The sequence below is a fragment of the Cryptomeria japonica genome, chromosome 9 (assembly GCF_030272615.1).
Source record: "Cryptomeria japonica chromosome 9, Sugi_1.0, whole genome shotgun sequence".
Taxonomy (NCBI): domain Eukaryota; kingdom Viridiplantae; phylum Streptophyta; class Pinopsida; order Cupressales; family Cupressaceae; genus Cryptomeria; species Cryptomeria japonica.
The window spans coordinates 326547698-326619786 of record NC_081413.1 but is presented as its reverse complement, the minus strand read 5'-3'; positions in this window follow the sequence as shown (position 1 = coordinate 326619786).

Below are 72089 nucleotides of genomic sequence, written 5' to 3'. Positions count from 1 at the left end.
CTTTTGTGTTGTGTATCTTTTGTCTTTGTTTCCCTTTTTGTGTTTGTCTTATTTTGTGTGCCCTTGCATGTGATTTTGTGAGTTAAGATCCTAATATTGGGGGTTTGGTTCCTCAAAATTAGTGATTTATTATAATCCTTATGATCTCGCTCATAATTTCTCATCTCTCTCATCTTTCATCTACTTTATTGAAAGTATTTGCATAGGATCATACTCCCATTAAAGTGGGTGCTAAATGTAGTGTCATAAATTACCACCAGTCCAATTTACACCTCATTGTTGTGCTCTCATTTTAGTGTGTCATATCCTCATCCCCTCTCCAGGCTTGGTTTGACCCCATTCTCAAACTTTAAGGCCATGAAAACCCATTGGTGGGTCCCATGGTGAGGTAACCCTCCCCCTAACACCTTATTTTTGTTGGCAATTTAGAGGAATTGATTATGTGTTGCATTGATGTTTTGTCATTGATGGCAACACTAACTTTTTTGGTTGTTTACTGATTTCCAGTTGGTTCTGGTAGTATGGTTGGATTATGATATTGATATGGTATGCTTTGGTTTGTGGAATTGATTTGGATCTGTCATTCATGCCATTCATATGCATATCATGATCAGTTGGTTTGGGATTCGATGACTCAGATGCTATCATTTGTTCTAGTAAGCCTTTTGGTCACCAGTAAGGGTTTTACCGACAGAGCTTTGTTGAAGATATTTTGATGCAAGTGATAAGTAGTGTTGGTGCAACTTCTAGATGGTTCTCAGGAAATTGATGGTTATCATTTTCATGTTCCTATTGATCGGTGGTGTTGGATTTGGTTTATGGCGACCTATTTTGGGTTTGGTGTTATCTAGGCTATGGACCGGTTTATGTAACATGTTGGAGGATGTTCCTGATGTGTTACCAGTGAGATTTAATGATTGGTTTACATTTTTTTTGGCCTAAGCCAACTTGGTTGATCATTGGATTGTGGGTTTATGTTATGAATTTATTGTATTATCTTTTAGGTGGCCGACCTAATTGCTTCAGTCCCAGGTTGGTATAAATATGATGTAATATGCCTCGTCCTCTATTTTCAAAAGCCTAACAACTTGAGGAAGATTATGACACCGGTATAGATGGATAATTTGGGAAAGCAATTAGAAACAACTCTTGCAGATTATTATGCAAAAAATTTGAAGAATATCAAACTTGAAGATGATCTGAAGGCTGCATAGGAAATCTTTCAAGGACTTCAGGAGAATTATACTATTGCCCGAAATAAAAGAAGAGAACTTCATGAGAAGATGCAGAAAGATGATGATGAAAAAGAAACTATTAATGATCTTGTAAGTAAGATGAAACAATAAAACATGACTTTGAGGAATGAGATGCAAGATATGACTATGAGATTTTCTAAAGACATTGAAGATAGAAAGAAGAATGAAGATGACTTGGCTCAGAGAATCAATGATGCTATAAATGAGAATCTAAGACTCAATCATGAAAATGATATGTTGAAGACGGATCTAATTCATTTGGAACATGATAAAATTGAATTAATGAGACAAAAAGATTTCTTGGAAAATGAGTTGGCTACTGCAAATCAACATAAGGAGAAATTCAAGAAAAGTTAAAACGAACTTGATGATATGCTAAAAAATCATAAACCTAATGGAGATACTAATGGTCTTGGCTTTGAAGTTGGTGAAAGCTTTGGTACTGCAAACAATCATGATCACAGTAAACCGGTAAGACAACCTAATGCATACAAATTTAATGGGAAATACTTTAACTATAACAAGTATGGTCATAGAGAAAATCAGTGTAGATCTAGAAACTATCAAAACACTAATGCACCCACCGATCAATGTTCTAAATGCAACAAAATTGGTCACAATTCAGAAAATTGCAGAATGCATGTAAGACGCTATGTTTGTGGAAGATTTGGACACTTATCTAATAAATGTTGAACACATATTGGAATAGGATATGGAAAAGCTATTCAGAAAAATAATGTGACTTGTTATGCTTGTAACAAGATTGGACATATTGCAAAATTTTGTAGAAGTAAGGCATCACCGACAAATAACAAAGGACCCAGTTTGAAAGGTAAAGAGAAGGTTGATGAGGTAAAGCAAGAATTTTCAAAATAATGGATTAGAAAGTCAGATCAGAATGTTAATGAAGTTATTCCTTCACCGGTAGAACAAAGTATCACTCCACCGACAGGAGATTCTTCATCTAACTGAAAATAAATCCCTTGGGGGTATGGCAACAAATTGAAAACATGCTAGTTTACCCTTGGTTAATGGTAAGAAGATGAAATGCTTCTTTACCGGAAGATGAGTTAAGTTTTCACTTAACTGGCAGGCATTTATTATGGTAGTTAAAGGAAATGACATTATAAAGCAAGTGTTTTTCACTCTTTCTCACTCACCGAGCATTCAAACTTCCTTAGAGCGTGAAAAACCCGAGTAAAGGCATCCACAGTGAGAAGTGAATCAAATCATTCAAGCATTCAAACCTAAAGGTAGATTAAGGTATTTATACAATGGCTTCCTCGTCTGCATCTGAATTCATTGCAAACCCTACTGTAATTGAAGTGTTTAAACACCCTAGGCCTGTATTTAAAATCACCCCAAGTAGTGAAGAAGGATAATACCCTAGGAGCATTTTCTAAAATACCCAAAGGAGTTGCTTATGATGAAGACCCTAGGATTTACATACATTGTCATATTGAAGAACTTGGTGCTGATGAGATAATGAACATGTAAAGGACTATAATTTGTGATGCAAATGGTAATGTAAAACTGGAACACAAGATAATTGAAACCCTAGGTTTTGTGGAAATACTTAGCATTCCTGATTTTCCCAAAGAATTTATAAGGATTGTTTTGAGCAGAGTTCATGGGGAGTTCTTTTGGCTAGATTTCATCCATAATATTACAAAAGAAGCAGTTAGGGCAGTGATTGGCTTACCTTCCACTAGTAGCAGACCAACAAAAGGAAAGAAGGTCTCTAATGACACTGTGATGACCCTAACCAGGGCAACACATGATAGAAGATCCTTGAGAGAAAATGATGTGAAAGATATTAATGTAAGATTCATTAGCATGATTCTAGGATACAAGACTACACATGCCAACAGATTCTAGTTTATGTATCAAGAGTGCTTATGACTTGGTGAATAGTAATGAAAATATTGACATATGTGAATGGTTAAAAGATGAATTGATTGATAATCTAAAGAAAATCAAAGGAGAAAAGAAAGGTACTTTCATATTTAGTAACTTACTTGTATGTCTATTGCTATACATCACTAAAGAAGTTCCCGGTATTGGTAGAAAAGAATTTGGTTTTGACATATTAGTAGGAAAACAACTTTTGGATATCTTTAACAACATGGGAGATGACAGGGAAAATATCATAATTGAACACTTTTAGGCACTAAAGGCTAGAATGAAGATTAGGGAAAGACTATCTCAATCCATAGTTGACAAATACCAAAAGGAAATATGCTTTTTTATAAAGAAAGATGAAATCTGGATGGAGGCAGTGGTTCCAAGAATAATTTGGGTAAACAAAATGGGTTATGAGGTAGATGAGAACATAATAGAAACATATGCTAAAGACCTCCTTGAAGCCCCCTAGAGAGCCAACAGAAGAAGTATTTGTAAATGTAGAAACTATTGAAAGCAAAGTTCAATCATAGAAACAAATAAAGAAAACATAACAAACAATTAGAAAAGAAACAAGACTGGAAAAAGAGATTAAGGAAAACATACTGAATATGACTGGTATCAAGGAGAGTGACTTAAAAGGATTACAACCAGAAACACATCTTTCACCGGTTGGTACCTCCTCTGACAATGAAATACCAACAGAATTTCAGAGAGTAGACATGAAAAGGAAACCTTCACCGGTACCCACTCCTACACCCAAGAGAACAAGAAGAAAACAATAGGCTGTAAGGCCTCTGGTAAAGAAAATAACACCAAGGAAGAAGAAGGAAAAACAAGTTATCCCTCCACTTGACAATCTCTTGAATGAATTAACTAAAGATGAAAACTTGTCAAATACTTTCACAAATGAGGAAAAGGAAAGTATAGAAAATAGTGTTATTCTACACTAAAACATTTACAAGAAATTTTTGATAGAAGTTGTTGATGATCTACCAAGTGACTTGTATAGAAGATTAGATGCAAAAAGGTTAGCGATTGTGGAACTGGACAAGAAGATAAAGGTAGAAAAATTACTTGCAGTTCACCTAGTAAAATCAACAGAAGAAATTGATGAACTGATAAGTGAGGCAAACCAGACAATATTTTCCATTGGTCACCAGCATGTAGCTTTAATCGTTGGCAGAGTGAATGAGATCACTAAAGAAACATCAGACAAATGGGATATTTTCTTTGTGGAAAAGGAAAAGCAAGAAGAACTTAAATGACCAAAGACTCTCAGAGTTTATCAAAAGGAAAAGGATAAAGGTAAAGGCAAGGTGGGTGGTCCTTTGAGCATAAAATTAACAGATAACTTGCCCCCACCTCCTTCTGATACTCCACCAATTGAAACTGTTGATACACCATCAATAATAGATAATGTTGAGAGAATGGAGATAACACATGAAGACATCAATCATGATTAAGAGGTATTATTTACAATGAACATTGACACACATCAAGTAAACATTGTGGTTGATAAGGAAACTACTAAGAAGAATGATGTGGCAACTGAGCCACCAGCTGAGGATATTGCACTTGAAAGAAATGTTGAGGATACAGTTGGAAATGTTGAGATTGGGATTGAAACACACAGTGAACAATCAATTGATCCCCTAGATACTGGAAAGACAAATACCATGCTGCAGAAGGTGACAGGGTGTGAGTTATTGTCTATGATGGATGGGTTTTCAGGTTATAATCAGGTGAAAGTTAAAGAAACTGAAAAATATAAGACAACATTTACAACTCCATGGGGCACTTATGTCTATCCATGAATGCCATTCAGGTTGACTAATGTTGGTGCTACATTTCAGAGGGCAATGGATGTGGCTTTTGCAGAGCTGATTGATGTAATCATGGTAGTATACCAAGATGACTTAACTGCATACTCAAAGAAAGCTGATGATCATTGTGAGCACCTTGAAAAGATATTCAAGAAAGCCTTAGAGTATGGGATTTCCTTGAATCCTAAAAAATGCCACTTTGGTGTCGAAGAAGGAAAGTTACTTGGACACATAGTATCCAAGGAAGGGGTAAGAATTGACCCTGAAAGGGTGGCAACTATCAATGAGGTTCCCATTCCCTGAACTATCAAGGCCATCCAATCATTCTTGGGACAAATAAATTTTGTAAGAAGGTTTATTTTAAATTTTGCAGACATAATAAAACCTATAGTAAGGATGTTAAAGAAAGGAGCCCAAATAGATTGGACTGAGGAAGCAATCAATTCCTTTGTAGTGATCAAAAGAGCAATTTCTGAAGCACCAGTACTAATCTCTCCAGATTTTAGCAAGCCTTTTATAATATTCTCATTCGCCTCCTGTCACATAATAGCAGTAGTATTGCTGTAGAAGAATCAAGAAGGGTATGAGCAGCCCATTGCATATTTTAGCAAGTCTTTGAGCCCCTCAGAAATAAAATATGAGTTGAATGAAAAACAAGCTTATGCCTTGGTCAAATCAGTAAAACAGTTTAGACCATACTTAGTAGGGGCTGAAGTTATAGCATATGTTCCCAATGCGACAGTGAAAGATATCTTCAGACAAACTGAGGTCACGGGCAAAAGATGTAAATGGATCAACCAAATACAAGAGTTCAACATTGAACTCAAAATTTCATGAGTTATCAAAGGTCAAGGATTGGCCAAACTCATGACAAGAACTGAGATTGAGGAGTCTTATGTAAATCAAGTAGGGTTGGAAGAAGCCAACTTCAGCATTGAGAATACAGCATGGTACACTGATATCATATATTACCTTAAGCACTTGAAATGCCCGGATGGTATGACTGATAATCAGAGAAGAACTTTAAAGTTGAAATCTGCAAGATATGTGATTGTCAATGGGGACTTGTATTGGAAAAACAGAGATGGGATATTATTATTATGTCTAGATGACTACCAAGAAAAGAAAGTTCTTCAAGAAATGCATGATGGGGTTTGTGGTGGTCATTTTTTGGCTAAGACTACTACACATAAGATATTGAGAGCTGGATACTTTTGGCCATGTGTTTTCAATGACTCTTACAGATATGTCAGAAAGTGTGAAGCTTGTCAAAAATTTTCAAGCAAAATGAAATATCAAGGGTCACTCCCATTAAGACCAATGCTAGCTGAAGAAGCATTTCAGCAATGGGGAATAGATTTCATAGAAGAGATATCAGAAAAATCCAACAGAGGACATAGATGGATATTGGTCACTACAGACTATTTTACCAAGTGGGTAGAGGCAATACCCACTAGACAGGCTACTAGTAAAGTGGTAATAAAATTCATAATGGAGAACATTATCACTAGATTTGGTGTTCCTGCAAAGATCATCTCAAACAATGGTATGTCCTTTAGATCGGAGGAATTCAACACTTTTTGTGAAGAATATGGCATCAGAATATCTCATTCATCTCCTTAACACCCTCAAGGAAATGGGCAAGCTGAATCAAGCAACAAGAACATCCTAAAGATCATTAAAAAGATGCTAGGACACAACAAGAAGGCATGGGATTCAAAGTTGAGTTTTGCATTATGGGCAAATAGAATAATAGTGAAGAAATCTACGGGACAGTCTCCATTTGAGTTGGTTTATGGCAAAAGAGCCAGATTGCCTCTGGACAACCTCCTGCCTGTACATAGATTCATGACTCAAGAAGGGATAGATGTTGAAGATCGCTCACAAGAAATGATGATGTAGTTAGTGGAGCTTGATGAAGTCAAAGCAGAGGCTCAGAAGCAGAATATCAAAATTCAAAATCAGATGAAGATGTTGTATGACAAGAGGACTGTAGTACCCCTTCTCGATCGGACTTATTAGACAGATTTTATGTTGCAGATTACTATTCAGTTGACACTTTATTGCTCGATATTTTACAGACGTATTGGATATTATTTCGTATTTATTTGGATGTTAGATGCATGAGTTATTTTCAGTATTTCAGTACTGGTGATTTCTAGTATTTCATGGATTATTGCTTTGTACTGACATCTTACTTTATCTAGGCGATTTGTCATATATATGTTGCGTGTCTGCAATTGTATTGGATGCAAGGGGATGATTTTCCTTCACTCATTTCGATGAGACAAGGAACGTCATGATTCTCCTTCATCGGTGTGCGTGCCATGTATTCTATATTTATATGCATGCATGTGTGATTCGATGATGCAGGATATTGGAGGTACAAGTACCGAGTAGGTATGGGGTATCGTCTCCACCTGGCTTCACAGGTCTGAGCGTGCCTTATATGTCCGATGGGAGTGGAGGAGATAGCTATTGACCCTAGTCCTTACCCTCAGTCTACTCTTGTGAGTGTCATCAGTCGGTCGTCCATCCCTTTGGTTTGAATTTCGAGTCTTTTTGCTTTTCCTCGATTTGCGTGCCATAGTGGTTCGGTTATTTATTTAAGTTTTAGTTGTCATTCTTTGTTGGTATAAGTAGTTTATTCATTATTATGCCTTTATGCCTTGAACCAAGCTTAATTGATTAATTTATTAGATTTAAAGCTATAGTTGTTTATTTTGGAAAAGCAATCATGTCTAAATCCAATGGAAGAAGTAAAATAAATAAAGTTAATTGCTTTTAATAAATACAAATAAAGCTAACTTATTGTTTTCCATCTTAGTTGAAAAGTTGATTTAATTGCTATTATGAGAAAAGTAATTTTCAAAAAAAGGGAATTTCCATTTATTTTAGAGGAATATGAAAAAAAAAAAAAAAAGGGAGTCAATTGTTTTATTTTAATATTTTTTAATAGAAAAATATTTCAACCTAGAAAATTAGGTTAAAACATTGTTTTACTATTTTACCTTGGAGAAGATTTTTGGAGGATATGCTTGTTTGGAGGAGAAAAACAAATTCTGGAAAAATTTCTTGAAACGAGGATTTGGGTTTTGAATTAGCTTGGAATTCTGCTGAAGCACACAACTTCTTCTTGGGAACTCTAGAGGTTGGTTGAATCCTTCTTGTCTATTTTTGAAAATCCATGCTTTCTTCCAATTCTCTGTTTATTGTTTAAAGCTTGGTTTATGAGTTTTGGGTGTTGAGTCTTTGCTTGCCATGAGATTGTTGAAGAAGAATTCCATCAATTTTGTTACCAAATTTCAAACTCAAACTCTCTCCAAGTAATTTCATAATTCAATTTATGTTCTTCATTTTTGCTTGTGCAAGAAATTCATGGCTTTTGGCTGTTTGTAGTTGGAATTATTGGTTTGGGTTTTTTAGTAGTGTTATGCTGGCAAAATTTTGCCAAGCATTTACAAAATAGTTCTTCCTGGTAATTTTCAGTTTAAAAATAATATTTTGAGTTAAATCTCTCTTGTCCATTCTTGGTTAGAGCAAGGAAATTCAATTGGGGATTAGAGATCCAGTTTATTCCCATTCAATTTAATTTTATGAATGAACTGGGCTGATTTGGGTGAATTTTTCTTGCCTCTGTTTTGTCTCAAAAGTTTTATTGCTGGTAAAATTGTTATTACCAGTGACTTTTATAATATATCCATTTGTTGAATGTTTGTTTTAAAAAAAAAAGGAATTGGCTGGAAAATTATTTGTTATTTTTTTTTCTAACAGAGATTTTCATCTCTGTATCTCTGTTGTTATTTTCTTTTGTGTCTGAGATGTTTTTTTTTTAATTAAAAAACGGAATTTGATTTTATGAAAACAAAAAAAAATTTAAAACATAAAAAAAAAGGTTATTAGTTTGGGATTGGGGGCGGTGGCGGGGAGCTGGGCTCAACCCAACCCATGCACCCCCTCTCCTTGCAGCTAGCGCTGCTTCCCCAGCTTGGGGTTAGCAGCAGCGCTGCTTCCCCAAGTCTAGGGATAGCAGCACTTGCTGCCGTGGGTGCTTTGGGCCCCACGTAGTTTTTTCTGTAATTTTTTTAATATTTTTGTTACTTTAAAAAAATAAAATAATGATATAATAATGGTTAGTTGTAAAATATAATAAATAAAGTTATCTTTTTTAATAATAAATAATAATATATTGTTATTTAAACAGTAATAATAATATTGTTATTATTTAATATTAAATAATAATATTAAGTTAATTGATAGTTATAAGACATTAAGGTTAATTAATAATTCTTTTATTTAGTGACTAAATTTATTTTCATTGTATTTTGGAAAATATATAAATGATATGGAAGTGATTATTAATTTTTGGAATTATTTTATATTAGCCTATATATATATCTGTTTTATTTGATTTAAATGTTGACTTGGTTATAGTCGAATTGGGTAAATTGTAATTCTATCATCATCAACTAGTTGGGGGTTTAGAATCGTAAATGTGGTTCCAATTCAACCTTATTAGACATGTGACTTCATCATTTCTTTATGTTAAATAGATGCGAGTTCTTTAATTCCATAAATCCTTATTGCGAGCATTTTATGTTGTTGACTGCTTAAAAGAAAGATTGCTTGTGTAGGATCTTGTGTTTTATTAATTGCAGTCTAGTTGTTTAAATGTCGTTGCATTATGGTTAAGATTGTCATTATGTCGTTGATGTTACCCTTGGTCAGGTGCCGATGTTTAAACTTTGAGGATGTGAGCCATCATGTGTTATGTCCCTAATGGTCAACCCTGGGTTTGTGATTGTGAGTCCTTCACCTGTGTTATGTCTGGATTATTTATGGTTGTCAGCCCCACCATAGAGTTCTCATAGAGAGTCTTATCTAGTTAGTGTCCTAGTAGAGAGAGTGGCTTTCGGGCGGGGGCCGCACCCGAAGTGGATGGCAGGATAACCCCTCGAAAGTCAACTATTAAGTGATAACCTAATAATTTGATTAGGGGGTGGGTAATTATTAATTTAATTAAGATAATGTACCCCGTACACGGTTGAGTGCTTGTATAGGCTCAAGGTGTTTGGGAAGGCCTGGAATGGCAAATCTACCACCTTGTCCTCATGAAAGGATGGTAGGGTCCGCATGATTCTTAGATGGAGCCGGGGGTTCGGGAGAGGTTACCAAGATAATCCACTATGGGGGTCGGGACCTATGGAGACCTACCTAGGGTAACCATCTTAAGCCATGTGATGACACTCTCTCTCTTTAGGGTTGCTAGTGTTTTGTGAGTTGAGTCACTTGTGTACTGCGGAGTCATGTGAACTGTTGTTCTTATCTTGCTTGCTTGAGGGTCTTCTACTATCTCCTAACACGGTGGGGTGGTTCCATTATGGGATCACATGGTCGGGTGGTAGTGCCACTTCCCATCGGATATCTTGTTCCTACCTTCTTGCGAGGATTGGTTTCACTGGTGTATCTTGGTTCTTGCTTCGTGTAGCAACTCATGTTCTTGATATTGTACCATTGAGGCCCGTGTGGTCATTGTATCAGCATCTATATAACCCTTGTACTTTATTGTTCTATGGAAGCCATGTAATTTACGAAATGATGTAATTTAAGTTAATGGGATATATGTTGTTTCAATTATCTTTCATCTTATGTATAAATGAATCATTGGAAGTATATATGTTGTATCTCTTTAAATCTATCTTTTGGAGATCAATTTATGTATTTGAGTTATCTAATCGTAATTGTCTTTCCCTATTTTAGATGGATAATTGGATTAATATTGTGATGTAGTTTTCATTAGAAGTAATCTTCGTTGGTAACCCTTTAGGATGTCAATGATAGTCTTCCGCTTATGTTTTTATCTGTGCAAGTTATGATTAATTCTCTTAATCTTTAAAAAAAAAAAATTATTTCTCCCTTTAGTTGCCTTGTAGTGTTGCAATCCTTTAGGGTTCCTGGTGGGGCATTACATTTGGTATCAGAGCCCATGTTTCAACATTGGGTACTCTGGGATTGTAGTGAGCCCATTCAGTTTGACCTTGTGTGTAGATCTTAGTGTTTGGATTTCCCTTGCTTTATCCTTGTCATTGATCTGAACCATTTTCTCTTTTGTAGTTTTAGTCATGGTCAGGAAAGCTAAGGGAGTTGGCCGTGTTGGTGGCTGCAATAGAGGTAGAGGTGGGGGACTGGGTCGAGGTTCAGACTGCCATAGTCCTTCACCACCACCCACTCATGTGAGTGTGGAGCAGGATCAGTCAGTGCATCAGGAATTACCGCATGTAGAAGAGCAGGTTCCCGAAAGGCAAGAGCTGAGGCAGATGTTTTAGGAGGTTCTAGCTAGGCTAGGCCCCAGGCCTGAAGGGGAGCAGCCCATCCATGCTCAGGTTGGGGAGTCGCATCAGCACGTTTCAGAGGAGAGAGAGAGAGAGGTCTCCTAGGAGGAGAGAGGTTCCAGTTGGCCATGATTCAGCTCCCTCGAGTCACATCAAGGATCTTTTGAGGACCAACCCTCCCTTCTTTGATGGTCGACGCACAGGTCTTGAGGCAGAGACTTGGTTGATTAGTTTGGATAGGTGTTTCGCTATGTTCCCATATAGTAGCAACACCTGAGCGAGATGTGCAATCATGCGTCTCGATGATTTTGCTTCAATTTGGTGGAAGTTAGAGGAGGAGAAAATTGGTCTGAGTATCAACACTGTTTCTTAGGAGATTTTCTTAGAGAGATTTAGAGCACGGTTTCTCTCACTGCAGTGGAGACAGACTCAGGCAGATGAGTTCTATGCATTGCGGCAGTTTGGTATGTCAGTTGACCAGTTCGAGCATAGATTCTATGAGCTGAAACAGTATGCCAGGATTGGCAACGATGAGGCTATGCTCATACAACATTTCTTGAGAGGTCTTAATGACCACATTAGTGGAGGGGTTAGAGTTTTTGAGCCAGTTTCAGTGGAGGTAGCAGTGGCGAAAGCCAGATTGGTTGACCAGAACCTCATCCGTGTGCATGGTGGACAGTCAGGAGTTCAAATAGGGAGTGTTCCTTTAAGTGGGAACAAAGCTCATGGGAATACGTCCCAATCAACGGCACCATTCAGGACTCCTCAGGCACCCGCTAAGGGTGGACAGCAGCAGCAGAAACTGAATCAGTCTCAGGGCCAGCAAGGTGGCAACCCTCATCATAAGAGGAACAGGAATTGGCGGAGGACTAAATAGGGTTTTCCAGGATAGTCTTCTCAGAGTGCACCTCAGGCCCCTAGCAGGGGAAGTTTTCAGCAGTCCAGTGGGCCGACTGGAGGTAGAGGACCAAGTAGAGGAGCTTGCTACTCTTGTGGGAAGTATGGTCATATAGCCACGCAGTGTCTTCAGTGTTCCCACTAGACGGGGAGTCAGAGGCCAGCTGCATCAGAGCCTATAGTAGGGAATGCTCGTAGATCCCACAGAGTGTTTGTAGCGGTTGATGACCGCTAGGCTGAGCATTAGGGGACAGTTATTGAGGCTGCAGGTGTGTTGTGTGGTATCCCTATCTCAGTGATTTTTGATTCCGGTGCATCGGATTCTTTTATTTCTTCGTCCATTATGGAGCGGTGTGGACTCGCATCTGCTAAGCAGGCGGATAGGTGGCAAGTAGAGTTGGCTACCTGGTTGCGCGTGTTTGTAGATGCCTTTGTTCCTTGTTGTGAGTTGGATATAGGTCCCTTTGTGACTTCTGTTGACCTTCGAGTCATTCCTTTGGGATCCTATGGAGTAGTGTTGGGGATGGATTGGTTATCATCTCATAGTGCTCATGTGGACTGTCATCAGAAGATAGTAGAGTGTTTAGATGACCATGGCAGGAAAGTGGGGATCGTTGGAGTTCAGAGATCGATATCCTTACGTATGATTTCCGCTATGCAACTTAAGCGGTGTATGCGTAGAGGATGTCAGCTTTTTGCAGTAACTCTTGAGGATATGGATGAGGGAGAGAGTCGAGAAATCGCTCTTGATGGTCACCCTATTCTTCGAGAGTTTGCTGATGTGTTTCCATTGGAGATTCCTGGTATGCCTCCGAAGCGAGACATAGACTTTCGCATTGACTTGGTTCCTGGTGCAGAACCTATTTCGAGAGCTCCATATCGGTTGACTACTCAGGAGTTGAGTGAGTTGAAGTTGCAGATGGAGGAATTGTTGACCAAAAGATTCATTCATCCTAGTGTCTCTCCTTGGGGTGCGCCTGTTATCTTTGTAAAGAAGAAAGATGGTTCTCTTCGGTTATGCATTGATTACCGACAGCTGAATAAGGTAACCATCCGAAATCGATATACATTGCCTCGTATTGATGATCTTTTTGATTAGGTGAAGGGAGCCAAGGTGTTCTCTAAGATTGATCTGAAATCTGGGTACCATCAGTTGCGCATTCATGATGCAGACATTCATAAGACAGCGTTTCACACTCGTTATGGTCACTATGAGTTCACAGTAGTGCCATTTGGGTTGACAAACGTGCCTTTAGTTTTCATGTGCCTCATGAATGGGGTTTTTCATGCATACCTGGATCATTTTGTTCTTATGTTCTTGGATGATATATTGATTTATTCTAGATCTATGGAAGAGCATGAGGGTCACCTGCGACAAGTTTTGCAATGCTTGAGGGAGAATCAGCTTTATGCCAATTTGGCGAAGTGTGATTTCTTCCAAACTGAGGTGAACTATCTTGGTCATGTGGTTTCAGGAGAGGGTGTATCTGTGGATCCTTCAAAGATCCAAGCCATAGTGGATTGGCCAGCACTGACCAATGTTTCAGAGGTTTGGAGCTTTATGGGTTTGGTCGGATATTACCGTCACTTTGTTAAGGATTTTTCCCGAATAGGTCACCTAATTACTTCTCTTCAGAGGAAAGGGAAGAAGTTTGTTTGGTCAGAGCAGTGTGAGTCAGTGTTTCGTGCCTTGAAGGAACTCCTTGTCAGTGCTCCAATTTTGGTAGTCCCTGATCCATCCAGAGAGTTCATGGTATGCACAGATGCCTCTTTAGAAGGTATAGGTGCGGTGCTTATGCAGGATGGACGGGTGGTTTCCTATGAGTCTCGCAAACTCAAGGACCACGAGTTGAACTATCCAGTTCATGATTTGGAGTTGGCAGCTGTAGTGCATGCATTGGTTAGGTGGCGTCACTTTCTGTTAGGGCGTCGGTTTGAGCTGCATAGTGATCACCGCAGTTTGCAGTATATCTTCACGCAGCTGAACTTGAATGCTCGACAGTGAAGGTGGATGGAATTCCTTTGCGAGTATGATTTTGAGGTTCGATATATTCAGGGGAAGGAGAATGTAGTGGCTGATGCTTTGAGTCGTAGGCGGCATGAAGTTTCAGCATTGTCCCTTGGAGTGGACTTGAGGCAAAGAATTCTTGGAGTTCTTCCTCAGGACTCTTGGTATTAGGATGTTAGAGCCGTGTTGGAGTCCGGGAGGCCTTTAGAGGGTAGATTTTCTGGGTTTAGTCTTGAGGTGGATGGCCTTCTATGTCATCTTGGCCGGATCTACGTACCTCCTTTGGAGGGTCTTCGCACTTTGATCATGACTGAGGCCCATCGTGCACCTTATTCGGCACATCCAGGTGTCAAGAAGATGCATGCAGATCTTAGACAAATTTATCATTGGGCTGGCATGAAACATGACATTGCCGATTTTGTGTCGAAGTGTTTGGAATGTCAGCGAGTGAAGGCGGAGCATCAGCACCCAGCAGGGCTTTTACAGCCTAATTTAGTACCGGATTGGAAATGGGACATCATTTCCATGGATTTCATTATTGGGTTGCCTGTTTCTTCATGTCGTCATGATGCCATCATGGTCATTGTTTACAGGTTGACGAAGGTTGCTCATTTTGTTCCCATCCGAGCTTCCTATACAGCAGCAGTGGTGGCTCGTGTCTTCTTGGAAGATGTGGTGAGATTGCATGGGATTCCGAGGTGGATAATCTCTGATAGAGATCCAGTCTTTACCTCAGCATTGTGGACCTCACTCCAGCATGCTTTGGGAACTCAGTTGAACTTCAGTTTAACTTATCACCCAGAGACAGATGGTCAGACTAAGCATGTGAATCATGTTTTAGAGGACATGCTTCACATGTATGTTATGGATCAGCAGTCGCGTTGTGAGGATTATATTTATCTTGTGGAGTTTGCTTATAACAATGGATATCATAGCTCCATAGGTATGTCCCCCTTTCAGGCATTGTATGGTCATCCTTGCCGTACTCCGTTGAGTTGGGATCGGTTAGAGGATAGGGTGCTTATTGGCCCAGATATTCTTCGAGAGATGGAGTAGCAGGTAGAGTGGATTCATGAGCATTTGGTAGCTGCACAGGATAGGCAGAAGAAGTATGCAGATGCTCACAGAGTAGATCGTCAGTTTTCTGTTGGCGACCGTGTTTTCTTGAGAGTGCGTCCACGGAAGAGTCCGATCCTTTATGGAAAGGGTTCTAAGTTGGTGCCTCATTTTGTTGGCCCGTTTGAGATCCTTGAGAGGATAGGACCTGTTGCCTACCGTCTTGCCTTGCCACCGCTTCTAGCCCGCATCCACAATGTCTTTCATGTTTCAGTTCTTCGACCTTATCACCCCGATGTGACTCATGTTCTTGATTGGAACACTTTGCAGGTCGAGGACGGGCAGCTTTCCATGGAGCCCATGTGCATTCTTCAGCGTCGGGATTTGACCCTCAGGGGTCGCACCATCGACCAGGTAAGGGTCCTATGGGACCCAAATGATGAGACCTCGGCGACATGGGAGGATGCAGTGAAGATGAGAGAGCTCTATTCTTATCTATTTTAGGCTTCCAGGAGTAAGCCTAGTTTTGGGGGGGAGAATGTAGTACCCCTTCTCGATCGGACTTATTAGACTGATTTTATGTTGCAGATTACTATTCAGTTGACACTTTATTGCTCAATATTTTGCAGACGTATTGGATATTATTTCCTGTTTATCTAGATGTTAGATGCATGAGTTATTTTCAGTATTTCAGTACTGGTGATTTGTAGTATTTCATGGATTATTGCTTTGTACTGACATCTTACTTTATCTAGGCGATTTGTCATATATATGTTGCGTGTCTGCAATTGTATTGGATGCAAGGGGATGATTTTCCTTCACTCATTTTGATGAGATAGGCAACGTCGCGATTCTCCTTCATCGGTGTGCGTGCCATGTATTCTATATTTATATGCATGCATGTGTGATTCGATGATGCAGGATATTGCAGGTACAAGTACCGGGTAGGTATGGGGTATCGTCTCCACCTGGCTTCACAGGTCTGAGCGTGCCTTATATGTCCGATGGGAGTGGAGGAGATAGCTGTTGACCCTAGTCCTTACCCTCAGTCTACTCTTGTGAGTGTCGTCAGTCGGTCGTCCATCCCTTTGGTTCGAATTTCGAGTCTTTTTACTTTTCCTTGATTTGTGTGCCATAGTGGTTCGGTTATTTATTTAAGTTTTAGTTGTCATTCTTTGTTGGTATAAGCAGTTTATTCATTATTATGCCTTTATGCCTTGAACCAAGCTTAATTGATTAATTTATTAGATTTAAAGCTATAGTTGTTTATTTTGGAAAAGCAATCATGTCTAAATCCAATGGAAGAAGTAAAATAAATAAAGTTAATTGCTTTTAATAAATACAAATAAAGCTAACTTATTGTTTTCCATCTTAGTTGAAAAGTTGATTTAATTGCTATTATGAGAAAAGTAATTTTCAAAAAAAGGGAATTTCCATTTATTTTAGAGGAATATGAAAAAAAAGAAAAAAGAAAAGGGAGTCAATTGTTTTATTTTAATGTTTTTTAATAGAAAAATATTTCAACCTAGAAAATTAGGTTAAAACATTGTTTTACTATTTTACCTTGGAGAAGATTTTTGGAGGATATGCTTGTTTGGAGGAGAAAAACAAATTCTGGAAAAATTTCTTGAAACGAGGATTTGGGTTTTGAATTAGCTTGGAATTCTGCTAAAGCACACAACTTCTTCTTGGGAACTCTAGAGGTTGGTTGAATCCTTCTTATCTATTTTTGAAAATCCATGCTTTCTTCCAATTCTCTGTTTATTGTTTAAAGCTTGGTTTATGAGTTTTGGGTGTTGAGTCTTTGCTTGCCATGAGATTGTTGAAGAAGAATTCCATCAATTTTGTTACCAAATTTCAAACTCAAACTCTCTCCAAGTAATTTCATAATTTAATTTATGTTCTTCATTTTTGCTTGTGCAAGAAATTCATGGCTTTTGGCTATTTGTAGTTGGAATTATTGGTTTGGGTTTTTTAGTAGTGTTATGCTGGCAAAATTTTGCCAAGCATTTACAAAATAGTTCTTCCTGGTAATTTTCAGTTTAAAAATAATAATTTTGAGTTAAATCTCTCTTGTCCATTCTTGGTTAGAGCAAGGAAATTCAATTGGGGATTAGAGATCAAGTTTATTCCCATTCAATTTAATTTTATGAATGAACTAGGCTGATTTGGGTGAATTTTTCTTGCCTCTGTTTTGTCTCAGAAGTTTTATTGCTGGTAAAATTGTTATTACCAGTGACTTTTATAATATATCCATTTGTTGAATGTTTGTTTAAAAAAAAAAAGGAATTGGCTGGAGAATTATTTGTTATTTTTTTTTTCTAACAGAGATTTTCATCTCTGTTGTTATTTTCTTTTCTGTCTGAGACGTTTTTTTTTTTAATTAAAAAACGAAATTTGATTTTATGAAAACAAAAAAAAATTTAAAACATAAAAAAAAAGGTTATTAGTTTGGGATTGGGGGCGGTGGCGTGGAGCTGGGCTCAACCCAACCCACGCACCCCCTCTCCCTGCAGCTAGTGCTGCTTCCCCAAGTCTGGGGATAGCAGCACTTGCTGCCGTGGGTGCTTTGGGCCCCACGTAGTTTTTTTTGTAATTTTTTTGTAATTTTTTTTAGTTTAAAAAAAAAAATAATGATATAATAATGGTTAGTTGTAAAATATAATAAATAAAGTTATCTTTTTTAATAATAAATAATAATATATTGTTATTTAAACAGTAATAATAATATTGTTATTATTTAATATTAAATAATAATATTAAGTTAATTGATAGTTATAAGACATTAAGGTTAATTAATAATTCTTTTATTTAGTGACTAAATTTATTTTCGTTGTATTTTGGAAAATATATAAATGATATGTAAGTGATTATTAATTTTTGGAATTATTTTATATTAGCCTATATATATATCTGTTTTATTTGATTTAAATGTTGACTTGGTTATAGTCGAATTGGGTAAATTGTCATTTTATCATCATCAACTGGTTGGGGGTTTAGAATCGTAAATGTGGTTCCAATTCAACCTTATTAGACATGTGACTTCATCATTTCTTTATGTTAAATAGATGCGAGTTCTTTAATTCCAGAAATCCTTATTGCGAGCATTTTATGTTGTTGACTGCTTAAAAGAAAGATTGCTTGTGTAGGATCTTGTGTTTTATTAATTGTAGTCTAGTTGTTTAAATGTCGTTGCATTATGGTTAAGATTGTCATTATGTCGTTGATGTTACCCTTGGTCAGGTGCTGATGTTTAAACCTTGAGGATGTGAGCCATCATGTGTTATGTCCCTAATGGTCAACCCTGGGTTTGTGATTGTGAGTCCTTCACCTGTGTTATGTCTGGATTATTTATGGTTGTCAGCCCCACCATAGAGTTCTCATAGAGAGTCTTACCCAGTTAGTGTCCTAGTAGAGAGAGTGGCTTTCGGGCGGGGGCCACACCCGAAGTGGATGGCAGGATAACCCCTCGAAAGTCAGCTATTAAGTGATAACCTAATAATTTGATTAGGGGGTGGGTAATTATTAATTTAATTAAGATAATGTACCCCGTACACGGTTGAGTGCTTGCATAGGCTCAAGGTGTTTGGGAAGGCCTGGAATGGCAAACCTACCACCTTGTCCTCATGAAAGGATGGTAGGGTCCGCATGATGCTTAGATGGAGCTGGGGGTTCGGGAGAGGTTACCAAGATAACCCAAGATGGGGGCCGGGACCTATGGAGACCTACCTAGGGTAACCATCTTAAGCCATGTGATGACACTCTCTCTCTTTAGGGTCGCTAGTGTTTTGTGAGTTGAGTCACTTGTGTACTACGGAGTCATGTGAACTGTTGTTCTTATCTTGCTTGCTTGAGGGTCTTCTGCTATCTCCTAGCACGGTGGTGTGGTTCCATTATGGGATCACATGGTCGGGTGGTAGTGCCACTTCCCATCGGATATCTTGTTCTTACCTTCTTGCGAGGATTGGTTTTGCCGGTGTATCTTGGTTCTTGCTTCGTGTAGCAACTCATGTTCTTGATATTGTACCATTGAGGCCCGTGTGGTCATTGTATCAGCATCTATGTAACCCTTGTACTTTATTGTTCTATGGAAGCCATGTAATTTACGAAATGATGTAATTTAAGTTAATGGGATATATGTTGTTTCAATTATCTTTCATCTTATGTATAAATGAATCATTGGAAGTATATATGTTGTAGCTCTTTAAATCTATCTTTTGGAGATCAATTTATGTATTTGAGTTATCTAATCGTAATTGTCTTTCCCTATTTTAGATGGATAATTGGATTAATATTGTGATGTATTTTTCATTAGAAGTAATCTTCGTTGGTAACCCTTTAGGATGTCAATGATAGTCTTCCGCTTATGTTTTTATTTGTGCAAGTTATGATTAATTCTCTTAATCTTTTAAAAAAAAAATTATTTCTCCCTTTAGTTGCCTTGTAGTGTTGCAATCCTTTAGGGTTCCTGGCGGGGCATTACAAGGACAGCAGATAGGAAATTTTGTGTGGGTGATTGGGTTTTAATGTGGAATGCCAAGAGTCAAGATAAAGGCAAGCATGGTAAATTTGACGCTTTTTGGATCAGACCATATGTGATTATGGATAAAAAAGGAGAAGATTCCTACCTTCTCCAAAATACAACAGGGGAGATCCAAGAATTGCCAGTACATGGACAAATCTTGAAAAGCTTCTTTTCTTGATATATTCTGTTATATGTATAATAGATTAGGATCCACTTCCATTGTAAATACCATAACTTGTCAAAATGTACCCTCGCTAACTAGAGATTCTGAATTCTTGAAGACATACACAATATGCCTCCATCCTCAGTCAGAGCCACTGTTGAACAATATATTTGAAATCAAAAATCTTCCCAAAGGCATGGGAGCTTAAAGATCATCAGCCAAAATATCATGTCGAGCATCTCAGAAAGAGTTTCACCGAAAGAATAGTTTCATTGAAATAAAGCATAAAGTGTAAAACAATAAGTAAAAATGACATCCGCAAAATATCTCTTTCGGTAAACAACAACCAGAAGAGCTCGACAATTCTCCAAGTAAGTGTGATTTCTTACATTGATTGAAATTATGGAACCTTCTTCTTCTTCTAAAAAGAGTAGGAAGGGAAAGGAATTGAACCCTGAAGAGAAACCCAAATGAGAGAAAAAGGAGGCTAGAGCTTTAGCTCAGGATCTGTTAGACCAGTGCCCGACATCCAGTGTGAGGTCCAAAAAAATCAAGAGTGAAGAGGAAGGGTTGGAAGATAGATTTGAACATCTAGGAGACATATGGACTGAAATCAGAGGACACGAGTTGTTCTTATTTAGTTACAAGAGAAGGAATGCTCCTGAGCCCGTAAGCAACCTGTGGAAGAAAAATTTGGGGAAATTGGTAGTTCCAAATGTATTTGTGGATGTCGAATTAATGAAAGCTCTAGTAGATTGTTATGATCCAAAAACCAAAACCATATGTGACTACCGAGGGAATCCTATGGTGGTGGTTAACAAACAGACTATTGATATGGTGTTTGATCTAGACTGGGAAGTAGAAGAGAAAATTGATATACAGAAACTGTCGCGGGAGTTCTTTAATTTAGAGGACATCTATAGGACATGGAGATTACCCATTCACTGGCCAAAAGTGGGAAAGTCCTTGGTTCCATTCAGTAAAGATGACAAGGTGCGATTTGATGTCAACCAATTCCATCCGTATTTCAAGTATACATACTATGCTGCAGCCCAAGTATTAGGCTTAGAGGCTCATCCTCTCATGGATATTGGGGTTATGGTTTTATGTGATGATCTACAATCAAAAGACCCTAGGTCATTTGACTATGCCACTTATGTTGCAGAAGCCCTAAATCATGGGTTGGAAAAGTTAAAAGGAGACCTTGTAAATGTTCATTTCTCATTGTACTCTTTATTAATGCACATTATTCTTTATTGTGGACAAGAAATCAATTTCTGGTTAGACGATTTTAGCATCAGAGCTTACGATAAAAATGGTTTGAAGAAACCATTCCAGTTGTGGGTTTCTACATGGGATCAAAGATTTATAAACAACCAATATTGGCACTTTTAGGAATATTTTGTAAAACCACTGAGTGCAGCCTTCGGACAACATAGAGATTATACTTTGTCTCCTAAAATTAAGAGATTCCTCAGGCCAAAAGACTTCTCTCCAGAGTCTCAGATCGATCACAACTGGGGTGACTGGTATTTCCACCTTAATCATACAGAAATCAAGGTATTCGGGTATGAAGGAAAGCCATACATGCTTCCAATTACAGTGCCAAACGGGGTGGCTAGCCTAGAGATTGTAAGACAACTGTCTGCTGTCAGTGCCAAACATCTCATAGATTTTGGTAAACAATCTATTGTGCCAGGGTTATTGGTGTTTTCTGATTTCATTGTTAAAAGTTCTAAAAGTTATCATTTACCTCAAAATAATTTAGATTATTATGGCATGACTCTGGGTGATCCTAGAGAGATCTTTGATCCTGAGGGATATATAAGAACTGCAAGGGCATCATAGAAACTAAAAGCCGGAATACATGTGGCTCAAATGCTGGACGATTTAATCAGGAACCTTGAGAGGGAAGAGGCCAAGGTTTTGAGAGAAAGAAGCAAGATGACTTGGGAAGCTTTCAAGTGGAAAAGAGCAAGGGGGATGGTGGATGGAGACCTACTTGGAAACCTCCAAGTTCCTTCGGAGATAGCCAAAAAACTACTTCAGCATGAGGTAGAGATTATGCATAGAGTACCCCCACAGTTCCTCCATTTTGTCAACACTGAAAAAGATAGTAAACCATTGGCTCACATGTCACCAAAATCAGCCGCTAGTAGAATCCCTGCTGACTCTCCTAGAGAAGATTATGCCCCTGGTTTTGAAGCAGAGGTAGATGTAGACACTGGTGAATTTAATATTAGAGATATAGTTGATATAAGGATGACAGAACATGAATGCTTTGTTGCGGATGACGGATTCACTTCTTCAAGAGAATTCCTTTCATTCTTATACCACTACAAAGGGGCTCATGTGAAACGAAGTATGGCTAGGAGATCAGAAGAGGAACATATGAGAAGGCTACAAGATGAGATAGATGCCCTCATGAAAGATATGACCCCTGAGAAAGGGAGGAAAATATTAAAGGAGGCTGGTGTTATCATCTTTTCTGGTTGGGATATAAATTCAGCACTTCTTTTTGATGGATTCTTGAAAAAGCAAGACCTAAATCAACAGGTACTACCTCAAGAGATAGATAAATTGTTCCTAGGATTAAGATATGATCCTGATAAAAAAGCTCTCCTACAATGGGCACTATATCCGAAAGAAAAAAGACCAATTATTGTGGATATTGAAGAAACCTTTGGACACCTTATGATCCATCAGGTAGGAAAGATTGACCCTAGGGTCACTGCAAAATTGAACTTGGATGTAGCCAAATTAAATTTGGATCAGACAGAGTTTTTGGTCAGGGAAAGCATTACCTATAAGGGCTTATATGAAAGAGCTAAAGAGGATAATCAGAAGCTACAAGCAAAGATATTGCAGCTTGAGACAGGAACTCCTTTAGGTGAATATGCTTCATATCCTGTAGGACAGAGCTTGGATGACGTCTCGGATGTTCTGTATTGGAAGTATCAAGCGGAAAAGGCTACCAAATAGGTAAATAATACTCAGCAAAAGATGGATAAATTGGTTAATGATATCATTGGACACAGGTTCAACACCATGCTCATACATGTTGAACAATATTGGAGGGTTTACACTGGAACCATAAAGGCATTAAGAGAGCATGAAAGGTTAAAAGCACAATTGAATGAAGTAATAAGCAATGTTGATATGATGACACTAGAGGATAAAATAGAAGGAATTTTGTATATGGAGAAACATGTTAAATACGAAGATGCACTAAAAAGAGATCTTCAAGAACTGGATGATGGGAGCCCGATTGGGATACCCTCGGTTTATAAAGAGGGAGAATTAATATCTATGGAGGAATGGCGGAATGAACTTATAAGTGTCAAGGATCGGGCTCTATCAAAATTGGATAGAAGCAAATACATGGCCCCTACCATCAACCAGATGATATTCGAATACCTTTCACAGGGAGAAGAATTAAAGAAACAGAGCATCAAGATCAAGACTTTTAAAGAAGATGATTATATTCATCATTTAGGGATTCTTAATCTCTTTTTACTTAAGTTTGTTAGGAATGTTCAAATTGACAATTAATATTTTGAAAAGACACGTCTTTTCATAGATAACATTTGCTCTCATATAAATATGAGAGAGGTTTCTTGTAATGTTTTTTGAGAGATATGGTAGGAACAAGACAGTAATGTATGACAGCTTGTAAGCTTTCTGTTACACAAATTTTGATGGAATACATAATATAATCAATCATCTTTTCTTTGCATATGTGCTGTGGATTATTTCATTTTGTTATTGGCAGTCGCTTGTGATATTATCTAAAGGAGATAAGGTTATTCATATTCTTTGAGTGAGATTTGTGTTGTATGTCATAAGGTTGAAATAAAAGTTCTGCTTGCGAATTGTAATTGTTCTTTGCAGTGCTTACCTAGATGGTCCCTTAAAGGTAGGGTTAAATTCATTCAGGCAACTTATGATATAGGCATTCAATTGATCTCATAAGAAATAGTAACTGACAGATCCATAAAGGGGTGGGTTTAAAAACTGTCTCACAAGTTCACATTGTAAGTCTTAAGAAAATATAAAGACTCTGTAGCCCAGACAGAAAAGAAGGCACTGGCCATTTATAAATTACACTTATCACCATATTCATCATATGTTATTTGAAAGCAATAGGAGTAATTGAGTAGGAAACATAGAGTAAGTTAGCAGTAGTGTATTCAAAGATCGAATAGCTTCTACAACAACAATCTTGAACTCATCTTCTATATCTCCATCCTAGGAACTTATGCCATTCTGAGATTGGAGGAAACTAGATCAAGATACTTAATCTACTATAAAAGGCACTAGTCATTGAAAACAACTAGTGAATAGGTATACCCGCCTAGGTTCTGCAGAGCCTAAAGTGAGAGAGTTAGTAACCAAATAGGTTCACTCTATAAGTTGGCCAAGTCAACTGGAGGGTTTGATCATAGGAGTTGGCATTTCCTTAGAACTTATCCAATCTGTTGATTTGAGACCCAACAGATTGGTGACTCTGCTAGGGATGAATTATTAAGACTCTGCTGTGGGAGAGAACTCAGAAGAAAGAAAAAACTTTCCTCTTAAGAAGAGAGGTGGTGACTCTGAATTAAAAAAAAAAGGAGAGGAATATCAATGCACGGAACAAGATCAGTCACAAAAGGACAACCTTTATCCCAGTTGGATTTCTCTCAATGAAAAAACAAAAACAAAGATGAATCCATAAATGAATTCATGAGAGAAAGGTACAATCAGTATAAGTATGAAAACAACCAACATTCACCTTTAAGAGAACAGGATAAAGCAACTACTTCAAGCCCAGTAAACGAGGATTTGGTTGCAGCATATAAAGCCCAAAAGGGTCGATATCAAATTCCCCCTAGTTTTGAATATCACGAAGCACGATCCAAACAAAACACATCACCTTCATCGGGATCAGGTATGGCAGATCCTGCAGATAGATTTACAGATTTAACTAGACAAATGATGGAGGCAGCTACTGAAATGAGAGATTCAGGAAGGACTCAGGAATTTTTGGAGCTATGTGCTAAATTAGGCATAAATGTTGGTGAGGATGACTTTAATCAAGATGTAAACAATTACAAAAAAAAAAATGCTCGAACAGATCAGGGAGCGAGTAAAACAAAGAGTAATGATTTTAAGGTTTTTGAGAACCCTTTGTTTGGTGATAAAAGGAATGATCATGTGTAATTGTTCTTTTCAATGCTTACCTGGATGGTCCCTTAAAGGTAGGGTTAAATTCATTCAAGAAACTTATGATATAGGCATTCAATTGATCTCATAAGAAATAGTAACTGACAGATGCATAAAGGGTTGGGTTTAAAAACTGTCTCACAAGTTCACACAGTAAGTCCTAAGAAAATATAAAGACTCTGTAGCCCAGATAGCAAAGAAGGCACTGGCCATTTATAAATTACACTTATCACCATATTCATCATATGTTATTTTAAAGCAATAGGAGTAATTGAGTAGGAAACATAGAGTAAGTTGGCAGTAGTCTATTCAAAGATCGAATAGCTTCTACAACAACAATCTTGAACTCATCTGCTATATCTCCATCCTAGGAACTTATGCCATTCTGAGATAGGAGGAAACTAGATCAAGATACTTAATCTGCTATAAAAGGCACTAGTCATTGAAAACAACTAGTGAATAGGTATACCCGCCTAGGTTTTGCAGAGCCTAAAGTGAGAGAGTTAGTAACCAAATAGGTTCACTCTATAAGTTGGCCAAGTCAACTGGAGGGTTTGATCATAGGAGTTGGCATTTCCTTAGAACCTATCCAATCTATTGATTTGAGACCCAACAATGTACACATTGAAAAACCTACTAAGTTAGAGCAACCGGCTACTGATAACACAATGAAATCTGTTGAGATACCGACAGTAGACTGTTTAGAGGTACATACAGAGAAACTGGTAGATAATACTGAGACACAATCAGAGAAATCGGCAATGGAAAGAACAGAGAAACACTTAGAGGTACATTCTAAGAAACATGAAGAGAAAAATGTTGAGACAAAGACAGTGCCACTGACAATAGCTGAGAAACCCAAACCTTTGCTAGTTGAGATGCAGAATCAAACGTACCTACTAGAGGACAACTCAAGCATAAAGGTTACTCACACCGACGGATTGTAGATTGTTAAGGTAGCTGGACAATCTTCTGGTTCTTCCATGACAAAATTTTGATCAACAAATGTAACAGAGGTATTATGGGATTCCATCAAGAAAATCACAGATTGCAATGCACTTGCATATAAGGATATTGATGACACAATTCCATTACAAAAATTGATTGCACCCAAGTGTAATGTGGAAAATAAAGATTCTTTGAGTCAACTAGACACATTGTCTAAATATATCACCAACAATCTTTTAAAAGTTGATCAGATTAATGAGGAGACATTCAGTGAGAAAATGAACAAGGAAAAAGAAAATTCTTTGATGAGACAATAAAGAATTGCATGGAACACATTGACACCCTCCTCCCAGCACTAAACAAAACTTTAACAGAATTTAAGGAGTTGTACAGAGACACATGTAAGACAAATATTTTGCTAGCAGATATAGACAAGGAGATTAGTACGGTACAAACAAAAATAAATGATATAGCTGACAATCTCATCGGTTCATCAGAACCCATATCGGTAATAGAGCAGGAGATAGCAAGTTTTGAGGAAAAAGTTGAAAATTTGAAAAGAAAAAGGAAAGAATGCAATACAAGGCTAAGGAACTAAAATGTAGACTTGGTCTGAAACTTGACATCCTCATCTCTTTGAGAAAAGAGATATCAGAGGCACTTGTTCAAGAACTTAAGACACCGAAAGAGAAAATGCACATTCTCACTAGTACCATCCAAAGGATAGAGGCAACATTAAAAGATAGTGAAAGGTTAACTAACACCTTAAACTTTGTACTGGTAGACATATTTCAGATTGTAACCCATCGGTTACAGGGATCCAGCTGAGAACTACACTCAATTGAAATTTTTGACAGCTTTTGTCATTGATGTCAAAGGGGGAGTAGTGGAGATGAGAAAAATAATGGACAGAAGAGATCATTTGCTCAAGGGGAGCACACAGTTTTGGAACACATAGTTTTTTGGTAAAATTTTTGGAAAACACATTTTGGATACATTTTTGGACTTTTCTCATGAGTGTTGCCATCAATGCCAAAGGGGGAGATTGTTGGCAAATGCACACTCCAATGATAAATTGTAGGTGATTGAAGGTATTGTCATTTATGGCAGCCCTGCAATCCTATGGCACCAGCACCGACAGACTCTACACCGACAGATAGTTTACCGGTAGTGGCAAAGATGATTACTGGCACCCCAGCCAATAGGATTTTGTTTATTACATTTTGTATTTAATTGTAATATCTTTTTGTAAACCAACAAGGAGAATTGTAATAGGACTCATATATAAGTATGAGATCTTGTAGATCATTTAAGATGTGAACATGGTTAGATTATTGCAGAAGTAATATGCGAATATAAAGGCAGATTTTGGAGTAAGGTTTATGGTTATTGTATGAGCTTAAACTGGTACTGAACTTGGCATAGCAGATGTTGAATAGAAGCAGTACATGATATTGGATTTGTATAATCCATTTTTGTAAGTCAATGAGACTTCTCCTTTTGTAATTAAGTAGTGAGCTTTAGGCAGTTGGCATTCCTGCATGTGCAGGCCCCTATTGTAAGTAATAATCATTTATTGGCCAGGAAGTGAATATTGTGGGTCACAAATCCCACCGAGGTTTTTTCCACATTGGGTTTTCTCATTAAAATATTGTGTTATGGTGTGGTTTCTATGTTGTGCTTATTGTTCTTATTTACTGCATTAATTCTTGTTTATCGGTACACTATTTTGGAATACAATTTGTTTAATAAGATCAGAAAATCTATAAACAGGTTAGATACTAATTCACCCCCCCCCCCCCCTCTCAGTATTTTTGGGAATCCTAACATTATTTGTGTGCGAATAATGTTGTAATCAAATACAAAGGTTTTTGGTCGATCATAGGTGATCAAATTGGGTTGGTAAGAGAGGTTTAAGGCCTCTGGTATTGAGCTTAACCAGAAGTGTACCCAGGCTTAGGAGATGCTTTCTTTGTAGTTCATTCTTCTTTCTAGATTGTAGTCTGGATTAATTTTGTTGTCAGTGAGGCTCCTTTTTGTGATGAGAAGTATGCTCTAGGCTGTTGGCCTTCCTGCATGTGCAGCCCCTCATATTGTAATCACATACTTACTTCAAAAGTATTATCAGACTATGGGTAGGCTTCCCACCATGGTTTTTCCCTTTACCGGGTTTTCCACGTACAAATCTTGGTGTCATGTGTTCTGGATGGATGGTGATTGTTCTGTGATTTATGTTTATATTTAATTTTTATATATGCTATTCTGGTATTTGGTTTATACATTTAGGTATTGAGTTTATGTATTCCGGTAATAAGGATTTGAATGCTTAAAGTTTTGTAATCCGGTGGCAACTGATTCACCCCCCCTCTTAGTTGTCCTCTGGTTATTTGAGCTATCTAACAATTGGTATTAGAGCTTGGTCCTCTCTACAAAATCTTAACCACTTGAGGAAGATCCTATGGCATCTAGAAATTCAAGTTCATGAAGTTCACCTGTTGTTATTTTCCGAAGAGAAATTCCTAGGCTTGATGGAACAAATTACAGAGTATGGAAGATTCAGATGGAAACTCATCTGAGATGTCTTGGAAAGGAGATTTGGGAGATCACTGAGAATGTCTATACACCTCATAATCCAACATTCAACAATCCTCCTCCGATAGGATTGGATAAGGATATTGAAAATGATTGTAGAGCTAGAGAAGCCCTTCTATGTGTACTTTCTAATTAGCAAATTATGGGACTATCTGACAAATCTACTACAAAGGCTATATGGGACAAATTGGAGACTCTGAATGAAGGTGATCCTAATGTTAAAATTTCTAAACTTGATGGTTACTGGGTAAGGTATGAGAACTTGAAGATGTAAGAAGATGAAAGTATTACTTCTTTTATGGAGATAGTTAATGAGATTGTTATGGGAATTCAATGTTCTGGTGGATCTCTAAGTGAAGATGAAATAGTTTCTAAAGTACTGGGAGCTTTTCCACCAACTTACAAGATGAAGGCTTCTACAATTAATGAGTTGAGAACTATGGAAAACACCTATTTTAATAGGGATACCTTGGTTGGGAAGTTATCTGCTTTTGAGCTTGAGGAATTCGGACCTTCTGGAGCTGTAAAATTTGAACCTTCTTTTCATGCATCTATATCATCTACCGACAAGAGTGATTGGAAAGCTTTATATGTGAAGGAACTAGAGGATATGAAGAAAGAAGATGAAGAGTTTGAGCAACTTGAAGCCTTATTTGCTAGAAGAGTACCTAAAGGACCGACAGGAAGTAAGTATGAAAGAAAATCACCTTTTAAATGCTTTGCATGTAATAAGATAGGTCATTTTGCATCTAGATGTCCTGAAAGGAATTCAATATTTCAAGAAATAGCTAGAAGACCTTTTAGGCCTAACCATGATTATCAAAACAAGAATACGTATAGGAGGATAAAAGACAAATCATGTTACTATGTGGATGAGGAAGGTGTGACTGATTTTGATGATGAATCAACACAAGATTCAACTAGTGGATCCAACAATGGAAAGGAATGGGTATTTTTGGCTATCAAGGAAGATGATCTAGTACTTGAAGAGAAGGCCCTTGCTGCTAAAATTGAGGACAAGAATGAATGGGTAATTGATAGTGGATGTTCACATCATATGACTGGAGATAAAAGGAAATTCTTATCTTTGCAAGAATTTGATGGTGGTTTGGTTAGATTTGGAGATGACAAAGCATGCATAATTAAGGGAAGAGGAACAATATCACTGGATAGTAAAAATAACACTGATAATGTTTATTATGTTGAAGGTTTAAGGAATAATCTTTTGAGTGTAGGACAATTGGTGGATAAGGGATGTCAATTATAGTTCAAGGATGGAAAATGCAAGATTATCAACAGATCTGGATTGGAGATTACAACCGGTACACAAACTAAAGGTAACATATTGATGAGAGTTGGCTATAGCATAAGAGGTTTTGTCACGTGAATTTTGATTGCATTGTGAAGATCAGTTCTACTAAGGCAGTTAGAGATATACCTAACATTGTAAAGCCCTATAATCTGGTATGTAAGGAATGTCAAATGGGAAAGAAAATCAGAACTTCTTTTAAGAGTATACAAGACAAATCTAATGATGTTCTTGATCTTATTCATATTGATTTGTGTGGTCCTGCTAGGATCAAAAATTTTTAGGGTGATAGATATTTCATGCTAATCATTGATGACTATTCAAGAATGATGTGGGTTACTTTTTTTAAGGGAGAAGTCTTAAGCATTTGAAAAGTTTAAAATATTTAAAGCTAAAGTTGAGAGGGAGACTAGATTGAATATTAAATGCTTAAGGTCAGATCAGGGTGGAGAATTCACATCCGATGAATTTAATAGCTATTATGAGAAGAATGGGATAAGGAGACAATTGTCTGCACCTCGGACACCTCAGAAGAATGGAGTTGTGGAAAGGAAGAACAAAACTATCTTGGATGCAACTAGAACTATGATGATGGAAGCTAATCTGCCTCATGTCTACTGGAGAGAAGTTTTAAGCACGATAGTATACACATTCAACAAAGTTCATATCAAAGGAGATACCAGTAAGACACCTTATGAGTTATGGTTTGGTCATACACCGACAGTTAAATATTTCAGAATCTTTGGTAGTAAATGCTATATCAAAAGAGATGATGGCATTGGAAAGTTTTATCCTAGATGTGATGAAAAAATATTTCTTGGTTATTCTAATGAAAGCAAAGCATATAGATGTTATAAAAAAAGATTGCATAGAATTGCATAGAATTGTGGAGAGCACTAATGTCAAGGTGGATGAGCAGAACAAAAGTTAAATCAGAACTTATGAGAGAGAACTGATAATGGAAATAATCATAACTGAACTGATGGCACTTACATCAGAACAAAATGTTGAACCAGTTACTCCAAGAATATCAAAAAATTCAACAATAACTAAAGATCAGGACAGTGGAACAAAAAATAAGAAGACTCCAAGGTATGTAAATTTGAATCATTCAGAAGATCAGATCATTGGAGACAAAAACAAAGGAGTGATGACAAGAAGAAGGTTGGCAGCTGATGAGGTATGTTTAATTTCTCAAGTTGAACTAGCATCAGTAATTGAAGCTTGTAAAGATGAATGTTGGATGAAAGCTATGGAAGAAGAATTAGATCAGATAGAAAAGAATAACATGTGGACTTTAGTTCCTTGACCTAAAAATAAGAATTTTATTGGAACTAAATGGGTTTTTAGGAATAAATTGAATGAAAATGGTCAAGTTGTGAGGAATAAAGCTAGATTGGTTTGTAAAGGATATTCACAAAAGGAAGGAATTGATTATGATAAAACCTTTGCACCGGTAGCTAGGATTGAAGCTGTGAGATTATTTATTTCTTATGTTGCACATAAGAACTACAAGGTTTATTAGATGGATGTTAAGTGTACATTTCTGAATGGAGATCTTGAAGAGGAAGTTTATATTGAGCAACCTGATGGATTTTCACTTTCAGATGGCAAAAACATGGTTTGCGGGTTAAAGAAAATTTTATATGGATTGAAACAAGCCCCTAGAGCTTGGTATGCAAGACTGGATAAATATCTTTTACAGGTTGATTTTACTAAAGGAAATAATGACATCAATTTATATTATAAGAAAACTGATGATGACATAGTGATTATTGAAGTCTTTGTTGATGATATCATTTTTGGAGGTGAAGATAAGTTGTGTATGAAATTCTCTAACAATATGAAGAATGAATTTGAGATGTCTATGATTGGGGAGATGAAATTTTTTATTAGGTTTGCAAATTACTTAGATTGATAAAGGTATTTTCATCTGTCAAACTAAGTATGCTAGGGAGTTGTTGAAGAAATTTGGTATGGAAAATTTTAAACCGTTTGGTACACCTATGGTTACCAATTTGAAATTGACAAAGAAAGATGCATTTGCATCGGTAAATCCTACAAAGTACAAATCTATGATTGGAGGTTTGTTACATCTGACTCAGACTAGACCAGATATAATGAATGTAGTTTGTATTGTATCAAGATATAAGAGTGACCCTAGAGAAAATCATGAGAGTGCGGTGAAAAGGATTTTCAGGTATTTGCAGGGAACAACTGAATATGGTTTGTGGTATCCTAAAAATGATGACTTTACATTATGTGCATATATAGATGTAGATTGGGTTAGAGGTGTTGATGGCCGAAAAAGAACATCTGGTGGAGCTTTCTTTCTTGGAAAGAAACTTGTTTCATGGATCAACAAAAGGTTGTCATGTACTTCTTTATCTACTGTTGAAGTTGAGTATGTTGCAGCTGCTACTAATTGTACACAAGTTCTATGGATGAAGAAAATGTTGAAGGATATAAAGGTGGATTGTAATGAACTAGTAGTTATTCACTGTGATAACTCTATTGCTATTGATATATCAAAGAATCCAATATTTCATTCTAAGACAAAGCACATATCTATAAAGTATAGCTTTTTGAAGGATAAGGTGGAAGAAAATGAAGTCGGACTGGTTTATGTGAACACTAAAGAGCAGATTGCAGACATCTTGACTAAACCTTTGCCTAAAGAATCATTTGAGTACTTCAGAGATAGATTGGGGGTTTTTGCCCCTCTGGTAGAGACCCAAGTGATGTTGATTTGCATTAGTATGGTATGCATTATTAGAGCTATTACTCATTCCAGATTGATGTGGTGGTGCTACTACTCAGGGGGAGTAATTAGCTGTAAGAATTAGAGGATTTATGACTTTTCTTTGATGTTTATGTCAGATCTCTGGCATTGATGTCAAAGGGGGAGAGATATTCTTGTGAAAAACACAAAAGAGAGATATATTCATTAGGGGAGTTTGGTTCAGAGCTTCATTGCTATATCATCTTGTGGGAGATTGTTGGTTGTCTTCCATAGGGGGAGACTTGTTTGGCATTTCTTGGCACTTGGATGTTTTTCACATCTAGTGTTGCCATCAATGCCAAAGGGGGAGATTGTTGGTAATTTGGAGGAATTAATTATGTGTTGCATTAATGTTTTGTCATTGATGGCAACACCGACTATTTTGGTTGTTCACCGATTTTTGTTTTGTTCTGGTAGTGTGGTTGGTTTATGATATTGATCCGGTATGCTTTAATTTGTGGAATTGATTTGGATATGTCATTCATGATATTCAGATGCGTATCATGATTAGTTGGTTTAGGATTTGATGACTTAGATGCTATCATTTGTTCTAGTAAGCCTTTTGGTCATCGATAAGGGTTTTACCGACAGAGCTTTGTTAAAGATCTTTTGATGCATGTGATAAGTGATGTTGGTGCGTCTTATAGATGGCTCTTAGGATGTTGATGGTTATCATGTTTGTGTTCCTGTTGATCGGTGGTGTTGGATTTGGTTTATGGCAACCTATTTTGGGTCCGGTATTATCTAGGTTATGGACCGGTTTATGTAACATGTTGGAGGATGTTCCTAATGCGTTACCGATGAGATTTAGATTGGTTTATATTGTTTTTGTCCTAAGCCAACTTGGTTGATAATTAGATTGTGGGTTTATGTTATGAATTTACTGTATTATCTTTTAGGTGGCCAACCTAATTGTTTAGGTCTCGGGTTGGTATAAATATGATGTAATATCTCTTTGTAGATCACGGTAATGGCAATGGGCATATGAGATTATGGTTAGAGGATTATCTATGTGTGAATAATGTTGTAATCATATGCAGAGGTTTTGGTTGATCATAGGTGATCAAATTAGGTTGGTAAGATAGGTTTAAGGCCTCTAGTATTGAGCTTAACCGAAACTGTACTCAGGTATAGGAGATGCTTTGTTTGTAGTTCATTCTTCTTTCTGGATTATAATTTGGATTTATTTTGTCGTCAGTGAGGCCTCTTTTTGTGATGAGTAGTACGCTCTAGAATGTTGGCCTTCCTGCATGTGAAGGCCCTTCATTTTGTAATCACATACTTACTACAAAAGTATTATCTAATTGTGGGTAGGCTTCCCACTGTGGTTTTTCCCTTTACCGGGTTTTCCACGTACAAATCTTGGTGTCATGTGTTCTGGATGGATGGTAACTATTACATGATTAAGTTTATGGTTAATTTTTATATATGTAATTTTGGTATTTGGTTTATGCATTCCGGTATTGAGTTTATGTATTCCGGTAATAAGGATTTGAATGCTTAAAGTTTTGTAATCCGGTGACAACTAATTCAACCCCCCCCTTAGTTGTCCCATGGTTATTTGAGTTGTCTAACAATTTTGGTCCTATTTGTAGAGGTGGAATCCCTTGGTCTGGACCATGGTGCCCTAAAATGCCATGGTCCCTCTCAATGGGGCCCAAATTTGAATTGGGGCAGGTGTCATATCTCCCCGCCATAAATTCATCCCCATGGCTACACATGACTATTGGAGGTCGGCCTAATCAATAATTTAACTAGGAAACCCTATATAAAGACATCATATCAATTCATTTTAAATCTAAGACTCCATCCATTATCTATATATAATGCTCATGCATCTGTGAAGCATTAATCAACCATTTTCAAATATCTTTAAAGTTGCATATTCATCCTTCAAGCATGTGTGTGCGATTAGGATTTTTTATTTCCATGTGTTTTCCATGCCATTACATACAACATTTGTGATTACATTCAAAGAGAATTGCATCATCATCAACAATAATTTTAGTATTTTTCATTATTTCATTCAAGATTAATTCCTAAACTGGGGTTTGACTTAGGCAAACCCCTATCCCAAACATATTTCCCTTTCTTTCTATGTACATGAAATAGGTGTAGAGTTCTGCTTGTGAGGATCAACAGAGTTCACAGAGATGAACATGTTTAGCTTTTGATGGCAAAAAAATTGGAGGACCATGGAAAATTAATACTACCGAAACCAAAAAAATCAAGTCAAACTTCTAAGAATGGATTCCAAACATATCATTCTACCTAGATCTAGCTTAGTGGCTCTGTGGGACCTCTGTATCTTACTATTTTTGTTAGATCACTTCAATTATCACCTATTTTCCCCCAATTTCAATTAATCCAATTCAACCCCTAGGATAGAGGAAGTAAAATACCAACCCAGGTTAATCTAATCAAAATCCTCAGCCCTTCCATAGTAGGATTGAGGCTAGATCTATTAGGTTCACCCATCTTTCCCATTGTTTGTGGTTCCATCATTTAAACACTAATTTCTAAATTTGTACGAATACAATCCTTCATCATTCTATGATGTCCCTCCTTATGGTTACAAGGTCACTAAACATGTAGTTAAATATAGTTACAATTTTAAATTGGTGTGTATAATGGATTATATTAAACACTTATATTCACTCTTGTGTACTAGCTTCTAGATATCCAATCTCATCCAATGAATAATTGAATCTTCACACTTTATGTATCTTATGCAATGGAGTATAATTCAAGCATAACACTGAAAAATATGCATACGTATACATAACATTTGAAAATTAGTAATGATAGGACTTCACCCAATCTAATATTATAATATTTTAGTTCAAAAATGGGTATTGAATATTGGAAATAAAATAGATACATAAATCAATAGCTTCTAAGGGTAGGGAGGGTAATTATATTAGAGTTTTTTTTTTTATGTGTCAAGGGTGTTTGAAAATTGAGTTGTGATTTGTTGTCATTGATGTCAACCGGTTTGGTGTTATCATTGATGTCAACTTGTCTTGTGTTTCCATTGATGTCAACTTGTCTTGCATTGTTGTTGATGTTGAAGGATGGTGTACTAGAAGTCAATATGCAATAAAGAGTATTTATGTGTTCTAATATTGTTGAATTATCTTGTGGAGATGTTGAAGTGTTTCTGGAAGGGTGGTATAGTAGAAGTTTCAATATGCAAGAAACAATATTTATGTAGGAAAGATTTGTTAATGTCCCAATGGAATAATGCTTTGCATTCCTTTGGTATGTGAAGATTATGTGTTGTGTCTCATGATATAATGTTTATGTTCTTTGTGTATTGCACTATCAGGTTTGCAGGTCCTTTGTTGCTCAAATGGTAGACTTGATTGTTGTTATTTTTTATTGTAAGGTTGTCTATCAAAATAGTTCTGGAGAATTCCTAGTGGTTTTCAGATATGTAGATTCAAGTGTTGTGGTTTGGAGGACATGTTCATATGGTATTTCTAGTATTCTAGTTCAGTTTTTAGATGATGATCTGATTGACAAGTGGGGTTATGATGTTCTGAGGTTCGTGTTGTCATCTAGTCTAGTTTTTGGTTGATTGTGGTGTTGTATCCTACTTGGATCATATTATTTTGGTCTAGGTTTTCTAAGAAGGATGATTTTAGTTAGTGTTTTCAGTCTCACCATGGCATGTGTAGATTCACATTATAAAGTTTACATTGGAGATTTGTTTTTGGGTTGACTATCTAACGTGATTTAATGCTTATTGATGCTAAAGAAATGGATATGTTAGAAATCAACATGAATTCCTTCTAATAATAAGTCCAACCATAAGAAACATGAATTCAAACCATTTCAATAGCATATCAAGAAAGATTAACGCCAAACATAGAGAATTAAATTAACTAGACATAAAATATAATGGTACTTCTCCCATGATTGAATGTGCAACTCTTCCTTATCCTCCTCCTCTCCAAGATCTTGTTTCTATAAATGTTGCTCTTAGTTTGAGCACTAACACAAGGATGGAAAATAAAGATTGGGAGATGGTTGATTATTTGAAATTTGTGGGTGAGTATGCAAGGGCTTGTTGAATGTCCATAGTAACATCAAAGATAGTGACACTACTATGGAAATGGAATGCAAAATCCCTAGAGATATACAAAACCAACCTCAATATACTTGCTAGAAAACCTCCTTTCCCCTTACAATGGAAATGGGAGTGCCTTTTATAGGAAAAACGGGTTAATGGATGATCAAGATTGAATATCTTAAGAAGTGCTAGGATTGCTTGAGGATTACATGATCCTCAATCCATGTGGTCTTCCTCAAGAAATCACATGTTGACAAGTGTCAACAAGGGAAGACTTGAGAGGGAAATGGACAAAGCCTTAAAGGCTTGAGAAGACATGAAAGAAACCATTAATTATTGATTTGATGGGTTTGGGCTTGACCCAAGGTTGGAGGAATGTGAAAGAGTTAAATGAGGGTTATAATAGTCAAATCCAATGTGGGTTTTCTTGTAAAAGGGAGAAGACTTTGAAGGATTTGTAAGAGCCTTAATGATTGACAAGTGACCCTTCCCCAATCCCATTGTTAAGGAATGTGCAAACAATTAGGGGGTGATTACGCTAATGAAAGGGGGTTTAGAAATGCTTAAGGTGAGGGTTAGTGTGCAACTTGCATTTTGTAGAAAATGCAAGTGGGTTAGGGGATTTAAATTAAATAAGATAATTATTTAATTAAATTTATGTGTGAGCGGATAAAGGGATTTAAATAAATACTAATTTATTTAAATGTGAGAGGGGGGTTTTAGGATAAGATAAATTAATTAAACAAATATGTTGTGTTTATTTAATTAATAGTCAGAATATGGTTTAATGAATTAAATCAAATAAATTGGACAATTTATTTAATTAATAGAAGAACATAGCTAGGGTGAATTAATTAAATATTAATTAGAAAAGGGGAATGAACTAATTAAATGTTAATTTAATTAATAGTTGAACGATTAATAATCAAACAAATATTAAATTTATTTAGTTAGGTAGGATAAATTCAAGTGCCTATACTTATGTATACATTTCATTTGATGTCGACTTTGGAAGATGTATTAGCATGTGCGGTTCATTGGAATTGTTGGAAAGGGATGTGTTATGATGTTTTTGGGTCCTCTTAATCTCCTGGAGTTGACCGCAATGGTTGTTATTGGTCTAGGTGGCCAAATTTATGTAATATTGTTTACTCTATTTGTGGCCAAACTAGTTAAGGGTTTCAATGATTAATCTTGTATATGAAGGAGTCTGGATGCATGAGTGATGATATGGAAGGAATGTGAATTAACAAACAATAGATATTGGTTGTTTGCAAGTAGATTTGGTTTTTTAGGTTGTGTGAAAGTTAGTTGTGAAGATCTTTGATGATAATAACTTCTATATGATAGAGTTTTGAGATACAGTTTGAAGTTAGATATGTTAGCCATGATCTTGGTCACTTGACAAAGTGGTTCAAGGATAACTTCATGTTCAGGGGATCTTGTTTCTTTCAATTCAGCTATTCTTTTCTTTGTCAGAAGACAATGTGTCTCTTGGCACCTTTTTGTATCTTGCCCTAAGATAGTGTGTTTCAGCTCCACAAGTCATTTGTATCTTTCCCTAAGGTTGTGCACCTTAGTTCTGAAAGTCCTCTCAAGAACAGTGAGTTCTAGGGGGAATATTATAATAAATTATATTCATATTGTGAGTCTGATTCTCACCGTGGTTTTTCCCTCTTGGGTTTTCCATGTAAATCTAGTGCTCATGTGTTTGTTGTGCTTTATGTTTTTATGATTCATTACTTCTGTGATTATATGGTTATGGTTTAAGGTTGAATATCATAAATTAAGAAATTTTGAGGTCCAAACCAATTCACCTCCCCTCTCAGTCCTATGGTATTTTCAACAGAGTGTAATATAATAATGGGAGTTGGCATAGGGTATAAGTATAAAATATTGGGTGGAAAAATACAAATATTAGTTTATCCTTTTAATTTTTCCTTTCATGAGTCATAATAAGAAATTTTCTATTCTATTTATGTATGATTGTATACATATTAGATCATTCCTAAGTGGCTGAAATAGTGAAGATGGTTGTATACCATATAGAAGATACATGTTTGAATAAAAAAGAGGGATACAATCCATTTATACCATGTAGGAAGAATATAACATAAATGGGAAATGAGTCTCCTTGTGGGCATCTACCAATAGGATTTCATACATTGAACTTGTGTCTCACTTGGAAACAATGAGAAAATACATTTATCTTTTTTACCATTTTTAAATATATATATATTTTATATGCAAATAGATACCTTATTTAATGGATTTCAATGTGATAACACTAAAGATGCATTTCTTAGTTTTCATGCATAGATATGAGATGGTTGAGAAATTTTATTTCTAGTGTCTTGTAGTTAACATAATGCACAAATATTATTTTATTTTCTCGATCTAGATATATAAAGAAATCCAATAATGAATACGTATTCACATTAAATTATTGCTCTTGAAGAATTTCAATCATATTTTAAATCTCAATATAAAATTATTATAGTCTCAAAATATTTGTATTACATTTTACTTTCATACTATAATTATTAAGGGGAGATTCATCTTGGAGAATCACTAACCAATTAGGAGGCCATGAACTAGGCAAAAAACACTTATCAAAATTCTACTATATTTCTTCTAGACTTTGAGAAGGTATATGATAGGGTGGAGTGGTCATTCTTGATCATGGATCTTGAAGCCATTGCATTCCAAAATTACCTCTACAACTTGGTTAAGACCCTACTAAACGATGTTGTTTCTCAAATTGTTGAGAAATTATTACTTATTTGAGACCTTTACCTTGGAAAGATCCATCAGGAAAGGATGTCCAATTTCCCCAACACTTTTTTTCATTGCTTTAGATTCATTATTGTACATGTTAAGGGAGTCCACATTGACCCCTAGGATTAAAGGCATCTCTCTCCCCAACAAGGAAGATGTGCTTAATATGCAGTTTGCAGATTACACTACCCTATTTTTGGAGCTTGTTGAAGGCATTGTGGATCATCTTATGCAGAATTTGAACTTATTTTTGTTTTTCTTAGGTGCTAAATTATCCAATGCCATATTTATTATATTTGGCTGGCAAGATTCCCACCAATATGGTTTGCAAATTATGATTTCTAGTGAGGAGGGCCCACCAAGATGGTTAGATATTTAGGGATACCATTTGTATTTAATCCTCATCTAAAAGACATGTGGATACGAATCAAGGATAAAATTGAGTACAAATTAGATAAATGGAATAAATAATTGTTATCTTTGGCTCAAAAGGTTCAAATTTGTCAAAAAATTATTTCTTCATATAACTTGTATTATTCCTCTATCTATCTTTTCAATAATTTTTAGGTCAGTGAGATCCAAAAGAATATTATGAACTTCTTGTGATTGGATTACAAAGGAAATAAAAAGAAACATTCAATCAAGTGGGAGTGGTGTTGTTTGGATAATGTATATGAGGTATTGGGTTTGAAGGACTTGAGGCTTCATGGAATTTTACTTGTAGTCAAATGGATTCTTAAATCCTTGGAAAGTGTTGGTCAGGAATAATATCCAACTAGTTTTTACTAAGAAAACCAAGTCTTGGAAGATGCTCCCTTTCTATGATGTACTTACATGTAATTTCCTAGTTGTCCTTGCAAGGTCTACTATTATCAAAAGCATTTGGAAGTCATGGGATTTAGTGAAAGAATATTTTATCAATAATGGTTTATTGGATAGTAATAAAAAATCCATGATGATAGATACATTTTGTGGAACCTTGAGCATAAAGGTAAACCTTTAGCATTGCTTCAAGGTTTCTTTACTAAAGGTTGGCATATTAAAGGGATTAATTTTTTAAAGATATCATAAGTGAAGGCCACTTAAAATCAATGGCCTCTTTGAGTTGTGAATTTGGTCTTCCTCCCACCAATTGGTGTCAAGACTCACATTTTACAATGTGGCATTGCAGGTTACATTGACTATGGATATCTCCAGATTCAAATTCTAAAATCTAATGAATGATGACATTGTTAGAATCAACAAATCAGAGATAAGGTATGCCCAAACTTGGCCATTTAATAATAATGAAAACACTCCACTCTTGAAAGACTTATTGGACCTACAGAAGAACTATAATGGCATAATACCTTGTGAGGAGATGAATAAAGGTGTTGGAAGAAAAGATAGAGAAAGATATAATGTCAATGAAGACAAATATTTTAGTGTGGAGGTGGTTAGATCCAACAATGAATCAGTCATACATTCTATAATTGGATGCGGGAATCTAAAGCAATTCAGTGAAAACAATTTTTTTAAGATGCACACTATTTCCTAATTCATAGAAGAAGTGTATAAGAGTGTAGTGCCCCTCCTCGACTTATCATTTGATTTATGCATGGATAGACTCATGTAGACTCTTATATGATGTTTTTGATTTACATGTTGCTGGAATCCAAGAACACTGAGAGGGGGGCATGAATCCATGTTCTATTGGTGATTAAAAATTTAATTCCTTTAGATACTTTTCTAATTAACAACCTATAAGCATATAAACACGATGTAATAAAGAACAAAGCAATCACAAAGATCAACACCATAACACCACATATTTATATGTAGAAAACCTCAAAGAGGAAAAACCACGGTGGGATTTGTGACCCACAATTTCTATCCATTGGCTAGTTGAATAAATATTACATAAAAAGGGGTCCTGCACATGCAAGAAGGCACATTGCCTAGAGCACACTACTCATCACAAAGGAGCCTCACTAACTATAGATAAAATACTGAATTACAAACAAAATTATGAACTTTGAGTGTGCATCTGATATGTTGGATGAGTTCTGGTTTAAGCACTGTCTGTATTGGTTATCACTGTCTCCTTCCTTTTCGATAACCTTGTTCGCTTCCCAATCCTCTTGAAAAATAACCAAGACCAATAATAGATCGTAACATTTGCATTTTGTCAATCGATATCTCACTCACATAATATCACATAACCTTTCACATCTATATTCCAAAATGACTTAACCGAGCTGACTTATATACCCTTTACATACATAAACATGAATGTTGTTGGCAAATGCACACTCCAATGAGAAATTGTAGGTGATTGAAGGTATTGTCATTGATGAAAACCTCGCAATCCTATGATACTAGTAGGCACCGGCACCAATAGAGTCAACAATAGCACACAGATCACCGACACCGAAAAGATAGATTATTGGCACCCTGACTGCCAAGAATTTTATTTAAATGTATTTTGTATTTAATTGTAAAATATTTTGTAAGCCGACTTGGTGGATTGTAACATGAATCATATATGTATGAGATCATTGTAGATCATTTGGTAAGAGTAAAAGATGGAAGGATTAATGCAGACCTAATATGCGAATTGTAAGGCAAATATTGGATAAGGGTTTATGTATGTAGCAGAGCTTAAACCAGTACTGAATCTAGCATAGTAGATGTTGATCTGAAGTAGTACAAGACATTGGATTTGTATAATCCATTTTGTAAGTCAGTGTGACTTCTTTTGTAATTGAGCAGTGAGATCTAGGCACTTGGCCTTCCTGCATGTGCATGCCCCTATTGTAAGCAGTAATATTCTCTTATTGGCCAGTAAGCGAATATTGTGGGTCACAAATCCCACCGAGGTTTCCCACATCAAGTTTCCTCGTTAAAAATATTGTGTTATAGTGTGTCTCTTATGTTGTGGTTATTGCTCTTATTTATTGCATTATTTTTGGTTTACTGGTACACAGTTTTGATATGCTTTTCATGCTATAAGTTAAGAAAATTATTATACCAGTCAGATACTGATTCACCCCCCCTCCCTCTCAGTATCTTTGGGAATCCTAGCAATTAGTATTAGAGCTTGGTCCTCTATTTTCAAAATCCTAACAGCTTGAAGAAGATCTTGACACCGCTAGAGATGAAAAAATTGAGAAAGCAATTGGAAACATCTCTTTCAGACTATGATGCAGAAAAAGTGATGAATATCAAACTTGAAGATGATCTGAAGGCTGCATAGGATATTATTCGAGGACTTCAAGAAAATTTCACTATAGCAAGGAACAAGAGAAGAGAACTTTGTGAAAAGATGTAGAATGATGAAGATGAAAAATAAACTCTTAATGATTTGGTTAACAAACTGAGATAAGAAAACAATACAATGAAGAATGAGATGCAAGATATGACTATGAGATTTTGTAAAGAAACTGAAAATCGGAAGAAGAATGAAGAGGACTTGGTTAGAAGTTTGAATGATGCTGGAAATGAAAACATAAGACTTAGTCATGAAAATGATATGTTAAAGATAGATTTGATGCATACACAAAATGACAGAACTGAACTCATGAGACAAAAAGGAATCTTGAAGAGTGAACTAGCTACTGTAAATCAACACAAGGAAAAATTTAAGAAAAGTTAAGAAGAACTTGATGACATGCTGAAGAATCAGAAACCAAATGATGATGCCAATGGCCTTGGATTTGAAGTTGGTAAAAGCTCCAGTACTGCAAATAATCATGATCATAGTAGACTGGTAAGACAACCTAATGCTTACAAATTTAATAGAAAATGCTTTAACTATAACAAGTATGGTCATAGAGAAAATCAGTGTAGATCTAGAAATTATTAGAACACTAATGCACCCACCGGTGAATGTTCCAAATGCAACAAAGTTGGTCATAATTCAAAAAATTACAGAATGAATGTAAGATGTTATGTTTGTGGAAGATTTGGACATCTATCTAATCAATGTAGAACAAAAAACAACATAGGATATGGGAAAGATATTCAGAAAAACAATGTGACTTGTTATGCTTGTAACAAGATTGGACATATTGCTAGATTTTGTAGAAACAAGACACCACCGACAAATATCAAAGGACCTAGTTTGAAAGGTAAAGAAAAAGTTGAAGAGGTAAAGCAAGAATTCTCAAAACAATGGATCAGAAAGTCAGATCAGAATGTTGATAGGAATACTCCTCCACTGGTAGAATAGAGTAACACTCCACCGACAAGAGACTCTTCATCTAACTGAAGGAAAATCCTTTGGGGGTTTAGCAACAAACTGAAAAACATGCTAATATACCCTTGGTTGATGGTGAGAAGTTTAATTACTTCTTTATCGGTAGATGAGTTAAGTTGTGACTTAATCGGCAAACATTAAATGTGGTATTTGGAAAAAATAACATTATAAAGTAAGTGTTTTAGCTCTTTTTCATTCACCGAGCATTCAAATCTTTGAGAGCGTGAAAATTCCTGAGTGAAGGCATCCTTAGCGAAAAAATGAAGCAGTTCATCCGAGCACTCATCCTTAAGGTAGATTGAGGTATTTATAACTATGGCTTCCTCATCCACTCTTGAATTTATTGCAAACCCTACTGTGATTGAGGTTATCAAGCACCCTAGACCCGTATTCAAACTTGTTCTCGAAATAGCGAGGAAAGATGATACCCTAGGTGCATTTTCTCAAATTCCTAAGGGAGTAGTATATGCTGAAGACCCTAAGATATACATACATTGTCATATAGAGGAATTAGGAGATGATGAAATCAAGAACATGTATAGGACTATTTTATGTGATGAATCTAGAAATATCAAGCCTGAACATAAGATAGTGGAAACTCTAGGTTTTACTGAAATCCTTAGTGTCCTATATTTTCCCAAGGATGTTATAAGAATTGTGCTAAGCAGAGTTCATGGCGAATTCTTTTGGTTGGATTCAATTCATAAGATCACCAAAGAAGCGGTTAAGGCAGTAATAGGGTTACCTTCCACCGGTAGTAGGCCTGATAGAACTAAAAAGGTCTCCAATGACACAGTAATGGACCTAACTGGCACAACATTTGACAAGAGATCACTTAGAGTCAATGATGTGAAGGACATAAATGTCAGATTTGTCAGTATGATTTTAGGCTACAAGGCTACACATGCAAATAGGTTAAACTTGGTATCTAGCCTATGTATTAAAAGTGCATATGACATGGTTAATGATAATGCTAGAATAGATGTGTTTGAATGGCTTAAAGATGAATTGATATACAATCTGAAGAATATCAAAGGAGATAAGAAAGGAAATTTTAGATTTGGAAATTTGCTTGTATGTTTAATGCTATACATTACTAAGGAAGTACCCGGTATTGGTAGGAGAGATTTTGGTTTTGATATACCAGTAGGAAAGCAACTATTGGATACATTAAACAACATGGGAGAAAATAGAGAGAAAAACATAAATGAACATTTTCAAGCACTGAAGGCTCAAATGAAGACAAGAATTAGGCTGTCTTAGGCAATTGTAGATAAATATCAAAAGGAAATATGTTTTGTAATTAAGAAAGATGAAATCTGGATGGAGGCAGTTGTCCCTAGAATTATCTGGGTAACTGAAATGGGATATGAAACAAATGATAACATAATTGAAACTTATGCAAAATCCCTCCTTGAAGCACCAAAGGAACCCTCTGAGAAAAAGTCTTTGAAAATGCAGAAACAATTGAAAGTGGTATTCAGTCATAGAAAAGAATTAAGAAAGTTGAGAAAATAGTGAGGAAGGGAGCTAGACAAGCTAAAGCTATTAAGGAAGATGTATTGAAGCAAACTGGTATTAAAGAAAGTGAGTTGGAAGGACTTCAACTAGAAACTCATCTTTCACCGATTGCAACTTCTTTTGAAAGTGATATACTAATAGTATTCAAAAGGGTAGAAAGGAAAAGAAAACCCTCACCAGTAACCTCACCTACACATAGGAGAACAAGGCAAAAGCAATAAGCAATAAGGCCTCCAGTAAAGAAGTTGACTCTGAAGAAGAAAAAGGTAAAACAAGACATTTCTCCACTGGATAAACTTTTAAGTGAAATAATAGAGGATAGAAAGTTGAAAAACATTAGCAAACTGTATAACACACTTTCCACTAATGATAGAGAAAGTATAGAAAATAGTGTAATTTTACACTTGGATATTTACAAGAAATTTTTGATGGAAATTGTTGATGAAATACCCACTGATCTCTACAGAAGACTCAAAGCTAGAAGTGTAGCTACTGTTGAGCTGGATAAGAAAATAAAAATTGAGAAATTACTTGTAGTTAACCCAGTGAACTCACTTGAAGAGATTGATCAATTAATCAGTGAGGCCTACCAGACATTATTTTCAACTAGTCACCAGCATGTAGCATTGATGGCAGGAAGAATGAATGAGATTTCAGAAGAGACTGCAGACCAATGGGACATATTATTTGTTGAAAAGGAGAAACAGGAAGAACTCAAAAGACCCAAGACTATCAGAGTATATCAAAAGGACAGGGATAAGGGGAAAGGTAAGGAAGGTGGACCTCCGAACCTAAAAATAACTGATAACTTACCCCCACCTCTTTCTGATACTCCATCGGTAGAGTCAGTTGACACACAATCGGCTACAGAGAGTATGGAGACTCCTCTAGAGGATACAAATCCTGAGTTTGAAGTTTTGTATACCATGAATATAGATACACAAGAGGTGAATATTGTGGTAGATAAAGAGACCACTGAGGACAAGAAGAAAGATATGGCTACTAAGCCATCGACTGTAGATGTTGAGGTTGGAGTTAGTGAGACTGTAAATATAAGCACTGAAAAACCTACAGATACAAAGAAACCGATAGAGGACACCACTGAGAAACAATCTAAAACATCGATAAATGAAATTGAAAAACAATCAGAGGTAAATACAGAGAAACCGAAAGTGTATACAAAAACTATATCTAAGAAACCAACAGTTGAGAGCTTAGAGAAATCCTTTGAGGCACTGGAACAGACACAGGTTGAGACATAGGATCAAACACAGGTTGAGAAACAAGCTGAAATTCAAACAGAGACAGTGCCACTGGCAACAACTGAAAAGCCTAAACCTTTGCTAGTAGAAATGCAAACACAAACTGACCTACCAAAGGTCGAGACAAGCAAAGTTACTACTACAATGGATAGCATGGAAATTGTAAAGATAGTTGGGCAGACATCCGGTACTTCAATGACAAAATTCAGACCAATGAATGTGACATAGGTATTATTGGATTCTATTAAGAAGATCACTGAATGTAATGCACAAGCCTATAAGGCTATTGATGACACTATTCCTATTCTTAAATTGATAGCACCCAAGTGCATTGTGGATAATAAAGATTCTTTAGGTCAACTAGACACATTGTCTAAATACATCACCGGTAACATTTTGACAGTTGATCGGATAAATGAGGACACATTCAGGGAGAGAATGATTAAGGAGAAAGACAAATTCTTTGAGGAATTAGTAAAGAAGAATAAGGAGAAAATAGAAACCTTATTACCGGCACTAGGAGAAACAATTTTGGATTTCAAGAAACTATACAGAGACACTTGCAAAACTAATATTTTGACAGAGAACGTAGATTCAGAGATCAGCAAAGCTCAAGAAGACATTAACAATATTGCTAACAATTTAATAGGATCATCAGATTCATTTTTGGAAATTAATAAGAACATTGCAGACCTTGAAGAGAAAATTGAGAAATTGGAAAAAGACAAAGAGAAGATAAAGGATAAGGCAAAGAACTTAAAATGCAAACTAGGTCCTAAACTAGATTACCTCATTTCTTTGAGAAAAGAAATTTTTGAGGCTCTGGTTCCCAGACTTAAGACACCGAAAGAGAAAATGCACATATTAACCGGTACAGTTCAGAGAACAGAAGTGGCATTAAAAGATAGTAAAAGATTCAGCGATAGTCAGAACTTGGTATTGGTAGATCCTTTCCAGATTGTAACCCCCCGGTTACAAGGATCTAGGTAGGAACCACACTCCAGCGACAGTGAATGATAACCTTTGTCATTGATGTCAAAGGGGGAGTAGTGGAAATGAGAAAAATGATCAGAACAAAGACATCATCAGCTCAGGGGGAGCATACATTTTTGACAACATAGTTTTGGTAAGACATTTTGGCATATTCTTTTTGGACATCATTTTTTGGACACTTTTTGGATTTTTCTCATGGGTGTTGCCATCAATGCCAAAGGGGGAGATTGTTGGCAAATGCACACTCCAATGAGAAATTATAGGTGATGGAAGGTATTATCATTTATGGCAACCTTGCAATCCTATGATACTGGCAGGCACCGGCACTAGCAGACTCAACACCAACACATAGATCACCAACACTGAAAAGATAGATTACCGACACCCTGGCCGACAGGAATTTTATTTAAATGTATTTTGTATTTAATTGTAAAATATTTTGTAAGATGACTTGGTGGATTGTAACATGACTCATATATGTATGAGATCATTGTAGATCATTTGGTAAGATTAAAAGATGGAAGGATTAATGCAGACCTAATATGCAAATTGTAAGACAGATATTGGATAAGGGTTTATGTATGTAGCAGAGCTTAAACCGGTACTGAATCTAGAATAGTAGATGCTAATCTGAAGCAGTACAAGACATTGGATTTGTATAATCCATTTTTTAAGTCAGTGTGACTTCTTTTGTAATTGAGCAGTGAGCTCTAGGCACTTGGCCTTCCTGCATGTGTAGGCCCCTATTGTAAGCAGTAATATTCTCTTATTGGCTAGTAAGCAAATATTGTGGGTCACAAATCCCACCAAGGTTTTTCCCACACCAGGTTTCCTCATTAAAAATATTGTGTTATGGTGTGTCTCTTATGTTGTGGTTATTGCTCTTATTTACTGCATTATTTTTGGTTTACCGGTACATAGTTTTGATATGCTTTTCATGCTATAAGTTAAGAAAATTATTATACCAATCAGATACTGATTCACCCCCCCTCTCAGTACCTTTGGGAATCCTAACAAATTCCTCATGTTGGCTTACAATCATATTACAAAAGATAAATACATGTCGGCCTAGACAAAAGTATAAACATTAATCTCTGTGACCATTCCCGAATCAATCTTCTATGTTGGCCTCCAAATACTGGTTTCTAGTTTGTCAGTTTCCCTTGCTTTCTAGTTTCCTTGAATTTTGGATGTAAAACCTTGAATACCAGAGGATACTGGATAAGTATCCAACCCAAAATGATGTGTGTTGCCATCAATGAGAACACCATGACCCTGGATGAGTCTCAATTGCCAACAATCTACCCCTTTGGCATTGATGGCAACACTCATGTAAAAAATGGATCATTAAAGTTCAGTTTCAGTCCAAAAACTTCCCAAAACTGATCTAAGAAACATGCTCCCCTAGAGCTATACATTTCTTCTTATGTACCTTAACATTTTCACATGCAACCTCTCCCCCTTTGACAACAATGTCAAAGCTGGGGCAAATAAATGAAAGAATAAAAAGTGTGTTTACTAGATCTAGATGTACTTGAATATATAAGGGTAAGAACTCTTAAAAATTCCCAAGTAAGTGTCCTCGCCAGATTTCAATGTTCTCAAAATTGATACAAACCCATTAAGAATGTATGCATGTAATTCTTCTTCTGTGAATGTTTTCGGTGTGGGATTACTCATTTGTTCTATACATTCTCTTTTGTGAAGAAATAAAGTGTTAAGTCAGGGACTAACCAAACCTCTCAATTCTTTGGCCCACCAGATTAACTTGTCCATATCCTTCTCCAAAATAGAAATCTCTAATTCAAAAAGCAAAATTTGACCATCAACAGAGCTGGTCAGTGACTGAGTACCATCAAAATTATTTGCAAGATGCTCTAACTGGACCTTAGCCATCTTTATTTTAACTTCCAGGTTTGTTGTTAATTTGACTGTGTTAGTGCAAGAATGATATATACTGTTGCATTGATGACAAGCTTCATCAATCCTTGTCAATTCTTCTTTCAGCTTGGCCTTTTCAGATGTGATCATGTTGTCACAAGTGACCTTCCTAGCTACATTGTACCTCTCCACCAACTGTTGGTTTGAAACTTGTTGTAGAGTTTGTAACTCCTTGACAATGTGCTCAGTCAAACCCTTTAGCTTGTTGGAAGGGCTAGCTACCTGACTGATCTTATATTCTGAGGCAAGTTGTTGCAGGATTGGAATGGCTTGCTCTATTACATGCTTGTCCTCTGATCCTTTGTTCATAAGCTTCTTTTCTGCAACAAACATTAACTCAAAATTGCTCAGCTGCTCAAAGTTCTTCTTCTCAAAATGAATAAAATTGACTTGACCAGATGAGTCAAGTGCCAACAATGAGGGACCAACAACTGGTGATGGTGTTGATACCCTGACTTCAATTTGTTCCTATTCTTTATCCTCTACCTTTTGTCCTTTATATTCATGTTCCTTCTCTTTGGCACTGGTGGCTTCGCCAATTGGTGCAGTTATTTCTTCTACCACTACATCAATAACCGAAGGAAAATTGTCCTCAATATCGGTCGGTTTATTTTCCTCTATATCCTTTGTTAATTTCTTATCCAAAATTGGTGGGTCTTCACCTAATATACCTTTCCCTCTAGAATCAACTGGGATGTCTGGAATGTGAGACTTAGGAGGAACTTTCGGTGTTGTAAAGAATCTTGGATTATCAACAAAGAATTTTACCCATGCCTCATGAGTCTCTTTAACTATTTCATTCACTCTTCCCACCATTAAGCTAATATGCCTATGCTTACTTTGAGAAATTGTTTTATTTGCAAATTCAAGATATTGCTACATCTCCTCTTCAGTTATTGCACCACAAACAATAGTTTGTGAATCTTTATATGCCTATCTTCCTCAAGTGTAGATAGCCTTCTACCATCTAATTTATTATACGGCTCTACTGGTATTTTCTTTTCTATCTCAAGTAAGGCTTTCTTATATATATCTAAGTATAACAAGACTACTTCCTCAGTTTCCTTTTGTTGAACATCATCCATATTTTCATAGTAGTATTGCATATTACTTAAAATTACATCCTTAGTAATTTGTTCTACCAATTCATCTACAAATAAAGGAGGGATAACTTTAACACTTTTATCAGATTCAAGAGCCATCAAATTTGTGTTGGTGAATCTTTAGATTGACATCTCCAATGTGTGAAACAAGCTTTCAGACCACTACTGGGAGTAATGCAAGATTTGTCATCAATTTTCCTCCCCCTAAAGCTAATGCCTTAGTTACCAGATGAGTCTGTTGTTGGTGTAGGAACATTCTGCTTTGCCAATTGAGTACCAGGGTATTTGCTTTAGCCTGTTGCTCCTCAGACTTTCTAATCCATTTCTTCTCATGCTCCTTCTGGATATCATCAACCTTTTGTTTTCCCTTCTCATTATTTCCTTCTTGTTGACTCTATACGCATCTCAGATGATATTTTAATGATGATAAAAATTTATATGGACATATGATGTTTGATGGTTTATGTGGATGATGATATCTACAATTGATTATTATGATGATGGATTCAAATTTGATGATCTCTATATGTGCTTATTATTTAGATGGATTATATTGCTCAAGAGATTTTGATGATATTGAGGTTAAGCTAACCCTATTTTATGATCATGATGACTGAGTTGATGCTAAGTGATTGTGAATTTCTTAAAGTGTCCCCGTGATAGGGATGATGCCATATCACTCATTGCGAGCAGGATATGGCATTGTGATTCTCTATCTCTTGCATGTTTAATTAAACTTTTTTGTTGTATATGTCATATCATGGTTGTCGATGGTTGCAGGATTGCAAGTACTAGACATTGACTCCACCTAGCTTCATAGGTCTGAGCATGTCTCAATCCCAATGGCAAGTTGTTGGAGATGGCATGAGTTCCATCTTACACTCTAGGCTTAAGTTGTCACCCCTTGTTAGTTAGTTGTCTTGGTGCGGGTCATCGTGCTAGTGCATTGAGTTGTGGTCATTTTGTGGCATGGAGTGTATTTAGTTATTTATTTAATTAATACTTGATTAATATAGTTTATTAATGATTAAATTAAATTATTATACGGTTTGGTTAATTAAATATTATTCAGTGATTTATTATTATTTGATTAATGCCTTGTGGTTAATAGTTTTTATTTATTTATTTTATTTTATTATCTATTTAATTTAATTGATTATTTGTTATTTATTTATTTATTATTTAATTAATTATTATTTATTTATTGTTTAATATTTATGGCTTTTATTTAATCATGGTTTTATATTTATTTAAGGCTTTATATTTTATTTGTGGGTTATATTTATTTAATTTCCCTCTGTTTACCTATTATTGGGCTTAGTTTATTATTTATTCATTAATATGATTATGCATTATTATAATATAATTTCGATTGTTTTTTCTTATGGCAAAAATAGGGTTTGAAGGGACCCGAAACCCTTTACAAAATAGAAGCTCCATGCAGTCTCAACTAGTAGTTAATCCAACAAAGAACACAACAACAATATAAGCCCCATAATAGAGATAAACCTTAAAATAACAAACAGGACATAGTCTAGAGAAAGCAAAAAGACAACACAAAACATAGGAAATCCAACAGAAAACCAACACAAAAGTAGCCGAGACCCAACCCTAGTCCAATAGTTTCATGGTCTGTTCCATCTCTTTCTCAATTTTAGTCATAGTATCAGTAATCTTCTTGAGCTTCTAAAAATTAGGAGGAGGTCCAATTGCCTTCCTCTTCAATGTACCTCTGGTCCTTTTGTTGGGTCCCAAAGAAGTGTCCTCATCAGCATTAGCTTCCACATCCACCGTATTCTTCAACTAAAATTGATCTTCAAAGCTACTAATCATAATTTTAAAACTCTCCACTATGGAACCAAGCACCCCATGTCTAGTCTTAACAACATTCTTGATGGATTCCTTTATTTTAGCATTTTTGTTTTATAGAGCTTCCATCCTGGCTTCATAGCCTCTTTTGAAATTGTCAAATTCTTCCATCATGGTTTTGAGGGATTCAATGACAGAGGAAATCTCCTTCTCAAACCTGGGGGATACCTCATCCAACACCTTCCCTTTATCTATCTACTTAACCTTATCTTTTACAATTTCTAGGTTGTTGCTATCAACTCTTTGTTTGATTTGAATCTCCTTTATGTCATGGAAAACCCATTTGAATGTTTTAAAAGTATCCATGGTCCCATCTCTAGCAAGAGCAAGAACATCACTAATAGACTCCTTCTTAGAATAGAACAATTGTGAATTAGGTTCAAGAGAGGATGGGAAGGGTTGTCTTTTCTCAAGATTTTGAGTAGGATGAGACTCATTACAAGCAGAGGGGGAAGGGGTATTACCCTAGCTACATGAATTACTAGCCAATTTACTAACATTAGTAGAGGGAGGGGTGCATGAGGTGAGAGGGTTATTAATTTAAAAGCTTTTACTAGTACAAATTTCTCCTTTATTTTTAGCTAAAGAGGGAATAAATTCCTCATCCTTAGACTTAGTACTGAAATCATCCTCTAAGGACTAAGAGTCCCTCATCTCAGAATTGACCACATGGATGGAGGAAACCAAAATTTGCATAGCTTTGACATGATCAAAAATAAGAAGGATGAGGCCTTCATGCAGAACACGGTTTTTCATGGGATCCTTAAAATGATAAAAAAAATGCTTGCATTTAGGGATTTTGCAAGAAAAAAGGGAAAATAAATTCTAACCTTATGTCAGAAATGGTTAAGAAAAGTAAAATGGTAGGCAAAGGCATGGGGATACCTCCCATCAAGAGTCACATACTCCATGATCACCTCTAGAACAACTCTCTGAATGGACTTTATCTTCAAAGTATTGTAACTAGTTGTTCCATCTCTCACTAAGTTTATCTTCTCCATCTCCTTCTTAGGAAAGAGTTTAACTTCCTCCACAAAAAAATTCTTGTCTTTATAAAATTTAGCTCCTTCTATAGAAAGACCAATAACCTCAGCAATGAGGTCATCATTAACAACAATGTCTCTGCCAAACAGTTTGACAGAGCCCTTATTGTAATTTTTGATGAAGTCCTTAGTCACCCTAGCTTTTTCCCCATGCAGCTTCTCAATGTAGATAGTAAAGCCATGTTTCTCCAAGATCCTCCAAATAGTTTGATTATTTCTCAAAATAGTGCAATTCATGGGCTCCATCCTCTTCAAATCTCTCCCCATTTTACCACACCTATACCTCACAAACAATCTGCAAGTTATCCAACCATTGTAAATCTTTGAGTAGGAATAGGAAATGTGTTTTGATCTCAAATTCACCTAGAAAAAGTGTGGTATGAAGGCACTAGAATAGCAATAAATTTTTAATCCCCAGGATATGTCCTTCACATGCTACACACCATTACTTCTAATAATAAAAAATTTAACAGGCAATTTATTAATCATTTTTATCATCATTTTCATTTAGCTTCATGGATAATGAGGTTATCCTACCATATTAACCCCCTCACGTCATCATTCAATTTGTCCCCTTTTCTCCACCTTAACTTTTCATTGGCCTTAATACCTAGGTTGGCAAAATAGTTTGCCACCTTATTGTTTTATCTATAGGTATGAGATATATAACACTGTTCAAAGGATTGAATAATTGAAAGTGAAAGATTTATCCAATTTTATATGTTCCAAGAGAGACTTGAGACTTTTTTAAGGCATTGTACAACATTTTGTGAATCTCCTTCAATCCAAACCTTAGAGAAATTCATCTGTTTATAAATCAGGAGTGCTTGGTAGGATCCAATGGCTTCAGCAATGTGGTTGGTCTGGTTACCCAAGGGGAGTACCACAATCAAGATACAAACACCATTACTATCCCTTATCACTCCCCCACACCCAATAGGACCTGGATTACCCTTTGCCACCCCATGATAATTAATTTTGAACCATCCCATAGGAGGACCAAGCCAAATAGTCTAAACATGGGGTTTTCTTTTCATCTTGAAAACTGTAGAGAGATCCATTTGAATTTGCCACACCTTAGCCATCTTATAATCATAATCCAAGAAAATTTGAGTATCTTGCCTAAGATTGGCTCCATTGAGACAATTAAAATTTTCCTTAATAGCCCTCTGAAGTTTTTAAATGACAATCTCAACAGATTAGGTCATATCTCTAAAGATTCTATTTTTCCTCTCTTTCCATATACCCCAAACAAGATGCGGAAGAGAGTAGGACCATAATATTTTGATAACTTGATTGTTACTCAGAGACCTCCATTGGCTGAAAAGATCCGACATAGAAGAAGGTAAGACCCAACTAAGATCCCAAAATTGTAACATTCTTCCCCAAATTTCTTGAGAAAAGGGGCACGAAATGAAGAGGTGGGGAACAAATTTAGCTTCAGCCATATAGAGAATATAAATGTTTGGCAATTAAAATAGTCTCTTACATAAATTGTGTATGGTCAAGATTTTTTTTTGGAGAAGAATACATAAAAAAATATTGACCTTTGGAATAAGATTTTTGATCCAAGCTTTAGCCCAAACAGGGCTAAAAGGATTTTCATCCTGGAACATCATAGAAAAAGAAGAAGAAATTGAATAATTATCAGAAGGGTTAGCCTTCCACACGATCACATCCTTTGATAGAACCACAAAGATCAAGTTAAGCTAAATTTATAAAGGGAGAAGCTCTGAACTAACTTGAAGCAAATTGACCTAACCTGAACCAAAATATTAAGAAGGAAGTCCCACTCCATCCTATCATAGGCTTTTGAAAAATCCATCTTAAAAAGAAATCCTTGTCTCTTAGACTCAATAAGAGAGTGAATATTTTCATGCAATGTAACAATCTAAAATAGGATTTGTCTTCCCAAGATGAATCCAATCTGTTGAGAATAAATAAGAAGAGGAATCACAATTAGCAATCTAGATGTGAGCACTTTGGATATGATCTTGTAAAAAGAGTTACAAAGATTAATGGGCCAAAAAGTGTCAAAAGAATCAGATCTGGGCCTCTTCAGGATAAGAGAAATGAAAGTCGAATTAATTTCTTTAAGAATCCTTCTAGATCCAAAAAAATCCATCACTGGATTACAAATATATTCAACAAAAATCTCCCAAAAGCTGTGAAAAAAGAACATAGGAAAACTGCCAGGGCCAGGGGCCTTATTGCCTTCAAAGGAAAAAATGGATTTTGTAACCTCTTGACTAGAAGGGATAACAGATAGCATTTTGTTGTGCTCATTATTAAGAATATTTGGAATGGCATCTATAAGAAACTATTGATCCTTAGGTCTTAGTCTTGTGTCAACAGATAAAAATCCACTAAAATAGCAGACCACCTCACTACTGATATCAACGTCAAAATCAAACATAGTGCCATCCCTGAGAATATGGTTGATCCTATTTGAAGCCCCATGTTTCATGGTTGAGAGGTGGAATAATTTTTTATTCCTGTCACCAGAAGCTAGCCAAGTAGCTCTCGACCTCTGCTTATATAACTCCTCTTCCTTTGAAATAATATCATGTAATTTTGAGGGGATTTCATTTTCTCTTGCTAAGTAGTCATTTTTATAACCTTCCACCTGAATTTTGTCTTCAATTTCCTTCAAATCCAACTGGATAACAACCTTGTTTGCAAAAATATGCCCAAAGGACTCCTTATTCCATTTTCTAATATTCTTCTTAATCTCCCAAAGATTCTTTGCCACTCTAAACATGGCATAACCATTGATGCTAATATTCCACCACTACTTAATATTATCATTAAGAGAGGGATGTGAAAGGCACATTTTTTCAAACCTAAAGGAAAAGTTTCTTTTCCTAGACACATAATCAACAACAAAACTTATAGGGTAATGATTAGAGCCAATTCTAGACAGAGCTGAGAGAGAGCACAAGTAACTATAGACCCAATCATTAGAAACTAGGGCCCGATCAAGTCTAACCTAAATAAGGTCATTACCCACTCTTCTATTGGTCTAGGTGAAGGAGGCACCTTTAAGATCCATATCAATCAACCCTTGGTTATTTATAAACTCCATTAGATCCAACTTACTATCCATCTGCACTTGGGATCCTCCAAATTTCTTAGAATCACTGATCAAAGTATTGAAATCACCTATAGCCAACTAGGACTCATTAAGAAATTTGGCTCTGAAATTAGCTAGGGACTTCCAAAATTTTCTTCTCACAAACTTACTATTTGGGGTGTAAATGTTAGAAAGAATCCAACTGAAATTATCTCTAACATGATGAAATTTAGTGGCCACATGATTAGAATCTTCCCAGACCTTCGAACCAGTTATTAAATTTAGATTCCAAAAAGAAGCAATTCCTCTTGAAGTACCATCAAAACTATTACCATGAACCCAACAATTAGTGAAGAACTTCAATTTCTCAACTCTTTCCTTAGGTATTTTAGATTCTTGGACTAAAAGAATATTTGTCTTGTGATCTCTAACAAAGTTACACAAATTTTTTTTGTTTATGAGAGCTATTTAGCCCCTGAAAATTCCATGACATAATCTTTATTGCTTATAAGGGGTTAAATTATTATAAATATCAGGGATAGTTTGTTGTATCCCATCAACAATATCTTGGTTTTTGTCTTGTTCTCTATGCCATCTTGAGGATTTCCACCCAACACTTTGTCTCATCCCTAGATCATCCCTAACTTGGTTCCTTGTAAACATCCCAAATCCATTATTCTTCTTAGTACTCCTCCTCTTTTTGGTAACTGTAGTGTACCCACTATTATCCTCAAAATTTGTTTCTTCTATACTCAAGTTTTCCTTACCTGAATCATAGTTTTTCTCTATTGTCTTACCATTTATACCCTTATCTAGATTTAGGCTCTAGCTATTCATTTCTGAATTGGGTTGGGATCCATTTCCCATACAATCCATCTCAACATTCGAGAATGTAGATTTAACATAGTTGACTGAATCACCTGAGATATTCTTAGATTGGCTTTTGATGGCTTTCTCGAGATTCATAATGGGAGAATTAAAGATTTCCTCAATATAGGTCTCATCTTTACTACCCTTTTTACCATCAAGGCTACTTACTTCCTTCTAATCTGACTCTCCAGTTTTATCTGCACTTCTCTTCTCCAGCTGAGCTTTAGATATTTCCTCAATATAGGTCTCATCTTTACTGCTCTTATTACCATCAAGGCTACTTCCTTCCTTCTGATCTGACACTCCAATTTTCTCTTCACCTTTCTTCACAAACCTCCCCTCGAGATCAATTTATTCTTTCTCAACTTCTCTATCTGACTTCTTCAGAGTACCATCTGTTAGGATAACTAGTGAACAACTAAGAGGGGGGGTGAATCAGTTGTTAATAGATTATAACTTTTAATCCATTTAATAACCTTAAACAAATCAAGTACTAGTAAAGCACATACAGATGTCGGTAGGAACAAATACCGGTAAACAATACAACTTAACAATTAAATAGATAATCAATGCAAAGAAACCATACCATATAACACCATGATTTGTATGTGGAAAACCCAGAAAGGGAGAAACCACAGTGGGAAGCCTACCCACAGTCAGATGATACTTTTGCAGAAAGTGTGTGTTACAATGAGGGGCTTGCACTTGCAGAAAGGCACACTTCCTAGAGCATACTTTTCATTACAACAGAGTCTCACTGACTACAGAGAGGCTACAACCATCTCAAGATAAATGGACAACAATCCAATAGAGTGAATTGCCAGAAATAACATCTATCAAGCCTGATTACAGTCCCAGTTAAGCTCAATGCCAGATGACTAAATCCTCTTTTGAATCCAATTCAATCACCAATGATCAACCAACTCCTCTGCTTGAATGATATTACAATATTCGCACATAACATTCCTTGACCATGACCTTTTTCATAGCCATGATATGCTACAAAGAGTTTCAACCTCTTATTTATACAAACCCTAAGGCCTAAACCAAATAGGCCGGCCACCTAAAAGACATTACAATAAGATCATTACAATGATATGCCATGTTGGCTTAAGACCAAAACAACAATAATAAATCCATAGATTATCTCGAAACATCCTGGTAACGTGTAGAGTACATGTTAGCATGATACTGATCCATAACCTAGATAGGTACCAGACCTATTCTGTGTCCACCATGCCAAATCAATGTCTTCAAGCAGTTGAAGCACGATCAAAGAACATCTTCAGCATCCTCAAATCCATGAGGAAGCTGCACCAACACCAATTATGCATCCTATCAAGATTCCTTAGTGAAAGCTCTACCGTTAGAGCCTTAAACCAATGTTAGTAAGGGTTTACCAGAATGTATGATAGCATCCAATACCAAGACAATACCAACTAACCAAAAAATTCTCATGGAGAATATAACACATGAAATCAAACATACTTCACTGATCCAAACATGTCGGAAGTGTCCAACAGATAATCTCTTATGTCGGTAACACTAGATCTTCTACCGGTAACCAGAACCTATCTGCCAGTAACCATCCATAACAGCTAGTGTTGACATCAATTACAAAACTTCAATGCAACACATAATTAGTTCATCCATAATGCCAACAATCTCCCCCTTTGGCATTGATGGCAACACTAGATGTGAAAAACATCTAAGGACCAAGAAGTACCAAAGAAGTCTCCCCTTGTGGAAAACAACCAACAATCTGTGTGAATGATATCTCTATAAAGTTCTGAATAAATCTCTCCCCCTAATGTATACAACTCCTTTTTATTTATTTTACAACTCCTTTTTCTTTATTTTACAACTTTTTTTTTTTTAAATTTTCATGTTAATATCTCTCCCCCTTTGACATCAATGCCAGAAATCTGACAAAAATATCAAAGCTATAATGTAAACCTCTATATCTCAAAGCTGACTACTCCCCCTAAGTAGTAGCACCACTCATCAGTGCCGGAATGAATAATGTCTAATAATGCATGCCGAACTGATGACAAACTACATCAATCAAGTCTCTATCAGAGGGGCAGAAACCCCTAACCTGTCTCTTAAATACTCAAATGATTCCTTAGATAGTGGTTTACTGAATATATCTGCAATCTGTTCTTTAGTGTTCACATTAATTAATTTGACTTCCTTTGCTTCTACCTTGTCCTTCCAAAAGTTATACTTTATTGAAATATGCTTAGTCTTAAGAGTGAAATACCGGATTCTTAGACATGTCAATAGCTATAGAGTTATCACAATAGATAACTACCAGTTCACTATAATTTACCCTGATATCCTTCAACATTTGCTTCATCCACAAGACTTGAGTGCAATTAGTTGCTGTTGCAACATACTCATCTTCTATAGTAGATAAAGAAATGCATGACTATTTTTTGTTGATCCATGAAACCAGTTTCTTTCCAAGAAAGAAAGCTCCACCAAAAGTGTTCTTCCTGTCATCAGTATTTCTTGCCCAATCTGAGTCAATAACATGCACATAAAGTGAAATCATCATTTTTAGAATACCATAAACCATATTCTCTTATTCCTTGTAAATACCAAAAATATCCTCTTTATTGCACATTCATGATTTTCTTTAGGATTACTTTGATATCTTGAAACAATACTTACTACATTCATAATATCCGGTCTAGTCTGAGTTAGATATAATAGACCACCAATCATAGACTTATACCTTGTTGGATTTACCGGTGTAGAAGTATCCTTGATAGATAATTTCTCACTTGTCACAATAGGAGTACTTACTGGTTTGGAATTATCCATACCAAACTTCTTCAACAATTCCCTTAGATACTTAATTTGATAGATAAAAATGCCTTTGTTAGTTTGAGTAATCTGCAAACCTATGAAAAATCTCATCTCACCAATCATGGACATTTCAAATTCATTCTTCATATTGTTAGCAAATTCCATGCACAATTTATCTTCTCCTCCAAAAATGATATCATCAACAAATACTTCAATAATTAGAATATCATTATCAGTGATCTTATAATATAAGTTACTATTAGCACTACCTTTAGTAAAACCAAGCTTCAAAAGATATTTATCCAACCTTGCATACCAAGCTCTAGGAGTCTGTTTCAATCTATATAAAGCTTTCTTCAATCTGCAAACCATATCTTTATCATCTATTAGTGAAAATCCATCAGGTTGCTTAATGTATACTTCTTCTTCAAGTTCACCATTCAAAATTAACATCCATTTGATAAACCTTATAGTTCTTATAAGCTACATAGGCAAGAAATAGTCTAACAACTTCAATTCTAGCTACAGGTGCAAATGCCTCACCATAATCAATTCCTTCCATTTGCGAATATCCTTTACAAACCAATCTAGCTTTGTTTCTTACAACTTGACCATCCTCATTCAATTTATTCCTAAAAACCCATTTAGTTCCAATAACATTCTTATTTTTAAGTCGGGGAACTAAAGACCAAGTCTCATTTTTCTCTATTTGATCTAGTTCATCTTCCATAGCCTTTAACCAATATTTATCCTTACAAGATTCAATAACAGTTGTCGGTTCAACTTGAGAAATAAGACATACCTCTTAATTTGCCAGTTTTCTTCTTGTCATAACTCCCTTGTTCCTATATCCAATAATTTGATCTTCAGAATGATTTAATCTTACATACCTTGGTGTCTTTTGAACTTCAGGTTCACTGCTCTGATCATCAGTCACAGTTGAATTTTTTGATTGTGTCGGTGTAACTGTCTTAGTTTCTTGTACCAGTTGAGCCATTGTCAATTCAGTTATGATCATTTCCACTACCGGTTCCCTATCATATGATATAGAATGATTTCTGTATTGCTCACCCACTTTCACATTAGCACTCTCTACAATTTTTTGCAATCTTTTCTTATAACATCTATATGCTTTTCTTTGAATTGAATAACCAAGAAATATTCCTTCATCACATCTAGGATCAAACTTTCCAATTGAATCATTTCTTTTGATATAACATTTACTTCCAAAATTTTTGAAATACTTAATAGTAGGTGTATGTCCAAACCATAATTCATAAAGGGTCTTACCGGTTTCACCTTTGATGTGAACTTTGTTGAATGTGTAGACTGCTATACTGACTACTTCTCTCTCTAGTAGATATGAGGCAATTTGGCTTCCATTATCATAGATCTTGCTACATCCAAAATGGTTATGTTCTTTCTTTCCACTACTCCATTCTGCTGAGGAGTCTAAGGTGCAGATAATTGTCTCCAAATTCCATTTGTCTCACAATAACTATTAAATTCATGAGAAGTGAACTCATTGCCAGGATCTAATCTTAGACATTTGATTTTCAATCCAGTTTCAATTTCAACCTTCACTTTAAAGATTTTGAATTTCTCAAAAGCTTTAGACTTCTCCCTTAGAAAAGTCACCCACATCATCCAAGAATAGTCATCAATAATCAACATAAAATACCTATCACCTTGAAAGCTTCTAGTCCTTGCTAGACCACATAAGTCAGTGTGAATCAAATCAAGTACATCATTAAATTTATCATGTATGATCTTACAAGAACTTTTAACTTGCTATCCCAATTGACATTCCTTACATACTAGATTATGAGGCTTCATAATCGTAGGTATATCTCTAACTGCCTTAGTTAAATTGATCTTAACAATACAAGCAAAATTAGCATGACACAACCTCTTATGCCATAACCAACTCTCATCAATATGAGCAATCAAACATGTCTTATTACTAGTGTTCAAGTGAAAGATATTATCTCTAGTCTGAATACCGGTAGCAATCTCCAAACCATTCTTGTTAATGATTTTGCATTTTTTATCTTTAAACTGAAGTTGGAAACCCTTATCAACCAACTGACCAACACTCAAAAGATTATGTTTTAAACCCTCTACATAATAGACATTATCAGTATTATGCTTACCATCCAAAGAAATAATACCTCTACCTCTGATCATACATGCTTTGTCATCTCCAAATTTGACTTGACTACCATTGTATTCTTCCAGGGACAAAAATTTCCCTTTGTCTCCAGTCATATTATGTGAGCATCCACTATCAATTACCCATTCATCCTTATCTTCAACTTTTGTTGCCAGGGCCTTTTCTTCATTTTTGATAGCCGATTCTAGTTCATCTTCCTTCAAAACATAGAACACCCATTCCTTTCCATTGCTAGATCCACTAGCAGAGTCTTCTTCTGGTTCATCTACAGAGTCATCAGTTACTCCTTCCTCATCAGCTATGTAGCATTGTTTACTTTTCTTGAATCTATATCTATTCTAGTTAGGCTTAAATGATTTCTTAACTCTTTCCTCAAACCTTGCATTCCTTTCTAGACATCTAGATGTAAAATGACCAATCTTATTACATGAAAAACATTTAAAAGTTTCTTTTCCTTCATACTTACTTCCTATCGAACCTTTAGGCACTCTTCTAGCAAATAAGGCTTCAAGTTGCTCAAATTCTTCATCTTCTTTCTCCATATCTTCCAATTATTTTGCATATAAAACTTTCCAATCACTTTTTCCGGTAGATGATGACGATGATACATGAAAAGCAGATTCATATTTTACAGCTCTAGAAGATCAAAATTCTTGAAGCTCAAAAGAAGATAATTTCCCAATCAGAATGTCTCTGTTAACTGATGAGTTTGCCATTGTTCTCAACTCATTAATTGCAGTTGCCTTCATATTGTAAGCTGGTGGAAGGGCTCTCAGGACTTTGGAAACTATTTCATCTTCACTTATAAATCCTCCACAACATTGAATTCCCATAGCAATCTCATTTACTTTTTCCATAAATACAACAATTCTTTCATTATCTTCCATCTTCAAGTTTTCATATCTTACCTGGTAACCATCAAGTTTAGAAATTTTAACAGTAGGATCACCTTCATTCAGAGTATGCAATTTGTCCCACATAACCTTAGATGATGATTTATTAGTTAATCCCGTGATCTATTGATCAGTAAGTGCACACAAGAGAGCTTCTCTAGCTCTACAATCATTTTCAATGTTCTTATCCAAGTCTGCAGGAGCAGGATTGCTAGATGCTGGATCATAAGGTGTGTATCCTTTCTCAATGATCTCCCAAATATCCTTGCCAAGACATCTAAGATGAGTCTCCATTTGAATTTTCCATATCCCATAATTTGTTCCATCAAGTGTAGGGATTTCTCTTCTAAAAATAGTTGTCGGTGGATTAGAAGTGTTAGTTGCCATAGGATCTACCTCAAGCGTTGAAGCTTCTACAAAAGAGGACCAAAGCTCTAATACCAATTGTTAGGATAATCAGTGAACAACTGAGAGGGGGGGGTGAATCAATTGTTAGCATATTATAACTTTTAATCCACTTAATAACCTTAAACAAATCAAGTACTGGTAAAGCACATATAGATGTCGGTAGGAACAGATACCGGTGAACAATACAACTTAACAATTAAACAGATAATCAATGCAAAGCAACCATACCACATAACACCATGATTTGTATGTGGAAAACCCTGAAATGGAAAGACCGTGGTGGGAAGCCTACCCATAATCAGATGATACTTTTGTAGAAAGTATGTGTTACAATGAGGGGCCTGCACTTGCAGGAAGGCACACTGCCTAGAGCATACTACTCATTACAAAAGAGTCTCACTGAATACAAAGAGGCTACAACCATCTCAAGATAAATGGACAACAATCCAATAGAGTGAATTGCCAAAAATAGCATCTATCATGCCTAATTATAGTCCCGGTTAAGCTCAATGTCATAGGACTAAATCCTCTTTTGAATCCAATTCAATCACCAATGATTGACCAACTCCTCTACCTAAATGATATTACAATATTCACACATTACATTCCTTGACCATGACCTTTTTCATAACCATGATATGCTACAAAGAGTTTCTACCTCTTATTTATATAAACCCTAAGGCCTAAACCAATTAGGTCGGCCACCTAAAAGATATTACAATAAGATCATTACAATGATATGCCATGTCGGCTTAAGACCAAAACAACAATAATAAATCCATAGATTATCTTGAAACATCTTGGTAATGTGTAGAGTACACGTTAGCATGATGTTGGTCCATAACCTAGATAGGTACCAGACCTATTATGTGTCCACCACACCAAAGAAATGTCTTCAAGAAGTTGAAGCATGATCAAAGAACATCTTCAACATCCTAAAATCCATGAAAAAGCTGCACCAACACCAATTATTTATCATGTCAAGATTCCTCAGTGAAAGCTTTGCCGGTAGAGCCTTAAACCAATGCTGGTAAGGGTTTACCAGAATGTATGATAGCATCCAATACCAACTAACCAAAACATGATCATGGAGCATATACCACATGAAATCAAATATACTTCACTGATCCAAACATGCTGGAAGTGTCCAACAGATAATCTCTTCTACAGGTAACACTAGATCTTCTACGGATAACCGAAACCTGTCTGTCGGTAACCATCCATAACAGCTAGTGTTGACATCAATAATAAAACATCAATGCAACACATAATCAATTCATCCATAATGCCAACACCATCACCCTCAAAGGATGTGCCATGATCTTCCATCAAACCATTGTTGGCATGACTAACATTAGATTTATCTCCTTTTCGAGGAACCCTTTTAGCCTTCCAAGCCTTCTTTTCCACTCCATCAAAATTTTTAACATTGATCGGGTAGTTTTTTGCCCAATGGCTTGACCTTTTGATTTCAAAAAAAACAAAAGGAAGGGTTTCAAACTCAATTAGTTGAACCCATTTCCCTAACTTAGAGAGAATATCAATTGAAGAAGGGAGATCAATGGATTGAACAATACTTACACAGATCCTGGTAAAAACCAACCTCTTCCTAGTGACATTTATTTGATTTATCAATAATAGATCCCCAAAATAACTTGCAATAACTCTGAAAACATCTTCATTCCATAACTCCATTGGGAGCTCAGGCAGCCTCACCCAGACAGGAACTGCTTCAAAAAAGTTAACAAAATTATTACCATTTGGTGTTCATTTTTTCATAGCCAACGGTGACTTGCCAATAACCCAGGGCCCTCGACAATGAATAGCAACAATATCCTCTTCACATGAAAAGAAAAATGAGAAAAAACCTTTAGGCATCACAACAACCTCCACTTGCCCTTTCAAATGCCATTTTATCTTCACAAATTCTCTAACCGATTCAATATTAGGCCTAGGACCCATAAACTTGCCAACCAAAGATAAAGCCATTAGGCAAATATTATGATCTACAATTGGGTCAGGAACGGTTATAGAAACATTGTCTGCACTCTCCAAGGAAACTGTAACAAGAGGAAAGGATAATTTACCATTGGGTTTAATGCCAAAAAGTGAAACCCAAGGTAAATGACCCCCCACATTTTTCCTACCCAAACTTAGATTTGAATTTTTCAATTTCCTTCTTGAGTCTGCAACACCACCATTGGACCCCAAAATAGGACCGCCTTGAATATTGTTGCTAGATCTTCCAACAACACATGATTCCCCTTGAAAAGGGGGGATCCTATTATTAAAAGTCAACTCCTCACTTGGGTCCACCTGAAGGTCATGAGACCCCGTGGAAGGGCGCTCCATTCTAGTTCCCATAATAGAACCACCAAAGAGTGGAAAACCAGTAGTCTATCCTAGATCATTCCTGCCATCTCCATCACCATATGCCCCTCCATCCTTCTGCAACATACTACCATCTCCACTACCTGTTCCTGTTGCTCCCATCACACCCACTGCTCCCGCCATGACCTATTAATATAATTTCTCTTGTTACTTGATGTGGGTAAATGAATATTATATAACTTACCTACCCTTTATGGTTATTGGCTAAAAAGCCTTGGGTAAATAAATGTCATATTTGGGCATGGTAGGTAGATTCTATAGTATTTTAGAATATTTCTATTGGCTGGATTTTTGTCTATGGTTTGAATGAAATTTTATTTAATCGGTCGCCTATAAATTTTGTCGGGTTAGAAATTCTTGAGTTTCTTTTGCAATTTTCATTCTTGACTGGAGATTTGGATTTGGTTTTTGTTTTGGCTTGGTCTAGATTGTGGATTGTGCTTCATTGGATTTATTTGCCATTACTTTAGGCTCCAGGTTGGAGATTTTCTTCTCCTTGTGTATTTTATTTTTATAGAAAATATTGTTTGCATAGTGTATTTTTGAAAAGATTGTATTCAAGAGCTTTGGGGGAACTATTGAATATAGAATTATAATATAGTTTTATCATATGGATTTGGGGGAAAATATTTGTATGGAGTTTTATTGATTTCTTTTCTGTCGTGAACGACATTATACTTTCTATGTGAATGCTCTGTGATTTGTGATTGGGTATAGTTGTCTATGAATTGAGTTGTTCAGGAAATGTTGTATTATTTCCTATTTGATTATACTCTTAACATGTTGGAGTCTCCATGTGTTTGATTTTCGATATGTGGCTCTGTGTGTGAATGAGAATGTCAGAAAATCTCTTCTGAGAACTTCAATTTATTTCACATATTAATATCTTTTTCAATTTAAGTTATTTCCTTAAATTCTATTCGACTGGGTGTTCCTTTTGATTGTATTTTTTGACATTTTATATAGTCTAAGTAATTAACTTGCCTTGTTGTATTTTTCTACCTTCCATCTTTATGATTTTGAGAAAATGCGCTAATTTGGGTGTCAAAAGTGCTAAATTATGATATGTGCTAATGTTTTTATCATATGCATTGTTTTATTTTTCAAATGCGCTAAGTTGTTTCATATATGCGCTATTTCATCTATCAAATGTGCCATTTTGTATGTCATATGCACTAATGCTTACTGTATGCATTGGACTATTATTTATATGCACTGTTTTGGTGAGTATATGCACTATACTGGGATGTATATGCGCTATTTTGTTTATCAGATGGGCTATTTTGTCTATTGGATGCGCTAAACTATCTTGTAATTGTGTTTGGATGATTTTGCCAGTCTAGGTTGATTTTTCCAATTCTGCAATTTGTACCAGAGGCTTATTTTGATGTTTCTAAGTTTTCCATCACGTCCTTATGTTCTGGTTTGACTATTTTAGTGTATTTTGTACTTCGACAAGTGAATTGGCCTTGTCGTAGAGGTTTTATTACTCTAGCATGTATAGATGTTTGTTGTTGAGGTTATGTTCTTGTTATGCTCTAGATAGTTGATGAGACTCACTGTAGAGGGTTTATTTATATTTATGGAAGATTTTGATTATGACCATTTGATTTGGTGCTTATATTGAGGCTCTTGATTCTTTGCATTGTTGGCATTGGCAATTGGTTCCATTACGTCTTTTATGCTTATGTAATCCTTGTTGATGTTGCATTGAGACTCCTTGTGGTCTTGGAACATGGCTAGGGGGAGTAGGCTTTCATGTGATGACCGAGGTCATGAGAGATAGGTTGCTAGGAGGTTCCTAGTGATGTTTAGAGTCTAGACCACTAGGGCACATTGAAAATTTTCCTTGTTTTTTTAAATAAGTGATAACATTAATAATTAATTAGATGGGTTGGGTAATTAGGACTCACCTAATCAAGATAATAATGGATGTGAGCCCCAACTTAGTCCTAGGGAGGATGTTTTAGGATAAGCTTGGGAAGGCCATTGTGATGGCAAGTCAATTTCTTTTGTTCTCTCAAAGGTTGAGATGGCTCCACATGTCTATCGAGATGATGCCTTCTATTTGAGGATAGCATGTAGAGACATGACTATCAGGGTAGATCCTTCTATGTGAGGATATCATGTGATGAAACTCCGCTCCTACATGTGTCCTTATCCTTGGTCCTTGTTTCTTATGTCGTGATTGTTGGTATGCCTCTAGGAGTTTCTATAATTTATGTTAGCCTTGATATCTGATTTGGCTTATGTTAGTGAGTTTCTTTTTGTTGAGTTCTCTTTGGTTGTTAGGTTTTAGCCTAGGTATATAGTGTGCGTGTGACCTTGTGTCATCTCCTATCACGGGGGGTGGTTCCTTTGGTTCTACATGGTCGGGTGGTTTGATGCCTTCTTCTATTGGGATGTTCTTCGTTGGTTGTTTCATGCATGGTTGATTGAATCATATGACATATGTAATTGTAGATATCATGAGATTAATGTATTTGTAATATGTTCTTGAGAGCCTTTCTCTTTTATGTAATTAGATAATGGATATGTAATGTTTTTGATTAAGGAAAAAATAGGTTTTCAAGGGACCTGAAACCCTTTACATTAAAAAGTTCCATGAAGTCTCAACCAACAATTAAGCCAATAGAGAACACAGGAACAAAAAATCCCCATAATAGAGATAAACCACAAAATAGAAAAAGGGGCACATATTAGAGAAAGGAAAAAGAAAACACAAAACATAGGAAAACTAGCAGAAGACCAACACAGAAGTAGCTAAGAACCAACCCTAATCCAATAGTTGCATGGTGTGTTCCATCTCTTTCTCAATCTCAGACATGTTATCAACAATCTTAGTGAACTTCTAAAAATTAGGAGGAGGTCCAACTGCCTTTCTCTTCAACGTACCTCTAGTACTTTTACTAGGTCCCGAAGAAGTGTCATGTTCAACATTGGCTTCCACATCCACAACATTCTTCAACTAAAATTGTTCTTCAAAGCTACTAATTATGTTTTTAAGTCTCTCCACTATGGAACCAAGCATCCCATGGCTATTCTTAACAACATTCTTGATGGATTCCTTTATTTTAGCATTTTCATTTTCCAGAGCTTCCATCCTGGCTTCATAGCCTCTTTTAAAATTGTCAAAGGTCTCCATAGTGGATTTGTAATGTTAGATGATACCTTAGGACATGGATTATAACTCTTGTAAAAGGATATAATGTTATATCATATTGTATCTTGTGATTTCTCTTTAATGGAAAAATGATTTTGGATTCATTGTTGTGCATTAGCAATATGTGTATGTGGTAAATTAATTGAAATGGACTAGTTATGTGATTAGATCATAATGGAATAGATTAATGATGTTAGGAAGAATGAATAAATGGGATTAAGAACATTTGGATTTGGTGATCTTAAAATGAATCTAATGGGTTGAATGGTATTGCATTGTTAAGGACTGCATTCATGATAGATTGATTGGAAATGATCTTGCATACGTGCATGGAAAGAATAATTGATAATAAAGTTAGCATGCATTGAATGGTGGTAGCGATCATGATGTTATTGCTTATGTTACTAGTGTAAGTAATGATGTTGAGGTACCCTAGGGAAGTTGATGCTATGTTTTGTTTATTTTTGCTTGCATTAATAGTTTATATGTTTAATGCATTTGAGTAGATGATTATATGTGTTGCATTAGATGATGTTTTAAAAAAAAATCTATTAGTATGTTAGTTTGCTTTATTTCTCTAGAGTATTTTGGTGGGCATTACAAAGACTATTTTTTAGAGATAATTCAGATGATACGTATAGTTGTACATGTCTATTAAATAATGCAATTTTTTTATTAGCTGATATAGTAATTATATATATTAGCATCAACTTCTCCAATTAGTTGTAGTATATTTTTTTATCATGTTAAGGCCCTACGTGGTTTTCTCTATTGTTGGCAGACCCATATGATGAATTGATACGCTGATTTTGTTATATTCCTATGGTTTATATGCTATATTCAATATATAAAAAAATCATCCAATAATTTTTATTTAGACCTAAGTGTGATAGTGGTGGAAATGAAATGTTTAGTGGAATATTTATTAGTATAAATAAATAAGGGCATATAAATTCTATTAAATAATAGATACATAGGATATATGGTAAAAAAAGAGGGTTATTTTGATTAAAAAAATGTGTAAAAGGAGGAGTACAAGAAATTCAAGATACAAAGAAATAAAAATTACAGCGATTATTTAGGGATAATATAAGAAATTATGCTCAATGAATTCCATAAATATTAAACCTCTAATGAAATGATAATGATACAAACTACTAAACATATTTTTAAAAACTTTGTAGACAATCAATACTTGTCCTGATAATGTGTTATAAATGTATTAAAACATGGTGCCAATATTTTCCTAATGTAATCATGTCTTTAATTTCTCAAAACACTAAAAAGAAAGAACAATAGACAAAACAAGTCAAACAAACCAGAAATCAAGCTAAAAGAAATTGTGTGTGAATTCAAAGCAATAGTTTATTTTATTGATCAAAGATAAAAATAGAAATTGCAAATAAATAAATAAATAGTAATCCTAAGGGGATTGCACAAGAAATAAAAGATCTTACTACAGTTTGCTAACCCAAAAATATACCATGAAACAATGGAAATTGGAAATGATGCACATGCCTAAATTTAGATTGTTGTATATTAAATATCAACATTTGTATATAGACACGAATTGTACCAATAAAATTTGATACACTTTTACTCAGTATAGATATTTAACACTTATAGTATTTCCTAGATACAGACTACTAAACATATTTTTAAAAGCTTTGTAGACAATTGATACTTGTCTTGATAATGTGTTATAAATGTATTAAAACATGGTGCCAATATTTTCCTAATGTAATCATGTCTTTAATTTCTCAAAACACTAAAAAGAAAGAACAATAGACAAAACAAGTCAAACAAACCAAAAATCAAGCTAAAAGAAACTGTGTGTGAATTCAAAGCAATAGTTTATTTTTATTGATCAAAAATGAAAATAGAAATTATAAATAAATAAATAAATAGTAGTCCTAAGGGAACTGCATAAGAAATAAAAGATCTTACTACATTGTGCTAACCCAAAAATATACCATGAAACTTGATGGAAATTGGAAATGATGCACATGCCTAAATTTACATATATGTATGTATGTATATATGTGTGTGTGTGTGTGTGTGTGTGTGTGTGTGTGTGTCTGTGTGTGTATGTATATATATGTGTGTGTCTATATGTATGTATATGTGTGTGCGCACACACACACATACGTATACACATACATATACATATATACATGTATATATATGTATATATACATGTATATATATCTATATATATATGCATGTATATATGTATGTATACATGTTTATATATACATGTATAAATGTATATATGCATATATATATATATACATGTATACATGTATATATACATATATATGTATATGTATATATGTGTGTGTCTATGTGTATGTATATATGTGTGTGTATATATGTGTGTGTATATATGTATACAAATATATATATACACACACACATATATACATATATACATATATACATGTATATGTATATATATGTATATATACATGTATATATATCTATATATACATGTATATATATCTATATATATATACATGCATATATGTATATATACACATATATACATGTATATGTACATATACATGTAATATGTATATATATATATACATGTATACATGTATATGTACATATACATGTATATGTACATATACATGTATATGTACATATACATGTATATGTACATATACATGTATATGTAC